The 67,956-nt window shown below is 50.9% G+C and overlaps 4 protein-coding genes across 5 annotated transcripts; 3 read left to right on the top strand and 1 right to left on the bottom strand.

Annotated features, from left to right (window-relative positions):
• Positions 1-8,935: 8,935 nt before the first annotated feature.
• On the top strand, positions 8,936-13,584 carry LOC122387425 (Krueppel-like factor 10). Its single transcript, XM_043377609.1, has 4 exons — positions 8,936-9,225; positions 11,442-11,654; positions 11,993-12,566; positions 13,021-13,584. Exons 1-4 carry the CDS (start codon positions 9,160-9,162, stop codon positions 13,281-13,283), a joined length of 1,116 nt encoding a protein of 371 aa, XP_043233544.1. The 5' UTR covers positions 8,936-9,159; the 3' UTR covers positions 13,284-13,584.
• A 908-nt stretch (positions 13,585-14,492) lies between these two features.
• LOC122387424 (coiled-coil and C2 domain-containing protein 1-like) lies at positions 14,493-56,432 on the bottom strand. 2 transcript variants are annotated; one of them, XM_043377608.1, is made up of 17 exons: positions 56,332-56,432; positions 55,631-55,725; positions 55,252-55,396; positions 54,018-54,118; positions 53,281-53,549; positions 52,325-52,521; positions 51,410-51,579; positions 50,732-51,016; positions 50,136-50,277; positions 49,718-49,861; positions 48,524-48,717; positions 47,956-48,111; positions 47,484-47,659; positions 46,212-46,332; positions 42,365-42,516; positions 38,231-38,324; positions 14,493-15,684 (listed from the first exon to the last, which is right to left on the bottom strand). In XM_043377608.1, exons 2-17 carry the CDS (start codon positions 55,682-55,684, stop codon positions 15,562-15,564), a joined length of 2,523 nt encoding a protein of 840 aa, XP_043233543.1. In that variant the 5' UTR covers positions 55,685-55,725; positions 56,332-56,432; the 3' UTR covers positions 14,493-15,561. The 2 variants fall into 2 exon arrangements, with proteins under 2 accessions (XP_043233543.1, XP_043233542.1); XM_043377607.1 differs by having other exon boundaries at positions 38,231-38,369; positions 56,332-56,429.
• Positions 56,433-56,669: 237 nt separating this feature from the next.
• LOC122387423 (E3 ubiquitin-protein ligase PPP1R11-like) lies at positions 56,670-59,246 on the top strand. The gene is made up of 4 exons (XM_043377606.1): positions 56,670-56,838; positions 57,369-57,489; positions 57,841-58,113; positions 58,567-59,246. Exons 3-4 carry the CDS (start codon positions 57,982-57,984, stop codon positions 58,780-58,782), a joined length of 348 nt encoding a protein of 115 aa, XP_043233541.1. The 5' UTR covers positions 56,670-56,838; positions 57,369-57,489; positions 57,841-57,981; the 3' UTR covers positions 58,783-59,246.
• Positions 59,247-60,356: 1,110 nt separating this feature from the next.
• On the top strand, positions 60,357-62,282 carry LOC122387439 (WAP four-disulfide core domain protein 5-like). The gene is made up of 2 exons (XM_043377631.1): positions 60,357-60,579; positions 61,732-62,282. Exons 1-2 carry the CDS (start codon positions 60,516-60,518, stop codon positions 62,175-62,177), a joined length of 510 nt encoding a protein of 169 aa, XP_043233566.1. The 5' UTR covers positions 60,357-60,515; the 3' UTR covers positions 62,178-62,282.
• Positions 62,283-67,956: the final 5,674 nt, after the last annotated feature.

Here is a 67,956-nt window from a genome sequence, read left to right as displayed (position 1 = left end):
GTGTCCTATCACTACGTTCTTCCCATTCCTCATCGGTCACGTTGACGGATGGGAAAGCCGTATAGTAATTGCGCCTAGCGTCGCCTTGTGGCCAGAAGTTGAACTTAACCTACATAGGCGCCAGGAGCGTCGTCTAAAAAGTGTCAAGTTGTGATGTCCTGACTCCTGACTCAGACTGCTGGTTTCATTTCGTGCTATAATTTGTTGAGGACTTTTAGCCTTTACGCCTCTGATCTGCGATACTTATTGGACTAATTCTCACAGTTCGAATCGTTTAGTTGATTTTCTAGGCACAGCTACGAATTTCTTATTCTGACAAGGCTTCCCTGTCCCTTTCAATGAACCTAAACCGTGAAGAATTTCGTTACTTCTTCATTTCCACATAACCTATTCCAACGTATCGATAGGTATAAGGTCAACCGATATGTTCCATGCGAAATGTCGCAATAAAGCGAGGAGGGGATAGACAAATGTTATTCCCTTCTCAATTCTCACTCATCCTCAACGTGAAAAACAACCTCCTTTATAGGCAAAGTTATATCGGGCCGGGAGGACGGCCCAGCCCGGCGCAGTGTTGTTGCCGCGTGAGGCCGTGGCTTCCATCCAGGAGGGTGGGATCTCCCTCCGGCCGCAGGGGGCGCTGGCTGCAGCTGCCATCGATCCGGTAGTGTCCGCCGGGTCACGGCCCCAGCCTCGGAGGCGCCGCACGGCATCGCAACAGCCCGGGATAGATACGCACTGGGCCAGCGAGCTGGGTGGACCTCAGAGAGGAGCCTTCTGAATAACCTCTGTTATTAATTATTACACCTGTGGAGTTCTTCACAGACCTAATAATGAGTGAGGGAGGATAAAGGCTTTTCATTAGTTCAGAAGAGTGCCGTTATTGCATCACTGACCTTATCACACAATGCACCACGATTACCTAACGCATTGATCGCCTGCGGCCTTTGTACCCAGACCAACCACGGCTGCTCAGTTCAATGACCATGACCTTGAGCAAGCTCTGCCTGTTGACGCTTACGTAACTGCGCATACATATGTATACACGGCACGCGCAGCGCTAACAGTTTGTTTACCTAAATCACCTTTGTGAGCATAAACTCGAGCCAGGGCGGCGGTTCCATCGTAACTCATCATGGCGGGGTGGGGCGTTTTTATAGCCCCCTCCCCTCAGACTCGGCCCCTGGACCACGTAGCCTCAAGAGGTAAGCGGCACTCGAATTGGAGCGTCTTACATTAAGCAGACAGTACGAAGGTCATTTTTGGATGACTTGACCTATAGACCTCGGTATACGGTATACATACAGGTATATATTGCTTCCGGTATCGTCCCCGTTCAAACTGACCGAAATGGCCTGAGATCGATTGGTCATTAGCTGCACCGACCGCCCAGAGCTGCAGGCACATCTCGGTGCGTGAGGCAGCGGCGGCAGTCATCTGACGGTAACGTGACCTCCACTGGCGGTCGCAGCCGCTAGCAAAAGGGGGGGCCAAAGTCACACTCGCGGGACATAACATTTATCCGTCACCGGGAGGGGGGGGGGGGGGTGATCGGCTAATTTTTTACGTCCACGAGGTGCCCCGCAGTTGGCATTACTTATGCTTCATCCATCTGATTCTTGCGTGAAATCTTTAAGCTCAATTTAAGGCAAAATCACCAGTTCCATTTCCCGTCCCACGGTGCTTCCACCGGTCGGCCCACTGCACCATGACGACGGATCGGTGTAGCATAGGTATACTGGAAGGTCAGGCACGCGGATTCATGACCTTACCACTATAAAACAATTCGGAAAAGTACAGATACCTCTTGCTTTGAACAAGCATGTGAAACCCAGAGAGCATTTTCAGACTATGACATTTACCCATATAGGCCACATACCTAGTTGTGTGGCGGCGGGAGAGAGTAGGTACACCGACCTCTGGAGACCCCCCACGGGTTCCGAGCTTTCAAAATTGGCATCTGCGGGCCGCGCGCGACTCCTGCGAGGCTTCGCAACGGCTCTATTGGGGCTCACTCAACCTGCCTAGTCTTACTGCTAAAAAGACTGGCCCTGAGCCCTAAGGACTTCATCAGTCTCTGCCAGCCCCAGGACCCACACCGGCTCATGGGGTCCCGACGTTGAAATATGAGGGAATCTGCGCGGGACCATCAGGACGTAAAGTAATCTCGATCAGGACCAACGTAAGGCTGTGCCGGAGACTGCGTGAGCCCTCTGATCTTCAGAAACCCACCCATGTATGTTTTCACGTAGAGGCCAGTTTAGGGCCCTCAGAGACCAGTACAGGGCCTGCAAACTACAAAGGCCAGTAGTTTGAGAGACAATCAGTGACCGAGTTGGGCTCTCAGAGGCTAATGTGGGTCATTACAGGCCAACATGGGCCCTCAGAGGTCAGCGTGGGGCCCTAAAAGACCGGCATGAGCCGTCGTTGGACCCCAGAGGCCAGCATAGGGCCCTCAAAGGCCAAGGTGGGCCCTCCTCAGAAGCCAATGCAGGCCCTTAGAGGCCGGCATCGGGTCTTCAGCAGCCAGTGCGGGGCCCTCATTGGCACCTAAAGGTTCGTCTTGGGACACCACAGACAGAAATAAGGCCACCAGAGACCGGTGTGAGACCCTCAGACGCCGGTTGGGACCCCTGAGGCCGGTTAGGGGCCCTCATAGGCCAGATATGGGGTCTCAGAGGTTGATGTAGGTTCTTAGCGGTCAGCGTGGGCGCTTGACCGCCACTGAAGTTCCCTCAGATGTCAGTGTAGGACGCTCAAAGACCGGTGGGAGCTATATTAATAGCTGGGCGTGGGTTTTTTGAGCCTCGTGACGATCGAATAATTGCCAGGGCCCCATACACCTATATGGGGGCCCATTGGTTGTTTGAGGGGGGGGGGGCAAATGATATGATGGCCCCCTTTATTGACCTTTGGGGGGGCATGGCATGGCCCTGATGCCCCCCCCCCCCCACCGCGACCACCACTGTGTACACAATACACAGGCCTCTGAGATTACATACTAGCTCATGCAAACTCTATGCAGGCCCCGGAGTTCCCACGCTAATCCTTAAGAAACCAAGCCGGCATACGGCATCACCACCGGGCTTCTGAGGTGCACAGCACCAACCCATGAGGTCTTACTTTAGTGTCTTAGAGCCAATCTCCTTTAGCAGGGCCCACCCACCACTGCCGAAGAGGATCTCATGCCAGCCATTGCTGGGCCTACGAGAGCCTCAAGTAAACCCACGCTGATATTCCATATAAGATCCGGCCATACTCGTGAACCGGTGCCAGCGACGCTGACCGCCAAATTGATAGAATGCGAAACTGAGCCCACTCATGAGTGAAATTTACGTCCTTTGATGGCGCAAGAAAGAAAATGAAACATACGAAAAGCTTTTCTAGGACTTTTGTTCGATCTGAAAGGTGGGGCCAAAAGATAGTATGGCCCCACCTTTCAGCACCAAAGGGGGGGCCATGGCCCCCGTGGCCCCCCCCCCCCTGGGACCGCCAGTGGTGACCTCCTAGCACACCAATCGATACAGAACGCTGCCGGACCCCCTCCCCCCCCCTGCAGGGTCGGCTCAGAGCCAGTCACTCAGCGGCCTCGTGCGTGCCGAGCTGGCTGGGGTCGGCGGCGGGGGGAGGGGGGCGGCAGACAGGGGATGCGCATTGCGACAACGCACTGAGCATGACGAGCAACGGCCACTGCCAGCTCCGCCCAGTGGCTGCACTGAGAGCCCGCTGAGAATAGAAACGGCAAACGGCACAGAGATTGGACCGGCTTAGGAGCCTTCTATGAAATATGAAGCCCCCGTGATGCCTGGATCCTTTGTAGAAATGTCCACTCAATCTCAACCAGTCATCCCGCGTCGCTATTCGGCCTGACATCGGCACGGAAGTTCGCCCGAGTGATGTCAGCGTATGACCTCGTGCTCTTGCCTCGTGGGTTATACTTGCATGGTGGCCGTCTGCCCGTACTTTGACTTGGTAGTCTACGTGACCCAAGAGCTGAGCTAAGAGGTTGGCAGGCACGTAGCCAGGATTTTGCTTAGGGAGCGGCCACCAGGTCGCGGCCTAGTGTCATTCCTAGTGTCGTACCCCCTCCAAAAAGGAACACTCCTCGGATTTGGCCCACTATTTTGGGGTGTGTGGTGCAGCTGGTTTTATTCATTTTTATTTTTATTTGATTCTATTTTATTTTTCGCCTTCAGGGGGTTCCCCATGGCCCCGTGTCCCCCCTTGGCTACGTCCCTGGAGGCTGGGAGGGGTGTGCCTTCTATAAAAAATAACTTAAAACGCCTTTCCCGTCTATATGTGTTAGATCGGATTATCAGATTAGTTGTGGATTATGGTCTTCCTCCTTTCTCCCAGGAGTCTGCCGTTGCCAAAATGCCCAACCAATGGCTTTCAAAAGCCATGAGCTCGTTGGAAAACTACCTTCCTCGTCAGTTCCCATAGCACTTTTCGAATTCACATTACGGAGTCCTCCGCTGACCCCACGTATCGGCTATCTGGAGTACAACTTAGCACCGTGAATGACCGTGCGATACCTGTGTGGTGGTCTACCTTCCAATTCCACCCGTCATCTGTCGGGAGCCGCGCCCCGGACCCATGACGTCACATTATGTAACAGACCCGCCCGTAGCTCCACGCTTGTGCGCCTTGGCGACTGCGGCACGGCGCGGTCCCGACCCGTCTGAATGGACCCAGTCCAGCGTCAGTAGGCGCATTCATAATCCGCGTGTCCGCCAGCGAAAATAGCCAGCCGTGATGGTGGTGAACTTATGTAAGCACGAACATGTGCACCGGGCGTGACGAGAGGTCGTTGGGTTCACTCGCTAGACATCCGACATTTGGAAAAGGGAAAATCGAAAAGGGTTTTACTCATTACTGTGTCAATGCAGAGATGCAGGATGCTATGTAATAGTTGTTCTGTCGACGTCTACATTAGCCCGCGCGGGCCCGGGGGACAAAATTTACCCCCCCCCCCCCGACGAATTTTTGCGATAGCTTCCGAAACCTTGGGGAAAGAAGCGTTAAAGTTTCAGTACATTTTCCCCATCAATTTCACCACATCTCCTGTAGGAAACATTTGGACCTACCCCTTGATAACGTCACAAGGTCGATTTTCCTAGACCCTTGCACGGTAAATTTCGACGTCACAGACGTGATCTTCAACCAGCTGCCAAAAATAGAGGTATAGAGATAAAGACAAATTTCGAGCCCGGCTGTGAAGCATATGACTGGTAAAAATAATTCGTGACCTGAGGTCAGAATTCAGATCAACGAACCTGAGCCGGAAATTCAGTTTTTCGCAAATAACTTCAACAACAATGGCCCTAGAGCTAGGTATGATAGTGGTAGGTAACCAACGCATTCGTCTTGTCAAGACGCGTTGAATGACATGTATTGATTAGAAAAGGTCAAGTTTTAAGTTGACCTCATGTGGCCCCGAATGACCTTTGCTTGATCTTGACAAATAAAAGGTGTTATATGACGAATTCGTAGCCGCTGATCACGAATCTGGCATCCATTATGCTCTAAGCATCCATTTAGAGCGTCAGGATGGCAAAAAGGCTGAATAATTATGGCTGACTTTCAAACAATTGAAAATATTATTGACCGGCCGGGCACTCATGGGCGGCCGGATTAATAAGTTCACGTCATAACGACGAATGTCGTGCGAGAATGGTATGGTAGGTTGCGGCACGCTAGGCGGGTTTGCCAAATGCCGTAAAAATTGCGAGCTGTCAACCTTTTTTGATGTCTGGCCGACCTGAAGCAGAATCTCGTCTCGTGATGGCGGTTGCGGACCGCGGTGCCGTCATGTCTGATGTTTCTGTCCTGCAGTGTTAGTGTCCCTGTTCACCTGGTAACCATGAGCGGCTCCCTGCACCCTACCAGTGTCACGTGACTCGTCATCCCTCAGAGACAGTCGGCAGTAGTCGCGCCCTCCGTCTGAGGTCACTGCCGAGTCTGGCAGCGATTCTGGCATCGCGTGTGATAGAGAGCAGGATAAAATTCAGCAGCCCAACTCTCTCTCTCTCTCTCTCTCTCTCTCTCTCTCTCTCTCTCTCTCTCTCTCTCTCTCTCTCTCTCTCTCTCTCTCTCTCTCTCTCTCTCTCTCTCTCTCTCTCTCTCTCTCTCTCTCTCTCTTATCATAAATGAATTGATATCTAATTTGATATAACTAAACTAGAGTTATATTTCCTTGACTTATGTTATTTATGTAAACTCGGTTTTGGCGTTTGTATTATTACGTCATTTATTACAAACATTCTAATGATAACAATTCATTTATCGTGCATGTCTCTGGTCGCTGCTTCGGAAATCATGTCTTCACTTAAAATATAAAGTAATGTCTAGCTTTTTTTGTATGCCCTTTATTATGAAATGAAACAACGTTTCATGATGAAACTTTCATCGCATGCGGTGCACATCTGATAAATATGCACATTGCACAACCCACAATGGCAAACAGACAGTGCGCGCCGCCCTATCACACACCGGACTGCAGTGTCACGCAGTGGACCCTCGGCCCTGCGGGGCTGCCGTGGCGAGCTGGCAGCCGGCGGTCGTTTCTCGGAGCTGTTTACCGGAACACTCCGGACGGCGGGGGGTATGGGACCCGCCCCTGGCTCCCGGCCAGAGGCACAGGTAGCCGCGGTTGCAGGCCGCTGGCAGTGGGAGAGGTGGGGTCGGGAGCGGCGGTTTGACACGACTGCTGCTGCGCATTGATGGACCCGCTAACCTTCTGGTTTGGGAACGCTGCAAGATAAGTCGGCAAGAAGTGAAGATCGATCCGCTGTGATCAATCCCCCCCCCCCAAAAAAAAAACGCCGGCTCGGCTTTACGTACTCAAACTTCACAAATATTACTTGGTGCAATGACAGTTCCATGGGCGACGAACACGATCTGACTGAGGGGTCAGGAACGCAGTCAAAGCGAGGACAATGGGGGCCATTTGGCCCATCTTCTTGGGGAATTATTGGAGAAAAGGGCGAAGAGGCCTGAAAAGGGAATTTTCCCACAAGCTTTATTCAAGGGTATGCATCTACGGAACCGAATGGAAACAACAAGCTCGTGCAAGGCCCATCCTGCTAGCCAATGTTCTGTGGACCGAACCAATAAAAATCAAAATCAAATTCCACGCTCTTGAAATTTGAGGCAGCGGTTTCCTGGTCGGTGGTTACTGGTTAGGCTGTGCCGCCGTGCGTTTGGTGTCTTGCGGAACAGTATCCGCCTCTGGAGAACAACTGAACCGAATGCGAGGACGTCTGTGACATTCTGGGACAACGGGTCGCAGAACGTTGCTAAGGCATTTGACGCTGTGGCCCCCCTCGGTTTCAGTTGTCCTTGGGAGTTTGATACTGTCCCGCAAGGCACCGGCGCACGGCGGCACAGCCTAACCAGTGACCAGCCTTACGCATAACAGCTACTAAGTCTGTTACCGGAAGGTCTGATTTGATGATAATTGCGCGTCGTTTTCTGAGCTCTTGCCTACAAGCGACCGTATACCTTTTGAGATGCGTGACGACTTACGAGAGACCAGCAAAAAATGATATTTTTTGCGGTTGATTAATTGCATTGTCAATTAAAACACTTCGACTGGACAACAATTGTTTTGCACGTAAATTTAGCTGAAAGTAAGCTTGATTAACGAGAAGCGTTTGCTCATGTTTTGAAGTCAGATGGTTAGGCTATACTGCCGTGCTCCGGTGTTTTGCGGAACAGTATACCTACCCTTGTAGAAAACAACCGAACCAAAACGCGGGGGACATTAGCAGTAGCGCATAATCCTCCTGCACAAATGATCTGGAAACTACTAGGAAAGGCCACACAGCAGGTCGCACCACGTCCCTGAATATGACACTGTTATTCGGTCGGCTACAGCTGTCGTCTAGAGAAGTATACTATCCCGCAATGCACCGGCGCTCGGCGGCACAGACTCACAGATGATAACAAACTGCGCGAGATCAGTAAGCGCATATATGCTTGCTTTGGTCTTTTTTTTTTTTTACTTATTGTTGTAACCTGTTTCCGAAAGGTCCCAATTAGTTCCTACGTGATCGAAATTGTTGAGCGATGTTTATCTGTCGTTTTTGTGGCATGTTTTGCTTTCGTCTTAATTATTAACAATTCAAACAATAAGGCGAGTCTCAATTTGTACGCAACCCACCAAAATTAAGCAAACTTATTGCCGAAAAACGAAATCAAAATGAAAAGGATAATTAGGCTGCCAGAGGTCATAGTTTCCTTTTCAGTTCAATAGGTATAACACACTATTATCATTTTACTCTCGCTTTACGCTTCTCTATGTTAACACTTAACAGTTGTAAATAATAGTTAGGTATGCTTATGAGCAATTCTACTCTATGTTAACAGTTGTAAATAATAGTTATACTATACTTATGAACATTCTTGAGTACCGTACCTAAATAGTTGATAAAGGTAAAATGGAATAAAAACATTTAAACACATTTGTAGTATTCTGAAGACGGGAGAGGTTTAAATAATTATATAAATTTGTGAGCTTGTTTTCGCCGACTTTAGATATTACGATACCAATAACATGAAAATAACGTTACTATTAATTCAACGTGACTTAGCCTCATTGCATAAATATTTCTTCAAAGTGTCATTGCAAAATAACATTTACTCGTACACCATCTAATTTACATTTACTTTGCGCTACTAAAGAAGAAGCGCACCGTCTTGTATTCATTCTTTCCCTCCGGCCTCCGCGACCGTCCATCGCTCCCCGCAGGCTGCACCGGCCAATCCCCCTTCCCGCGTCACTTTCCAGTTTCCAGCGCTTGACCTCCATCGGAGCCCCACCCCCGTCCGTCCTCCACTCCCCCCCCCCTCCCCGCCCCTAGCGCGGCCGCCGCACCATGCCCTCCCCGTGACGCAACGGGCTGGCTTCACGTGAACAGCCGGCGCGGTGCACGCACTGTTCACGTGGACAGCGCGGCCGGCGATTGGCCGGCGGGGCCGCACCCCCGCCGCTCATTGGTCGGTACGCACACCCGCCCAGGTACGAACCCCGCACGGCGCCAGCGCAGAAACGACACGAGCGAGCTTTGTTATTTGGCGGTGCCGACCAGAGAAGGGTGGGTGTGTGCAGGGCGCGTTGCTGTTTTGAAGTCGCTCAGTGATATTCAGTGAGGAAGGATGCTGCTAGAGCACTTCCTGTTGTCGCCCCCGGCGTCTCCGAGACTCGAGGACAACCACTCAAAGGTATGTTTCGCTAGTGATAATTCCTAAACTTAAACGCACAGCGATATTAATTCGATTTACATTGTATGCAAATCGTTATTGATGTCAATAGTCGGTCCACTGTGCTGCATCATCATCACGATCGTTTTGTGTTCTGTGATGTTTACAAGTCATGTCATCGTTTTAGCACCGTTTACCGTAATTTATGCAACACCGAGGGAGTTGAATGGATCAGTATTGAATGCTGTAACAGTTTCGCGGTTGAATAAGTGGAATATTTACGTTCTTGATTGTTGTAAAGTTTATCTAGCTGTGTAAAGCTGGCTACTGGCAACAATGATCGTCTTCTATTTCGGTCTTCTCGTTTTATGCGATTTCCATCGCGGAAAATCATGATTGAATCGAGTCATTTATCGGTTTTGTTTGTCTGGTGATGGATCGTTGTTGTTGACTTTGTCAACGATCGTTATAAGACAGGGTAAATTTACATCATTCCTCGAAGTGGAACACTTGCAAATGTTTTGCATGATTCAGTTAGTTTCTCGTTTCTTTGCAAGTAAATAATAACTTATTGAATATTTCAATCACGCAGAGGCGGATCCAGCTCAGAGGTTTGGGGGGGGGGGGCAAACCATAAAAATTTATCGATTCTTTCCATGCATCGTCCATAGGCGTAATGTTAAAATCATGCCGTTTGGGGGGGGCAAATGCCCATTTTGCCCCCCCCCCCCCCTGGATCCGCCACTGCAATCACGTCGATAATCCCTCACAATAATTACATCAACGTCCGAAACGAAGGTCCGGACAAGGCGCATTTCGGCGCGACTTGCTAAAGGCATCGTTTCTTTTTTATCTCAGGGAAATGTTTCCCATCATTCCCTGGTTTCGCTGCTTCTAAATCAATACTTCTCCCACAATTTTCCATCAGTCGCCGAGTCGCGGTCGCCATATTCTCGGCGCCCCCGCGTCTGCGTACGGGAAGTCTTTGTTCCCGTCGGCGCCGTCGTCCACACGCGCCGCTCGTCGGAGGGCTTGGCTTGCACGCGCCGACCGGCTGATCGGGCTGGTGACGTCACCGGCGCGGCGTGTGACGTCACGCACGATCATCCGCTGTTCACGTGGACGGGGAATGGGGTGAAGGTTGCGGGGCCGCGGCGGGCAGCCCCAGTCCGACGCTGGCAGCTCCCCAGCCTGGTAGGGTAGGGACGGGTGGCGGAGGGGTGGGGTGTTGGCTGGAGGGGTGTTTGCGGTCCAGTGACACCCACTTGGACCACGGTCGATCGCACGCAGACCACTCGGCACCCTGCCATCTGACAGTTCCGGTCGATCCGCCCCACTCTCCGGGTCGACTAACTGACTGACTTAGTCACGGTCCACAGTTTCCCTTCATGTCACACCCGGATACACGGGGCAGCTTAGTCGTTCTCCTCCACCCACACACAAACCCGTTGGTCACATATGACAAATCACTGCCATTGTCATCGGCGGTGATTTTCCCGGCTGGACTTTGGTCTCCCGGGGGCTGACCGCCGCGGTTCGGCGTACTCATTGACCTTTGACCGTTCACGACGTGCCCATGTGGCGCCCCGCCCACCGGGCCACTGTTTACGGTACGGGCGGCGCACCACCGCCGAACCGGCCCCCCGGAATGCATCGTCGCCCGACGCGCCAGACGCTTACATAATGGCCTCATGAGCGTCCGATTCTCCTTTCCGGTTTGACTGCCTGCGTGTGGGTGGTTTGAGAGATAACGCGCACCTCGACAGCGAGTGACGAGGGCGGCTCAGCGGGCGATCCGTCTTCTAGTGTGACATACTGTCTCTTCTAAGGACACCCGTACCCTGTTACTGACCTTACTCACACAACCAGAGACTGGCTGGGACAGGGGCACCGGTGGGAACAGCGGATCCGCGTGTGCGTCCGTTCTACTGGCACAGTTCCTAGATAGGCAGTCTCCTTGGTGACAGACTACGAGGCCTATCTATCAGCCCATCGGCCGGGCTAGTCTTACTGATGCGTCACAGGCGACGACGCTTTTTATGGGGCCGCTCGTTCCGCGAACAGACGCGGCGGCATCGTGAGTCAGAGAAAGGGTCCGTTTTTGTTACTATGACTAGGTGGGACTGCCGGCCAGTACCCATGACCTACCGCCGAGCGCCGGGAAAAAATGACACAAAGTGCCGGGAACGACAGGGAGGGCGTCATCACGAACTAACCCCGCTTTCTTCCTGTCGCAGGATGCGATGCTGGCCGCCAAGAGTCTGTTGACGCTGTCGGCGGCGCGGAGGCCCAGCCCTGCGCCGAGTCCGACGCGGCTGGCGCCCACGCCGCCGCACAGTGCGCCCACGCCGCCGCACAGCGCGCCCAGCTCGGACACGGAGCCGGAGGAGGCGGCGCCGCGCCGACCGCCGCCGCCGCCCGCGCACCGGCACAACTCCATGCTGGCTAAGGTGAGGGAGCGGCCGGCTTGGGGAGGGGAAGGGAGGATGACGCGACGCCGTGTGGGCGGCCAGGAACACGTCATCAGAGATCCGCCATCGCGGCTCAGGGATGACTGGAGTTTGAGGAAAGTTGGCGAGTGGTGGGCGGATTGTCTGAATTCTGTGCTCCACGTAAATTATTTATTATGTCTTGCGCTTGAATCGCTTAAGTTCGGCGAAGTTGGATCACCGAGATCAGCTAGGACTCGAAACTCGAACTGAGACTGAACCTTTCCTGTTTCGAAAGCAGAAGTTTTGCATGTTTTTTTTACGTAATTTGTTCTGACGGGGTGCCGTCTTGTTTCCAGTTGCTGTGTGACCGGTCTGTACCTGTGCCAGAACGCTCACCGTCGCCGCTCGCGCTACGTTCACCTCATTCGCCGTCCGCCACTTCGTCGTCGCCCTTCGCCTCATCAGTCACCTCGCCCGCCTCCCCATCAGCCACATCAGTGTGCTCCGTGCCGCCGTCCCCGCCTCCGTCAGTGGCGTCAGCCACCGGCGCGGTCCGGCAGCCTCCCGCACGTCAGTCGGTCATCTACCGCGCCCACAAGGACGGCACGGCGTCTCCGCAGCCGCCGGCGGCGCGGCCGGCCGCTGCCCCCGCCGCACCCTCGGCGTCTGCGCGACCGGTGACGATCGCGCCGCGGCCTGTGCCGCTGCTGCCGCTGCTCTCGGTGCCGGCCGGCTCCGCGCCGCTGCTGCTGGCACCCGGTCACGTACTTCAGGTGCCGCAGCAGCTGCTGACCGCGACCGGCGCCCATCAGCTCACGGCGCCAGCGCCCGTGCCCGACAGGAAACGGGCCTACTGCTGCCAGCACGCCGGCTGTGACAAGACCTACTTCAAGTCGAGTCACCTGAAGGCCCACGTCCGAACGCACACAGGTGAGCGCTGGCTGGGTGCCCGGTTGCCAGGCGGGGTGACAAAGCGACGGCCAACGCCAAGGGGAGGAGGGAGAAGGGTGCGGCAGTGCGGGCTGATGCAAGCGACGGGGAGGGGCGCAAATCGGGGTAAGCAGCAGATGATTCGCTGGATGTGCGGACGCGATCCCAGCGACCCGGACATGCAGGATGCAGAGGGGAGGGACGTCACTGCGTTCGATAAACAAGCCTGCAACTGAGGGGGTTGACGTGAGGAGGACATGTCTGCAAAGCTTCCATGTGGTGGGAACGATATACATACACATCGGCTTCTTTGAATGACTCATTGCAACCAAAAAACCGGTTTAGCCCAGTGACCGATGAAATCAAAAAGCATCGTTTGCTCTCTTCCTTCACTCGAGAAGCATTGACCCACCATGTTATGCGCCCATCTGACCATTGTTCTCCGTTGTTCTAGGTGAAAAGCCATTCGTGTGCCAGTGGCCAGAGTGCGGCCGCACTTTCTCGCGATCGGACGAACTTTCGCGGCACAAACGCACGCACACAGGCGAGAAGAAGTTTGCCTGTGATGTGTGCGGTCGCCGCTTCATGCGCTCGGACCACCTGACCAAGCACATGCGCCGCCACGCGCGCGACCGCAAGACAGTCGGTGTGCCGGATACGCGCCAGAGGGCGGTGCTGCCGCCGTTCTTCATCCAGCTCAGCGCCACGGCCGTCTGAGCGCCGCGCCGCAAACGTCTCTTGAGCTCGATCTCTGAGGGAGAGGGGCGTCCCCGAGAGTGTGGAGTTGTCCAGACTGTGACAGACATTGTTGGATCGAGTTGGAGAACGGTCGAAACTCGTTAAGACAATATGGAGAACGGCGGAGAAGGTTATATTCGGAGAGACAGTACCTGACGCAGCACCGGCCCTAAGCGGCGTTTGTACCTCCGCGCAGCCGAGTGTATTTATTTTGTTTTTATTTATGTGTTGGTGTATTCAGCTTTAATGACTGTAATAATATACACACTACGTGACATGACCATCCTCTTTTACTGCGTGATGTATGGTGCGAGATGGTGTCCGTCGTTACGGGCTGATGACAAGACTACTTGTCATCAGCAGTTACGATCGCTTAGATCGAGAGTCAAGCTCATGACCAAAAGCATGAGGCGCAAGGGAACTTCCCGTAGGGGAAAGCAACACTGTCGGAGTGGGCACGCGGTGTCAGTCGCCACTGGGCCAGCCACACATCGAACGAATTTTAACTTAACACGGATACACACACTATTGATTCAATCAACACGTCGCCAGGTGGCGTTCGCGATCAAAGTCATGATCGCTCGAGCAGGTATTCCTATCGTCAGCATCAATTATGTCCGCTGTGCAGTACGCACTAAAACACAAGATCAAACTCGAGTGGGTTCTAATGTCGGGTCAGGCTCAGTCAGCGCTGTAGTGCCTGTTTCAAGTCGCGTTGCTGAGCCAGCGACACCGGCTCTGACCCGTCGGCAGTCGTAACACCGGTTCCCACCAACCCCAGCCGGTTTTGACGTGCCTTCGATGGTCATACGTTTGACGGATGTGGCTAAATATAGCTCTGCACTGTGCACGACTGGCTTCATTCGAGCTGTGGGCGCTGCACTAAGGAAGGCCAGTGCGGGGGCGGCCATGTCAAACATCGCCCACCAGTTTGCCGAGTTTGACAAAACGTTCAGGAATCGGGACTGACGTGCGGAGACTGAGAGACCCGTTGCCAAGCGGTCTTCGCACGGCAACGGCACGGGGAACGGAGCAAGGGGTAGTTCCGGTGAGACCGTCTTCCAAACGAGCGAAAACGCGCGAGAATGGCAACCACGGATCCCAGATATACCTACATTACTGTCACTCCCATCCTGTTGATAACTAATTTTCATGGCGAATGCATCCTGCCCCATTGACCAAGAGTAATGCGTTGCATCATTATGTTTATTCATGTGATAGCTCACAGGCAGACATCACAATAGCCCCGACCCCAATATATGATCTCCATTGCAGAGCGTAGCGGGCCTGGGAGTCGGACGGCAGTGTCCGTCTAGTCCGCGCCCGCGACCACAGAAGTATACACAGCACCCAGCCTAATGGCCCTGTCACATCGACACACCGACCAGCGTGCAATCCATCACATCAGTTTGCGTAGCACCCGCCCTGTTCCGTAGCAGAGCCCCTGCTAGATCAGCTGTGTTGGGCCGGAGTTCAGTAGTGTAACTGGACCTCAGCCAGACTGGCTGCCCGATGGGCGGCTCGCACACGCAGCTCCCGCCCCTGCACCGCCTCACGCCACACGGACGAACAGAAATAGCCGCCCGGTGGCCGCCAGTGCGGGCAAGGCCAGGGGGCTGGGCGTGGCGTGGCGGAGCTCCGCAGCCCGCCCAGGGGCACTGCCCGAGGCCAAAGGTTTCAGCTGCGATGGCATCCCAGTGCCCTACACGAGCCGTCACAACGCAGCGGCGCATATAATCAACGCCATCCCATCTCAGTAGTAGACAGAGTTTGAAGTCAGTCGTGCAGTCTTTCATCGCGTAAAGCATCACCCACGGCGTTCGCCTAAAGGCGCAGAGCTGCGCTACATGCCACAAAGCGTACGCACCACCAACACGGCTACATAGGAACGCCGGGTGCTGTGTTATAGCATGTAGTCATCACAGGCGACTTCGTAATACCAGCGAACTAGGCCAGGAGACTGGCCCGCATACAGCACCGATTCAGCATCAATACCCTACATCAGCAACTTGTGTGAGTGTTTGACACCCACCAGGCAGCAAACCACCAACATAGTAGTAGCAGTGGCCCCCAGGGGCCCCAGGCCGAATTGCTCTACAACACGGCTGTGCTGCACTCTGGACCGAAGCTGTGTGAGAGTGTGAAAAGATTGAACGCTCCACTCTAGGCTAAAGAGCAGGCTGAACTGCTGCGTGCACAGGCTGGTGGCAGAGCTGTAGACCAAGCTGAAAATGTCCGTCAGGCAGTGCAGCTGAGCCTACAGCTTGTCGATGACGAGCCACTTCTCCTTGATCTGTTCCACTTGGTCGGACACTGCCGGCTTACGCATGCGCATCTTGACCTCCAGCTTGCCCTTGACCGTGCGTCGACCCTCGACGATCTGCGGGCAAGGCAGACATAACGGTGTTACATCGGGAATTACAACACGGCTTGTTCACGACAAACGGTGAGCAGACCGAAGAGGTATGGTGGCTATTCGCTAACGCGGCATATCGTTACGGAATGCTAACAAGTAACAGAACACCCATCAGCTTCCCTTCATGGTGTACGGGTTAGTTTACAAACAGCGAAATGCCGACACGGAATACCATAACAAAATGACCTAAAAAAGGGTCACAGACATCAAGTGTTGATTTCAAGCTCTGACATTGCCACAGGGCTGCAAGCGTTGGCCCACAACACCACTTACATGGCCTGCAGTTGCAACCTTCTACATAACTACACTCTATAGCAGCGATCACCGATCCAACATGCATGACGCAAAACGGATTTCTCACACACAGGGTGGTCTAGTACGGGCCTGCTCCAGCTACACCTCGCCCTTCCGCGACCTGTCCGTCACCCACAGCAGTGAATATCAGACCACCGATCGGTGTGTCCGAGCAATGGCCAGCTCACAGACAACACAATACACATGTCCTGCATCCCATCAGCAGTGTCGTGTTCCCCATACAGAAGCCCACTCACCTACATCGTAAACCACGCCGAGTGCTGATGGCATCCAAGGTGAAAACTACTACGTATACGCGCGCGCCAACTCAATATTAAATAATGTAACGGTCCTTGTCTGAACGTATCTCCCTCCGTGTGAGTGTGTGTGTGTTTGTTAGTCGGTGACATGCGGCGGTGAGTCAGGCGCCAAGTCGGCCGTCGTTTCTCGGGGCGTCACTCCGTCTGAGGGTGGGCTGTCGGTCGACGTCACATGTGACGCATCGCCCGGCCGTCACGGGCGACCTTTGAACGCGCCTGGCGCGGCGCGGTGGGAAGCCACGGGCCACAGCCGTGGAGAGTGGTCGGTCAGGTCAGCGGACGGGGCGGGGAGTTGGCTAGGCCGGTAACCTGGAAACGGCGCATCAGGCACCGAACACGCTCGGGTCGGGTGGCATTGCACCACCCCTCTCTGCTGAGGTGGGAGGATGCAGCTTGTTTGCGGAGCAGACTATGGCGCAGTTTCCAACCACAGCCGTCCGGTACAGTGCTAGTGCGCAGCAGCATTCACAATATTTGACATCAGCAAACCACAGTCCCGAGCTACGCAATTATTACTGATCAATATTTCCCAGGAAGAGACCAAACAAACGACGCCAACCTCAGTACGACGGTCTCGAGTCGCCAGTCTACAACACAGGAATCGTCAAAGGACTTCAAATATTCTTAGGGCACCCGCGCCTTTTCCAGAAGAACACAGACCTTCAATGCCTTACATCATCATTAAGATTATGTTCATTGATAAATTCTAAAAACTGCAATGCTATGCTATAGGCCTACCGAACTATGGCACGTCGGCATGATACGCTGCAGATAAAATGAATTTCTTCAAAAGACACTAACCTCCTAGCAATAGCCCAGTCCCTTCCTCACCGAACCTCAGTCCTTGCTTACGCGATATCAGCCCCGTCTCAATCGACCGGTAGTTCCGCCCAGCACCGCTGTCTACGACAGCATCGTCAAGCTAGGCGTTACCAGCTGCGGTAAAAGAGCGATGGGCCCACTCAGCTCCCAGATCGATGGACCGTTTACAGGTCCGACATCCCACACCGACTACAAGGTGTATCGCTGCTGCGCTGAATCTCAATGGCATGGATAGAGCCTGGGGAGAAGCGAGAGAAGCGAGGCGGGACGGGCAACTGGAATATGTGATGAGACCGGACATTTGGCGCCATTGCAGGTGGGATATGAATGCAATTGCGGCCGCAATATCGCATTGAATGCATTTCACTGACGGAGGCAGGGTGTAATTTTATATCTCTTTGTGGGGGCAAATGCACCCACAATCCTAAAATTTGCACCCACAATGATGAAAATGCACCCACAAGTCTTTTACAAGGCTACAAGCGACCTTTCGACAGCACGGCGCCCTTCGCACGCACCTCCCCCCATTCGCAGTCGTGGTCACAAGCTTACAAGAGAACGACTTCTCTCTGCAGAAACGAATCCACGTCACGCCAATATAAACTTCGTCCCATCCACATGCTGATCACACTGTAGAGATGAGTGCCAGCGGCATGTGCGCCCCATCTTCGGACGTCGACACGACGGAGAGGGGGGGGGTCGTCCTAAAACCGTTCGTCCATCGCACCATTCGCGTTGCATCAGCCGACTCCGTGACGCGCTGCACTTTGTCCCCGCAGAGCCGTCAAACCGGCCAACTGACGTCCGCGCTGAGTGGGGAGGGAAGGGAGCGGTGGCACGGAGCGTCAGCTGCGGACAGACGGTCTCACCGGCACCTCAGTGCACTGTGCACTCCGCCTGTGTTTAGCACGGCGACCCTGCGATCCGACGCGGCGCCAGGCAGCGGGGATCCCCAGATTGACATTGAACAGTGCTGCACACGGACGGCACTGCGCGACAGAACATGGATCAAACGTGCACCATTAGAACTCATCTAACCCGTACCAAGGATTCCAAGGAATGGAAGACAACGACTGAAAGCCGGTCATCGGAACTACCAGAAAAAATAATGAAATTCATCCAAACAATTATCCTAGAAAAATATGAACAGCATGGGTCAAACGATTAGCAAAACATTCGCTAGCTTGTTTTCACTGAATACGCCGAAAGGAAATCGAATATTGACACTGCAACCAGAGCCGCAGGGGCGTACCGCGTGCCACTGTGATCGAGCCTGCGCAGTACGGCACGGCACGGTATGACACGCTAACGCCCCTAGGTCGACAACTCTTTGTTCCCAACAGTCGACCGATTCAAACACGACAGGTTCATTAGTTCGTGCAATAATGTTCGACGGAGATGGATTGACCAGTACAGAACAGGACAGGCGGACCAATTTACAAAACATACCTAGTCGACCAGTTATCGGCGTTTTCTGGGCCAACCTCCTCAGACTCATTGATTGATCCCAACTGCCAGTCACTCCGATAGTATGATCAACTGATTGATCTCCTGATCGTCCATTAGTAGATGGCAGACGCTGATGGAGGTGGCTGCCCGCAGTCAATCTGCATGCAACGAACGGGCAACCCACTGCTGAGCAACCAGAAGCCAACCAAGCCCCTGAATATCCTAACATCGAGCAGAGTAGTGCAGGGTCACATCAAATCATCCTAGTACAACGACGCCCATAAACGGCGCAGTGGTCTCCTTCCATAAACAGCGCAGTGGCCATTGAGACGCCACTGCGGTCGGCTCAGAGAGCGACCGCCGGGTCCGGTGTATTTACAAACATGCACGCCACGTGAACAGACCGTGGCGGCCGACCGGTCTATTGTGGAGACAAAGTCCGGTGGGCCGCGCGGCGGCCGAGCCGGGTCCGACCGGACTGAGAGTCAGCTGATGTAACCACTGCGTCCGCGACAGTGCGGACAGGTGACCAAGCGGCGTCAGATCGTGCGTTGTTACAGGGGTGTCCGCAATATCAGCAATACCAGAATGCCATGGGCTCCGTAACTGAAAATGGGTGCACATTTTAAAAGCAAGGCCAGTCTGTTCTGTTAGGCCCACAACATCATAGCATGCAGGAAGTGCGCGGCGCGCGCTGAAAATCGGCATAGTAACAAATGACGCGGGCGCGATGGCGGGCCTGAACCGCTATCTAATCGATTGTTTTAGTTCCTGTTCCATCCAGCAAACACAATGTTCCGCGCGCAATGTGCATTGAAGAACTATAGCAGCGAGGCGATGCGTTTCCTGGTGCACCTAATAGCAACATTACTTTGTCGTTGGTAGGAGTGAGAGCAAGGTGGCAGCAAGGACCGTTGAAACTGTGCATTGTGCAAATGTGCAGCGAACAGTTGATGTCTGTGCCACCGTCGCACACGCTGGGCCCGCACGACAAGACCGTACCAGACCGAGCTGTGATCGCCCAGCCCAGCCTCGACGGACCGCCCATTTCATCAGACCAGGACAGAGCGCGGCCCGAGCTCACACACATGCAAAACCTGTTCGTGGGAAGAAACCACTCAAGGTTTAGCAACACGCCCCAAACGGCGATACAGCAAGGAAAATCAGCAGTCAGAGGTCGTTAAGTACATACATGGACATATCTTATCACTGAATTTGGCCTTCGCGTACCAATATTTTTACGCGGGGGTAGCGAACAGTTTCCTTTACATGCGCAGTTCCACGGGTATATTATCTGTCTGCTTGATGCTGCCGAAGGTCACTTTATACCAATTATCATGGAGAGTAGTCGTGTGGCGTGCATTTGTGCAAGCACATGGTAAATTTCAATAGTAATAAACGAAAACCGTCTTAATTAACGACAGGTTCTTTACTCCCGTGTTTTCTTTCTCTGAGAAAATACAAAGCGTTTGCATCGGAGAACCTTGGAAAACAGCCCTGTCTTGAAGTCTTAACCAATTTCAGTGACCACCTCCCTACCGCTCACGGCTCAACCGGCCCTTTATCACTTGCTTCCGACAGCCCGTCTGTGTATGTACTCTTCGCCCGACATCCGACACTGCTCAGAGTCTCAGACAGACATACAGGCGGGGCGCGATGTGTGCCAAGGCCGCCCAGAGGCGTCCCGGACCGACGCGGAAGGCGGGGCGGCCAGCAAGGTAGAAAATAGCTCCAACGACGCACCGGCCTTTAAGGCGCACTGAGCGGTAAATAATGACCTGACCTGGGCCGTAAGGCGCACTGATGACCTTTCCACATAACTCAGTTCAGCTAAACTTGGCAAACTAATTATCAAATCGATGTCTTCTTTTTTAACCCTAGCCGGCCACTCCAACCCATTACTTATTCTGCATGTTTCGACGGCACAGATGAGGAAATGGCACTCATCTCCTCGTATTCGATCCCTTATTGACGTAGACTTTCTAGGAGAACGAGCATGCTGCTTTTCACGAGAGGAAGTCAACATTAAAGTCTCAGATCAAACATTGACCTCACGGTCAAAAGCAAAAGAAAAAAAATAAAAAAAATAAAAAAATAAAACAAGATCAGCATTTGGTCTCTGGCGAAAAGCTAAAGCAAGCAACCATGTTATCAACGCGATGGTCTTGTCAAGACGCGTTGATTGATACACTTTTGGTTGGAAAAGCTCCAGGGTAGGATTGAGAATTGACCTTTGGTGACCTCAGTCCTCAAATGACCTTTACACCTGGAGGGCCGTATGAAATGTATTTGTAGGCGCCGATCCAAATATGTCTGGTAAGTGGTAACCGTTTCGTTCCCAACAATGATTGCGTGAACAATGTGGCTTTGTAATGTTTGATGACCGAAAGTTATGCATTCAATAGTTTTCCCAATCAATTCTGTCACAACACTCGACAATGCAGGACCTGTTGACTGCCAATGCAAACATCCATCTTCTCCCGCCACTCCGATGTTATCACCCGTCACTGGCGTACCGGCCCCGTGCACGCGTCCGCATTGTTATGAGGCGCGGCACCTCCCCGGCCTCGCAGTCGGGACAACTGAGTAGCCATGAACCCGCAGAGCAGACACAACACTCAGGGGCCACCATCGAGTGTCCTCGCGGGCCTCAGCGGGCCGAACCCTCACCTTCCCACGAGCCAACTGGTCTGGTCACTCCACTAGAGATGCCCCCGGGGGCTGTCTGGGGTCACCAGGTCAGGTCAACGCCCGGGGTTATCATAACAAACACCCCACGTGTCGGCCTGAAGGGGCAGCAAGCACCACGTCAGCTGATTAAACACCTGAGCTGCCCAAATATCTCACTCCTCTCGACACGGCGGGCTGGAGGGCGCAAGTCCAAAGGTCATACACCACACATGACACTCTTCTTTGCATTCATCATCAAACCGATAGACCATTCGTCGATTCAGCAGGGAAGCCTCTGAAAGCTAGCTGAAAGCTTCTTTTTTCAGTGACGCCAAGCAGTTCTCGGATACTCTCCAGACCTGGCTTCCTTCGTCACCAGTCTGTTACGGACATGAAGACGTCATTAGGACGTTCTCCGTACTCCGCGCACGAGGAATCACGCTCAGAGCACGCCCCGGTGCCGTGCTCGGGTCGTATGCAGACCCCGGCTGGCCTGCTACGCCACGCCGCGCGCCAGCTCCCAGGTGACCTATGAACCCCCAGCTGCAGGTGGGGTGTTCGAGCCGAGCGAGGGGAGCACGAGCAGGCGGGCGCGTAGTCGTACCAGTCAGCAGAGGGTCCAAAGTTCGACGGCCGGTGGGAGCCTCACACCTGACACAGGTGAAAGGTGGCGCCGTGTTTATCACAGAGTGACGGTCAGCAGGCTCGATCGATTTACATACGGCGCCCCGGCCGGCGGCTTTGACGCTCTATTTACAGTGGCTGGGCCCACGGCGAGGGCATCGGGTACGGCCAGCCTGGTTTGTATGGCGATGACGGAGGCTTTGTTTGTTCCACAGGAGTGCGGAAACACTGGCCGTCCAAAACCTACATAAACCAAATCGATAGGAAGATATCACAGCGTATCCAACGCATGCCTGACAACATCGCCTTCCCATAGTCTTTTGGGACAAAGGCAAGTGTAACGGCAACATAGACATCAATACGACGGGTATTTCGAACACTGAAATCTTCAGTCTCTGTCGACCCGTACCCGGCCTAACCTTTGACCCTGGCAGGTCGCGGCAGCCACCCAGCCGACTGCCAAGCCATACCACATGACAGACCACACAGCAGACCTCTCCTATGACACACACAGACAGACTTGCACAGAAATCTGATGTAACTGACACCGGTACAGCATCAGTGCAGACGCAGACGAGGGGCGCTCAGCGGGCAGGGCTCGGGCCGGCAAGTGATCCGCCCCAGCTGATTGTATCGGAACATCGACACTTGTCTTATTAGCAATAGCGGAACTCGGGATGACGAAAGGCCGGACAAGTTATTAACTGGTGATGCATGATGTGGGAGGGAGAAGCGAGAGGGAGAGAGGGGGAGGTCTTCAGCTTTGTACCAATGGGGCCTAAAACGCCAAAACAGAGTCACTTCAACGTTATATAACTTGAAATGCCTCTGCACACATTTCAGTGTTGTCGGTATCGGTAGAGCCTATTTTTCCAACACGGTCTTCCTGTTCAGCAATCCTTCCGAGAGAAAACTATGTCTAAACTCACCTACTTCCGAAATAAGCCTTACCACATCGCCGTCGTGTCACCACTCTTATCTCAGTTCTACGGTTGACTGCTACCTAGCACCCCGACCAGTTCCAGTTGCTCCACCAAAAATCCTTCCGCGTTTCTCGACTTCCAAACATCAAGAAACAATTCCAAATAATACTGCGAGCTCTTGTAAACACCATTCCAGCAAACTTCATGTCTAGCTGCTCAGCTCATGTGAGACGCCTTTAACTTCCCACAAGCTTTGTCAAAGACTGAGCACACGCACAGACTATGAAAGTCACGACGTCACGGTTTGCCAACTTATCAGCAAAAACCAAGATGGTGCATGCAAGTCGTTCCATAGCGAGATTTAGATCTCACGAGTATATACCCCACCCATGGGCCAAATGCGGCTCCAGAGAGCCCACTCAAGGCCATGAGCTCGATAATTGGCAGTTGCAAACAGCTTGTATTAATTAACTCTCGCCCATGTAGGGGGGGGGGGTTGGTGCAACCCCCCCCTGAGGTTTTTCGGAAATAGTGCAAAAACGGCGGCGCGCAGCGCCGCCAAATTTTGGGTACCTTATGGGGCAAACCTTGCGCATCTTTTGATAAAAAAAATTTGACCGGGTCATGTCAGGTCACGGAGTTATGACGTCACAAAGGGAACAGCCTCCGGCCGGATTTTCACAAACTGAGTGCCAACGCCCGAGGTTTCCTGCCGGTGGTACGGACATCGGTTGATGGATCGTGATGAAACTTCCCATGCATGTTGGGGCAAGTATTGGCTATCATATGGTATAAGAAACTTGACCGGGTCAGGTCAGGTCACGGAGCTATGACGTCACAAGAGGAACAGCGTCCGGTACTATTTTTGAAAAGCGCCCGAACCACTATTTTGCTAATTCTTGTCACCTCAATGGGAATATGCAGCAATATTAGCTTCTATAGGGAGCAAATGGACCTCCCAAATCCAAAGATACAATCAGATTTCAAAAATTTAAATTTTGATTTTTCGAATTTCTGCCGTCGACTGTGACCTTGCCGACTTCCGGCGCTCCCAACGCGCCATTTTTAGAGCTAGGGAAACGAAATACATACCAAACGATAGAGAATTGATCAAGGAATACGATAGTGAAGGTTTCAAGTCGATATCTCCCACCGTTTTGCCGCCATCGCCGCGGAAAGTTGAAGTATATTTTTCCGAAAAATTTGACCTTTGACCGGTCAAAAGTAGGTCAAATGTTGACCTAGGACCAAAAAATATACCACCAATCGCGAGATCTCGGCAAAAGTCCGTTGGTCTTTTCCGCTAAGCTCTACGACGCTCCGTTTTCAAACGCCAAGGGGGGGTCGCACCAACCCCCCCCCCCTGCATGGGCGAAGGTGGCAGATCGCCGTTTACGGGCGAGGGTTAATTAAATGCATAATAACATAATGTACTTGATACACGCTTCCATTTACATATAAATTGTGCCCGTTTGTATGTAGGTGGGGTCGAGGTGCAAACTCTTTTTCCTTTTAATTGAAGGCTTAAAAAAGTGAGCTTTTTTGAACGGATGTGATGTGCGCGGTACACTGTGTCCACTGGTTGGACTGCAGCTGCGCCACGTTGCCGGCAAATTTCCCCAGATGAACGGAATACGTGCACTGCTGGCTGGCTGTCGGCCAGACCGCCCGGCAGCCAGCCCGCAGCAAACCGGCGCGTTTGGCGCTGTCGAGAGTAGGCACTCCCTGAGAACCTGACGGCCGAGGCGTACCGAAGCCGCTGCAACGCCCGGAGCCACTCCGCTGCAGCGACCGGAGTTTCTGTTACACACAGCAAGGGAAGCCTCAATAACACCGGTATCGGGTAACGGTGGTAACCCAGCGCTCGGCCAGATGCGTACGCCGACCCTGCAAAGGGTCGTGTCTGCCCGTGCGCTGCCGGGACCGTGGGCTGACCCTGCACGCGGGCAGCTGCAGCGGAAGCTGACCTAGGCAGCCCTGCAAGGGTGACTGCCGGAACGTGGGTTGACTCTGACCCTGCAAGGCAGACTGTCGGGACTTGAATTGACCTGCAGGTTAGGACCGTGGGCTGATTCGACCTGCACACGGACTGTTGAACGAAGGTTCGCATTCAGGGAAGCTGCCGGAGCGTGGGTTGACCTGCAAGCGGGTTACCAGGGCGTGGATTGACCTGACCCAAAGGACGGGTTGCCAGGCCGTGGGTTGACCTGACCTAAAGGACGGGTAGTGCCAGAGCGTGGGTCGACCACAGAGCTGCAGTGGTAGGCTCACTGTGCCTCCAATCAGGCTTGTTACTGGGCGGACGCGACATCAAAGGACCGCCAAATGTCACCGCAGTGACGCAGCCCGGTGGGGCTGAGGGAGAGGGGGTCTTTTGACGTCGAGTGCTCTGTCAACAAGCCTCTATTCCGAGTCCCGCCCTATAGAGCTTCCTCTACAATCAGCCCTGATTGCTGGAAGGGTAGCCTGCAGGCTGCGGAACGCGCATACACCGGGGCAACAAGTAACTAGAAACTCGTGGCTGAAGGTTAAATGTGATTGACAGAGCTATTTTAGTGCGCAGTTCAGTATGTGGGATTTACTTCAGTGCGCAGTTGCGGGATTTGCAGTTCAAGGCAGCGAGACACCTCCCCTCCCCCTCCCTCCGTGGAGAGGGGCTCAGCACAGGGATACCGTTCACCCCGTCCGTGGAGAGGGGGCGGGGCCTCCGTCATCTCCTGTCTCCGGGCCGGCCAGGCGGACAGGCGAACCGGTTCGGCGGGGGCGGGGCCAGCGCTGACGCTGACGCACCGCCCGCCGCACGGGCGTCATCTGGCGGCTGGCGTCATCAGCGGGCGGTGACGCCGGAGCGCCAGGCCCCGCCCCCGCCGCTGGAGAGCTGACCCGCCCCGCCCAACCAGCGAGTGGGTGAGGGCACAGCACGCTCGTCACTCACCTGTGGCTGTCCCGGTGGACGGCCGGGCTCAAAGGAAGTCGTTTGATGTGAGCGACTTTAGTTAGTTCAAACAACCTCACAGGAATCCCCAAGAGAGCATTGCAAGAGCTTGTTGCATTACATTCATAGGTCGTTGCTTCCAAATTAGTAAAGTGGTCCTGGAAACAGACACTACCAAGAAAAACTGTTCCTTGCCACGGGAATAGTAAACTGGCCGAGTGGGCGGCTAGCCCGCGAAAGGGACTCTGTCCCAGTCTGACCACTGATAGCACAGATGACACTTATGCAGTCAGGTACGCCAGTCTGCACGGTGCTCAGACTTATTGATGACGGTCTTCCACCGATGGTTGACCGATAGCAGTGAGTGGCAGAGGATGAAACCAGGATTTCAATATCATCTGCCATGTCCCTGGTGCGTTCTACGATGCGTCTCGGCACCCACCCCCGTGTCCAGACTACTGGAGGTATCTGCGCCATAGAGGAAGTCTGCCAGAGTCGTCACCGCTGACCAATGCGCCAACTGGATGGCACAAACATACAGGCACACGCAGCAGGGTGTGCAGTGAGCTCTGCTGGGCAACGGCCGGGTTGCAAACGACACAGGAGCTCTCTATGCTGATACAGCGTGCGTCCGCCCTACCGACGAACATTCTTCACAAAGCGCGGCCGAAACTAAGCCAACAACACCATCAAAATGTCGCTTGACAGGGATCGTCTGCCTTCACAGCTCCTAAATCTGGCTCTAAACGCACCAAACGTATATCACCAATCCCGCACTATCAAAATTGCTTCATAGTAACAGCTGGTCGGGCTGACGCCGGTCCCGTCTGGCGAAAACCGTCCACTCTGCCAGCGAGCACGCTCGTCCCACGTGGACGGTCGTCAGCCTCGGCGGTGGGTTTGGCTGCGGTTTGGCGGCGCGCTCGGACCGCCCCCTCCGCTGGCGTCAGCCGGGGGAGTGGCCTGGCCCGCTGCAGGACACAAGGCCGGACGATCACCTGAACAGAGGGGGGGGGGGGGAGAGCGTCCCTCCTCACGGGTGCGGCGGGGGCGGGGGGCGGGCGAACCCTCGGTCCCAGCAGTGCGCCCGAGGGCTGACGCCAAATGTGAGTTACGCACACCAGTTATATCCCGAGAAACTAGATCTCATCAGTTCTGCACTGAGAATTTCGACATACCTTGTGTTCAACCTCCCCCTCCCCCCGCCCCCTTTCGGAGTGGGGCAAAACGTGTGGGCTATGGGAGGGGAGCTCGGAATGGGAGCCGTTCTCCAGATCCTATCGGTCCAACGATAGGCGGCGAGCGGAAAATAATTTATTGGCTGCAATGAGATGGGCGAAGAGGGGGGAAACCCCAAAGCGAGATGACTTCAGCAACGGATGTCACTTCGACAGCAGAATGACTGTGATAAAGTAGACGGCTCTTCAATGCCCTGAGACGGTCAACAAATATGTATCATCGCGACATCAGGTACGCGCCGAGTGGCACGACAGCATGACACGCTGGGCACATTGGGCACATCAATCAAAACTCAGTAGGCTCAACATAACATTCAAACTTCAAACTTCACTTGCCATACCCCCGAGCAATCATCACCCACTGCTAAGTACACGACTTCAACAGAAAAGGCCACTGAAAAAACCTAAATTTCATTTCATGTCCGTGAACGAGTGTCGAGTGGAGTGATAAGCGAATGAATGAGCATTTATTCAATAGGTTATTGATGTTTTTAGGATATTTGGTGATAGGCAATAGCGTCGATGCTTATGCTATGACATTAGACAAAACAAAAAGTCATGATGGCGCAGAAAGAGCAAAACAAGCTTTTTTTTATTTACCTACAGCGAGAAGAACTTAAACATTATGAGGTCCAAGAGGCATCCCCCATACCTATATTTCGAGATTCTTTCAAGCACTAAGAAAGGTGTCTTTAAAAATATTAAGCTCTCTTGGTTATAGATGCGTTATGTCATCAATTTAGCGACATTCAGAACAGATCAAGTGTATAAGCCGACTGAACAACGAACGGGAGCAGCCGATGGCAGTAACGAATCTAAAGCAGATCACGGCTCCTCCACGCACCTCCAATACAATCCGTGAGCAGAGTACCTAAGGCATAGATATATAAAAATCCAGGGAAGGTGTTAATGTGAAAACGCTGCACTTGGAGCAAAAACAATTCGCAGAAACATCTCAAAAGAATATCAGAAGCCCTAATTCATTTATTACTCCACTTCCTTGGGTGATCATCTTTCAAAACACCTCCCGATCAGCCGGCTCAGTAATATTTGGATTCAGCTCTGGCGGCTGAAGCGGGTGCCGTTTTCATTAGTGACGTCAGTGCCGCGTCACGTGACGTCACTGGGGGCACATGACCGTGCGCACGCGGTGGGTGCGTGCTCCACCGGGCCGGCCGGGCTGTCCTCGGCCAGTGGGCAGGGTCGGTAGGCCGAGGACACGCCGCGGGGGGAGAGCAGCGCAGCCCCCGGCGGTGATAGCCGGTCTGTCGAGCCGCTTAGAACTCGGAGGTGACACAGTTCCGTGGCGGGTTCAAAGCGGGCTGTGCTAAAAACCTTACCGGACCAAACATGTCATACGGTCGACAAGAGGAAGCATGGCACTTGGCCGTTCTGTTGCAAGCTTTCATCATAACTTATATTCTCTGATCGACCCAACGCACTGGTCACAGCATCCCTCAATAGATGCATTTTGATAGTGCAGCAATGCCCGCTTGGACCATCTCCCATTGCATAACAGTAAAAGCGGGCGAAAGCACACAGACGACCCGACCACCCGCCAAAGAACGAGCCGGTGCAAAAATCGTCTACGGTAGGGAGATAGAGGACGACAAGAGTATAATTGACGGACTCTGGTAGGTGCTGGACGCTAGGTGACAAATCTAAGCCGTCCAAAAATCCTGCAGAGACGGTAACCACATTTGTAGCTGTCCCGTCATCCTACTATCGCGTCAAACCTATGGACTTTGCTCCAACGCCCAGCAAAAAACCCGTCTGTCGCCACGGGGAATACACGATCGATAGCCAGAAAACCAGCTGCAGCAGGGCAAAGTCGGACAAATCCGACTCACTGCCCGTCGGTGGTCCCTGACCTAGTCAGCAGTGTATCGGTGGGGCATGCCTCTCACAAAACAAACAATGACAAACGATAACGGGGCACCGTCAGCAAGATGACAAACACGAGGGCAAATAACGCCGCATTCTATCTCAAGTCGTGCAGTAAACCAAGGTTTACCAAGTCATGATTCACAGTCAGCCCCTAAAGACAGCCCATATGAACCACCCCAGACAGCATAGACTCTCCACCTCTTCTTCCCAATTCACAGCTCTGCCCAGGACGTTTGACCGACGCGCGGTCAAGGGCCACTTCGAGGGCAGGTGTCCTAACTGAATAAAATGGGGCGCCCGGTCGGGGTCATACAGCGCTAACTGTCCGCTTTCGTGTGGAGACGATGCCTGGAAAACGTCCACCATTAATGCGCTTCAAATTCAAAGCAGGAGAGACTCAGTCGTCTTTTTACTTCTTATGAAGTAGGTACTGTGACGGCTTGGTGAGTCGATCAGAGCTACAAACAGTTCAGACATATCTGGGTGTTCCAAGCATCATCTGACGTACGCCGAGCCCCCATATACACAAACATGCACTAGCTAACATCTCTCTTCGTGGTCAACGGGTCAGTGCTGATTTCTGGAACCCGTTCGTTCGGACACTTTGATCTGCAAACCCGTCAGCCGTCCAGACTTCTGAAGCTAAATCCGACGGTGCAAGCCGCATGTCGAAACGCTACAGCCACAACTACGCGTCTGAGAAGTTTCCACTAACTACGACCCATTCTCGGGAAATCATCAGCGATAAACTCGGTGTCAAGTTCAGACCCTGGGTAGTGGCCAGTGGGTATTGATTTTGTGGAACGCTGCCGCAAGCCGCCGCGCGCAGGAACCGACTCAGTTGTAGGCCTTTAGCCAGTGAGTGGCGTCTGGCGACCCTTGAAATCGAATATAGCCGCACATTTTGCTGCATCGCTGTATCAGGAAAACAACGTAGCTCGAACCCCATTGCAACAGCGCACCTGTGGAATAGTCCAGTAGCCTGCGCACCGGGTTGTGTCTCATATTAGCTGCTTCCCCAGCCATGGCCTCTGTTGGACCCCACCGCTGCGCCGAACATAACCAACGCCGCAGTCCTGCCTCAAACAGATGTCCGTGGCAGCTGATCCACGCGGCGGCTCCGTGCACAAATCACGTGGCACCGTCGTGGCCGATCACGTGGGGTGCCCGCGTGACGGCGCCGATGGGCAGGTCGGTCGGCGTGGTAAGGACGTTCGTGACCCACCCGTACAGCGAACAGTACACCCAGTGAGCTCCGTTCGGCAGGCACGCAGTCGGCACGGTCGGCCGGGGGCGGCACACGCGGCCGGCGCGTGGTCACTGCCGGAGGCGCGGCGGCGCGCCCCCGGCAGGGGTGTGACGGGTGTAAGGCGCCGTACCAGCCGCCGCGCCCGCCACGCCCCACACAGGGGTGTGACGGGGTGTTGCGCCCCATCAGCTGCTGCCTGTTGACACGCACCAGGGCCAGTGTGGACTGCCCCGCCCGAATGCACGGACACTATAAACAGACGGTGGGAACGGACGGGCCAGGACGGGGTGAGGACGGAAGGGTACGAGAGTCTGTTTCCCCACGATAGAGGTCACAAAAACAAGCGTCAAACAGTACAGTAGGTCTACTAAAAAAGTCCCCCGCTCCAGAGGCGGCCGGCCGGCCGAACCCCCGGATTCCAGCCCCGACTCTATTGCGCAGGCCGCGGCAGTGACACGGGTCAGGTCGCGGCGCCCGGCGAGTGGGTCAGTTGGCGGCGGCCGGCCGTGGAGTGAGGACGCCGTGTGTGGGGCGCAGAGATGCCGCAGTGCAGAGGAGGGGAAGATAGTGACTCTGCACGATGCCGGAAATGATGCCTTTGTGATCTAAATTAAACACCTGCACTGCAGTGCATATCCTCCCTGGCCCCATTCCTATTATATCATAATCCTTCAATAATCCGTAATGACCATTCAACGCAAGCAAGCAAACAAAACAACCCGTTTAGCGGTGACATCATCTCGGATAAAAAAGCGACAGTGATGATTAGAATTGACTTAGCGGGAGGGCAAATCTTGGGGTATATATGTATCATATGCCGAGTATTTTATTCCCATCTAGCAAATTAAGATTGGGGATCTTGTCCAACAAGTCAGCGGCCGTTCTAGACACAGATAAATGCTTTGTTTTCGGTCGCATCCATTATGTGCAATAATTCGAAGCGAGGTTTATCCCTCGCCGGCCGAGAAAAGGGGATGGATGCCGCCACCATGTATTTTTTGCGGTAGCTCAAAGCACACTGATGATAGAAGGCTGACATTTCATATGCCTTACATTTGATTCAAGCCGGATCATTTGAAATCAACCACGTTTTCATTCATGTCAGGTCACTTAACTATGACGTCTTAAGTAAACCTTTGCAGACTGCACGGTTGTCGGTTATAAAATGATGCAAATCCGTAACGCACTTAGTGTCTTATAAGCATAATGGAAAAATATGGAAACTGTTAATTTGGCGTCGGAAATGGCCTAAAAACTATACCTCAAGCACATGAAATCGTGACTTCATACATTCTTGGCAAGGTTTAATGCTTCACTTTTGCATTTGCATTGTTCACCTTGCGTGACGGAGTGCTCGTCAATAGGAGTGCTTCGTCAATAACTCCCGATCAAAATGAGCTAGCCAGTCGGGACAGCCATCAATGGACTCTGCAAGACTTGCCGAATCAAATGTTATGCAACATGTCCTCCTTTCAACAGCTTCGTGACCTGTGTTGCCCTAACATGACATTGACCTAAACATCCTAAATTGCTTCACCTAAGCAAAAAAGCATATAAATCGACGCGTCTGAGAACAGAAAACACGATTGTATCAAAATGACGATAATGCGACCATTTTTTGGCGAAGTTATTCACCAAAAACCGATCCAATGCCTTGGGGCCCTTGACCTGCCCTAAGAGGTCACTGGTATTTTAAAATGGGGTAACAGTCGCTGCGTCACGTAACGACGCAAGCGCTCGTTTTTTCCGCGAGGCTCTAGCAGTTAGGTCAATTATAGGAGCTAAACATGGGGTTGGGGAATCGCTCCCTTCTCACTCACTATTTGGCCGGGATAGTGTTTGCAATTATTGTTAAAATCTAACATTTTAAGATTTCAAATGACCCATTTTTCCCGCCCAAGTCAAGTCATTCAAGGTCATAGCACCAGGTCACGTTAAATGACCTTACCTCAAGGAAAGTTCCTGTGCTCATCATATCTAAATACATCGACTAACCGATCGCTTTAGAACCTTCAGCGATTTCAATGGGCAACAGTATATGTATTTGAAACGTTTTTTTTTGCAAGTTTGGCATTGCTGACAGAAAGGTCGGGTCAATTTTGAGATCGCTGAAGTCAATGGGAGAAAGTTGAAATGCGCTTTTTTTGGACGGAACGCATAATAAACACTCTGAAAACATGTGGTGCCTGATGAGATGCAATACTGAATGATAAAATTGTTTGTTTTGTTGGGAGCCATCTTTTTTTCGGTCTGAGAAGGCCCTTGCAGAGCTCTATGACATAATTATGCTCTGGTGTAGTAATTTGGTTGTGCGAGCCAGCGACAGTGATCTGCGGAAGCGTGACTGTTCCCGTGGGACGATTGCCCTGTCGGGGCGGTCCAGCCGTCTCCCCAACGGTCACCCGAAGAGGATTATGTGTCCTGGAATGGAACCGACATCAACTACAGGTTGGCTGGTGGGGTGACCTCCAGTCCCGAGAGGGAAGCAGGAATTTCCCCCTTTCAAATTTATTTTTGAGCCCATTTTCAATCGATTCGCTACTCAGATTCTATAATCATCGTTGATCAGACTCTAGTCATCAATCAACGTTGCTGGCGCTTATATTAGATAATTTTCAATTTGAGGTTCCATCCAACCATTTTACGTTCAGTGCAGCGGGAACTACAGATTTGACCCGATACCGATCGGATGGTCGGTGGGACCGTCTCTTGTCTTGTCTCTTCCGTCTCTTCGCAATCACTGACATATCGCTACAGGCGTCGGCGTATAGAAACTGGCGGGGGACGGGGGTCATGACCTCTAACATTAACACGCATAACACGCTGCGAATCAGGGGTCTTCCTTCGAACCAGGGTCCTTCAATCGGTCTTGGCCTAGCAAAAATAGTCACGTGTTAACCTCTCTCTATTTAGAAAGGCGCTAATTGATGTTTGGCCAGGGTAATAGGTTGATACTACTGATTGACATTTGCGAGGGCGCAGTCAAGTAGGGACCTCCCCCGCCCCTTACCGCCAAGGCTACCTACGTATATTTTTAAGCTATTTTTTTTGGCAACCTAACAATATAAAGTGGCCAGAATCCGGGGAGAGTAGGATTTGGGGGGTAGGTAAGGTTCTGCAGGTGCCATCCTAACAAAAACCTAATGGCATTGGGCCCCCCTTACAGATGCCCCTGGATCCGCCCTTGCCCCGAACTTAATTCCCCCTCTCGACTTTTCCTGTAAAAGTAACCCTAGACTTGACCCTTCCTTATACTGAATGTATCTCAGGCTGTTAACCCGCGCACCGACGGGGGGGGGGCGGATATCCGCCCCCCTGAGGTTTTTCGCGAATAGCGGGAAAACCGCGGCGCTACGAAATTTGGTATGACTATACCTTCATTAATTTTACACATGGTGTGCAAGTTTGAACCTCCTACCTTTTAAGGTCAGGTCACCAGGTCACTTTGAATGACCCAACCTCAAGTCACTTTTTTGCAACTTTGTCACCGTGCCAGAGCTACAGTAGATGTCGGAGGCCTTTGAAAGTCGCAGGATATTATTAGGTTACTCATTAGTAGCTACAATTTGTATATCTCGGAATTTTGATATCGGTGACCTAAGGTCAGGTCAATTTCGCGACCTCCCCATTATAAGTCAATGGGGGAAAAATCAACTCCCTGTTTTTACCACTAAAACGGGTCAGAATGGCCCCATATACCATACATGACTTCATATACGATCAACCTTCACTACCTTGAGGTCTGTTTTGCTGTTGGGCAGCTGTGAGGTCATGTGACGTCATCAAAGGTCACCAAAGGTTTTTGGCCAATAACTCCGTACAGAAGCAAGATACAGACGCGTGGATGGTCTCATTGTGTTCAGCTCGTCAAGACGCATCGAATGATATACATGATGACCTCGAGGTCACGTGACCTGAGGTCAACCTTTGACCTTGACCTTTCGAGGTCAACATATATATCATTCGATGCGGATTGACGAGAGGATCACGATGATGCCCTTAGTTTGTTCCTATCTTGACTGATTCGAAAGTTATTCGAGAAAAACTCTCTCCATATCTAGCGCCGCCATTTTGACTTTTTCGACCCCTGTGACGTCATCTTTGACCTGACCTGAGAATGACCTTAGTAAAAATTGTAGACCTTGTCCGTGCGTATCCGATGCCGTTTACCGCTTGTCGCTATCTTGCTTCGTTCTCGAGATCTCAGGGGGGGGGGGGGCGGTCATCCGCCCCCCTGAGTTGGCGCAGACCCCCGTCGGTGCGCGGGTTAAATCTCCTAAGCGTTTTTTTTCTCGACATCGTCAAGGTGTCATTAATAGAAATATGAAATCCGGGAGGATAAATTAAATATAGAAATTGTGGCCAACTGAGCATTATCAGTTGCGTTCAACATACTCGTAAGCATGATCACACACCCAGCTTACACATGAGCCATGTAATAAATATTTTGATAGACATGCTTAAGTTATGAAATCATCTTAAGTGTTTGTAATGTTCCACGATACGGATCTAATATCCTGCTATGCATCATGACCATTTCTGGTCAGGTCATGTCTTTGAACATAGGCCAAATTCTTCAAATGACCTTTAAAGATCAACTTTTGATCATTCGAAGCGTTTTGATAAGAGGAACACGAGGCTGGTAAAATTAATTTCATGCAAGTTTAGCTTAAAACTTTTAGTGTTTGTGGAAAAGCGATTGGTTTTCTCATAATACCGATTGTGGCAGACGGCAGTTGCTGTTATTTACGTGCTAAGCCGTTGACCTTAATTAAATCTGACAATATTATTCAGACAGCGGTAAACGAGCTGCTTGTTGCGTTAGGTTAGGCTCTTTCGGTCGATTTCAGAGTGGGAAGGATGACAGGAATTGGGGAGACAGGGGGCCTGGGCGGGAGTTCTGGGCCTCATGCTCCGCTGGGGCCGAGCCCATAACGTGGGTTGGATTGCCCTGACACATGGATAGCCCTGGGCGATGTTTCACGGCCCCGCGCTGCAGCACGCTGCGCTGCGCTGCCATGCATTGTTGCGGCGGTTGATATGAATTCGGCTCCACGCTAGCGTTACGAGCTTCCGAGTCTGTTGATGTTTCCATGGAAATTGGAAACCCAATGCACCGGTGCGCGCAACGCACCCTGTCCAAGCAAAATTTTTCCATCGATGACCTCTGGTGACATGATCTTTTGCTCTGACCCGATCTAAAATTGGCTGAAGTATTTTTTTCTGCTTTTTGCTACTTTTGACGCTACTTCGAATACCACTTAAATGCCCAAAGCTGAGTTAAAGAATGATGCTCAATCCCCATTTCCCCTCCAACAGGGCGTGCGAGTCTAGGCATTCCTGTGGGGCACGGGCTAACAATGACTATCTCATAATCATTGTGGCCATGAACATCCACTGCCATTCTTTAAAGGGACCCTCCCACCTTAACATTAGTTTTGAGTTGAGATAGCCAAGTTTGCGGCCAGGCTCAGAAACCACCATTTATCCTGGTCGCAACCCCCGCAGCTTTATGGTGTTCAAGAAATTTCTTCCCTTTACTTGCAGGGTGGGACCAGCGTGGTCCCTATCTCTTAACCATTACGGGAGTCTGATGACGTCATCAGGCTTTCGAACGTCCGTTAAATGTTTGACTAAAACGTTTTGTAGCACGCGGTGGTATATGCTGCTTTGCGCGCAACAAATGCCGCACTTTCAAATAAAGTCGCTAGGAACAGCGGAGATTCCAAAAAGTAAACAAAAGTAAAAGTCTAATATCTTGAAAACCGGTGAATATTTTTCGATGAAATTTGGTAGATATTCGTTTTTGCTCTTTCTGAATCGAGCGACATCACTTTCATGCCAATTCATTAACTTTTTTGAAGGTGGGAGGGTCCCTTTAACACCGGTTTCGCTGTGCTGAGTGGTGGCCGTCCCGTTTGTTGGATTCTACGGCTGGCTGGCGGAAAGCGTTACCGGCCGCCCGTCCACCGCCCGCGGGCCGGACCGAGCGGTCCCGCTGACCCTACCAGCTACCTGACCTGAGCCCGGCGCGATATGGGACGGGCAGACGGGGGTTCGGCTCAGCGAATGCAGCGCCCACTGGTGCGGGGGACTTTTTTAATAGACCTACTGTACGGTCCGAACGTGTACCGCATTCACAGCCGGCACCAGGACCATGATATATCACCGACAAAACAATGTCAGGCAATCACACGGCTGGCATGTAGGCATACACTGGTCGTTTTTGATTGTTTTCCTAAAAGAATAAATATCCTTCAGGAGGTGACATGGGTATGTTACCCAAACCCAAACCTGCGGTTGACCAGCCGCCTTTCGTATTTAGGCCATGACAGCCATGTCGTCTAGAAATTTATCCCAGAAACATCAGCAAAGTAAATGAGCATTGCCAGCAGATTAGCGGCCAATGCTAAATACGAAATCCGTTGGTAATGCGTTTTTACTTGCTCGTGTATCTGCGGTAACTGTTTCCAGTTATTTAGCTACTCCAAACCCGGAAGTATCCGCAGTCTAGAGGAGCAGCCATAGCAAGGAGCAACTATAGCGGACAAAGAGCGTATCATGACGCCATAAATTGGACCAAATTGAATGATCCTACACATCTAACAAGTCAATCTAAAGTACACCTATAGGTGAAAATGGTACCCCATGACCCCAGTACCCGCGTGCCATACCTAGATATCATCAAGTAACACGCAGCGCTTCCAACTCTCAGGGGAGCATTCGGGCGCTGCGCAATACCGAGCAATTGCTGCGCACTGTCGGAGAGAGAGGGGAGAGAGGGGGAGCGCGGGGCGAGCGGGAGCAGCCGTCATCCTCGGGACTGGATGACGGGGCACGCGATCCGTACTGGGGTGTTACAGTGAGCGGCAGAAGGGAGAGGTCAGGTGAAGGTAACGGCTAACGAGGCTGTGGCGACACAGTCGGGACAGGTCAGATTCCCAGCCGTCAGGAGCCTGCTGGATCAGTGGGAGCGAATGCGTTCCTCTTAGCCGGCGCTGTCCAAATGGACGGGCTGACCAGGCAAAAGCAGTAGAACAACGCCCACTCGAATGAGGTTTGTCATACTTTTTAATGATCACCGGCGAAATATTTCCCGCAGGCGACAGTTGTTAATTTCTATTTATGGAACTTTCCGTCGTCACGAAAACATCATTTCTACCACGATTAGGAATTGTGAAGGTCTCACAGAGTTTCAATGTTATTCCTACCACGACTAGGAATCGTGGAGGTCTCACAGAGTTCTAATAAAAATACCAGTGGCCGTGGGCTCACCTAATAAAAGATCAGCTGAGCTTCACGAGCTGCCAGCCCGGTGGTGGGAAGATATTTTCGATACATGCTATTTTACGTCCAGTGATATCATACAGCCCATGCCAACCGCAGTTAGATTGGGCTAAAAGAAACGGGACCGGAAAATTGCTATCTACCGCAGTCCATATTCCCAATTCCTGATCGGCCGCTTACTGCATATGTTCCTGACCTTATGTAACCCACCAGTACGATATCGTACGGCTTTACAACTTCACGAAATCAATTAAATTGGCTTCCAGACTGCGCTTCGATATCTATATCAACTGCAGTTTCATATGCGGGAAATATCCCCTTCTCTACACCCTGTCATATCTCTCAATACTCTGTCGTCGCCCCTTACTCTATCAACGCTTCCACCACTCTATCGCCGCTCACGCCTCTACAGTCCTGCCTGTCGCCTTTATACTGCCGCTCTCGCCAGTACATTTATGTCACCGTGGCTGCCATCGTATCTACCGAGCTGCGTTTGACTCGCTCATCACGCCACCTACCACGCAACCAACAACCCGGCCTCACTGTCTGTCACTCCTACCTACTCACTGTCAATCGCCGTCCATCCATCAACAACCATTGCAAGCCTTGTCCATGCTGGCGACATGACGCCTAGGTACTCACGTTGTAGCAATTGTCCTTGTTGGCGACGTGAAGCGCAGGTACTCACGCAGATTGAACGTCTTATGAACAAAACTGTGCGTAGGTACTCACGTTGTAAGTCTTTTGGACGATACTGTGCGCAGGTACTTACGTTGTAGGCCTTATGGACGATACCGTACGTAGGTACTCACGTTGTAGGCCTTGTGGACGACGCACTTGTCCTGCAGGTCCTCCAGTTTGACCTGGGCGGTGCCGATGAGCTGATCCGTCCAGCCAAACAGATGACTGCCGATAGAACAGCACGGTGAGCGGCAGCGGCGCCAGCGGGCCCTGTCAGCGGGCGGGTGCGGTCAGAGCGGACGGCACGGCGCGGAGCAGACTGTACATGGCGGGGAGACCCGGGGCTGAGCTGAGCTGAGCTGGGCTGGGTCAAGTCGGAGGAGCAGTTAGCGTTAGACGGGTCAGAAGAGAGACTCGTAAGATATTTAGCAAGTAATGGTGACCAGGAAGGAGATAAATTGGAAATTGATAAATAGGGCGGGCCAGCTGGGATCACTACTCCAGGCAAAGGTTAGAGCAATTTTCCCGAATGGAAATAGCGAAAGCCGAACAAGAGCTTCATCATATAAACAACACTGTCCAGTTGGTTATGTAGGACGCGGGAAACGATCCATGTCAAAACTAGAGCAACACTTAGGTAACCTCAAATGACAAATGTTATTTATGTGGATCGGAATATTCGAGAAGTACAAATAAAGATATTTAAAAAAGCATTAACCACTTACAGGGATTTCCAAAAAAAAAACGAAAGGTTTTAAAGGGACCCTCCCACCTTCAAAAAAGTTTATGAATTGGCATGAAAGTGATGTCGCTCGGTTCGGAAAGAGCGAAAACGAATATCTACCAAATTTCACCGAAAAATATTCACCGGTTTTCAAGATATTAGACTTTTACTTTTGTTTACTTTTTTGGGATCTCCGCTGTTTCTAGCGACTTTATTTTAGAAGTGCGGCGTTTGCGGCAGATGTTGCGCGCAAATAGCATATACCACCGCGTGCTACAAAACGTTTTAGTCAAACATTTAAAAATCGTTAGATATTTGCGCTGACGTCACACATTCAGAGGGGTATTCCTAAGCATTAGCCCCTCTGAATCAAAATGCTGCAATTTTGAAATTCAATATTTCCGATTTAAAGCATTTCTCGATGTTGTGAGTGCCGAAACCGGTAATTGTGAGCCAGGGACCCCATTTTGGCTATCTCAACTCAAATCTAATGTTAAGGTGGGAGGGTCCCTTTAACTTGTACAATGACTCGACCATACGGTGCTCAAGAGTTCACTGGGAGTCTGGAATCACCTCCGAGGCTCAATAATGGTTGCTTCGTAAGCATGACAGTGCAAAATTCCTGATTTATGGCTTGACGAATCTCGTCGACAGCCGCCGAGTCAAGGTTACATGATCAGGCGACATTGCCAGATCTATGGAACAGTTTCTATCTGCACCTCACATTGATCTTTTGAGCAGCGATGTTGGCCCTATCGGACCAGCTAAGATTCTGCCAATGAATGTTCTCAGCCATGCATATTTAGTGATGCAGGCTGGTTTGCTCGAGTGGTTACTACTCTATCTTGGACGCACATGTGACATTTTCGGCACAAGCAAGAACGCCTATTGACATTGATTGCATTGCTCTGGTTGGTCCTCGAGTGTTGAGTCGATAGTTCGCGCCAGGTTTTAACCCGGCAGTTGCTGGGGTATTTCGCCACCCACCGTTTGCTGGGGGGGGGGGGGGGGGGCGTTAAACGCCCCCAGCCGATAACTCGAGAACCAATAGGCGCAGCGAAACGCACGAGGCGGCAAACGAAGGAACGCGACGAGACGCTTCAGACGAGTACTTTAAAGTTGAATTTTGAGGTCACAGGTCGGGTCAAGGTCAGGTCAAACACCTGAAATCGGGCTTTCAGTAGCATGGACTTCAGGACTTCGCAATGGGCGCCTCTCGTCATAAACTCTGTCAAAACGGTGCACAATCCATCATATAAGGCCTACAAGAGTGTCAGCTCCATGTAGGGGTCAGTCAAGCATAGGTCAGGGTCAAGGTCAGGTCAACCGGGTAGGCACATATCCCCGAAAATCAAAACTGATATTCGCAGCCCGTGACACATGTTTTATGGGTAATTTGGGGCGTAGAACACGATGGTGACATTCATTTTATCATATGTGTACGTGTTTGGCTCAAAAAGTTCAATTTAAGAAATGCATGTATCATGGTCGTGAAGTAGTCACGAGAAATTGCCAAGATTCAGTTCAAGATTTTATTTTGGAAAATGCGGAACGATAATCAATAATCGAAGATAGGCATTTGATTGTTCATGGTATTGGCAGTCTAATGGCGTTTACTGCATGTCTGTATGTCTGTTCTGTGGTTTTATATGATTTTTTGAACATATGCCGTTTTTGGTCGAAAACTCAGAAATCATGACGTCACTAAAACCTCGATATCTCAATTTTTTTTGGACCGATTTTTTTTTTTAAACTTTGTCACAATAAACTTCAATCAATTCCCTACAGGTACCCAAAATTTGGCGCGCCGCGCGCGCCGTTTTTATGCTATGGCCCGGCGAAAAAAGTGGGGGGTTTAACGCCCCCCCCCCCCCAGCAACTCGCGGGTTAAAGGGAGATAATGAGCTTTCTTTTTTCTTAAATAAAAATTACTCGACATCTATACTATTTCTACCAGGGCTGCGGAGTCGATGGATTTTCGGCGACTCCGACTCCGACTCCGACTCCGGCTTTCAAAAACCAGCTCCGACTCCGACTCCGACTCCGGGCAGAATTGTCGACTCCGACCGACTCCAACTCCCGACTCCGACTCCGCAGACCTAGCAGGGCTGCGGAGTCGACAGATTTTCGGTGACTCCGACTCCGACTCCGGCTCGGGTTTCTAAAATCGACTCCGACTCCGACTCCGACTCCGGTCACAACTGTCGACTCCGACCGACTCCGACTCCGACTCCGACTCCGACTCCGCAGCCCTGATTTCTACTGTAGTTTCTATAAAATATGAAAATTTCCTAGCACATTTTCGTATGTGAAAAAGGTTTTTATTTTTGCAAAAAAGAAGCAGTATTTGCAGTACTTGTAACACCCACCGAAAAGCGTTGTCCTTCTCTATAAAAAAGTCGCAGTATATGGCGCTTTTGTTTCAAACAGCGACGCTTGGGTTTTTGTTTATGTTATCGCCTTGTCGTTGCTTGGTTGTAAGGATTCTAATTTGAATTAGAGTTAATTCGGTTTAGAATTAATTAGATTCTAATTCGGGGGTACATAGTGCCTACTCTTCTTTGTTTCCAAGTATTATTTTGCGCCACAAATGAACGGCATGCGCCAGAAACGCAGCCAAATCTTGCGATTGCGACTACGAAATTCATTATTTTGGCGTCAGAGCCTGAAGCGAAAAATACAAGCATATTTATTTCAAAAAGACTTCAGGTTTGTCGAACGGTATTATGAGAATTTTGATAACAGTACTGCATAAGTTTTTCAGTGATGCCGCAAAAGTGTTGTATCTATCTTCTTTTATTGTGCAGTCGGCGGGACCGATTCAAAATTGAGTCGTTGCTACTAAAATAGCAGCATATGGCGTCAGATGATGAACAGGAAAAATAGTTGCGTAAATTTAGACATAAACCACCCCGAAACCATGAACATCTTTTGAAGGCACTATAGACGACCATTAACTAACTAGATGTGATGAAGATCAAATGTAAGGAATACGCTCATTTTACAAAATTACATGCAAGTACCAAAAAGTGATGTAAGTACTTATTCAACGGTCATTTTCAGCGCTCCCCGCTAACGTGACTTCAAGTTGAGATATTTGCGGCAAGGTACCGAATTGAGCAAAATGGTTTTAATTTACATTATAACTTGTTGTGTTTTGTCAGAAAATGGTCCTAACTCAGATTTTGTGGAAAAAGGTCATTATCTCCCTTTAAGGACTACTTCGGGTGCGGCATGTTCAAGGATATCACATGACCATCGCCTTCCAAATCAAGCTGGAATATTACACTAGTTAGTAGCGGTAACTCACGAGTATTCCTTATATTACAGGTCCGCTCGCAAATTTCATGAAGGCAGTGTATTAGCAATGTCAGCGTTTAACCAAGTTTTAATTGGTCTCCCTTCGCGGCGCAAATACAAATGAAGCGATATCCAAGCTAAAGCAGAAGCAGTGACAATACCAGCAATATACAATAAAACAGCTTGTACATTCTCCCTAGCTCCTGACTCCCTGCAGAGCGGGGAGGGAAACCTCACTTACCCTCTCTCCCAGACCTCGCATTTGATACTCTGTCGCCGAAATATCCTCATCATGGATCGGGAGCTGCGATCGATGGCGATCATGAACTTGGCGTCGTACTCTGGGTTGTTGGTGTTCTTCACCTTCCCTGTCTTGTCGTAGGTGGGCGCCTCCTGCGGTAGAAAGACAGGAGAGCGGCGTTAGGGAAATGTGCCGAGTGAGGGGAGTGGCTCTAGAAAAGTGTCGAGTGAAGGGAAGGATGTTAGAGAAGGAGAAGCATTGGCATTGCGAAAATATACGGATTCGGCAGGTGAAGTATGTTTCTAAAAGCCTTCAGATCCAAAATCCATCCTAGAAACGGATTACACAAAATGACGACACCTCAACAACGAGCCACGCAAGCGCCAACAGCCGACAAACAGGAAAGTCGACAAACCTATCATTACATCAGGTTGCATGTCACCCTAAAATACTTTCCGTCTGCCCTTCCCAACTAAATACAGACAGTGACTCACTGACAAGCATCATTCACATTTTTTAGTGTCATCCGTGCCTGTTACTACCCGGGCCAGCCACCGTGTGCCACACGGCGGCCTGACACCTCGCGTTACTGATAACACGGGGCCCGGATACAAACCGCACCCTCCATCCCCACACCTGTACACGTCACGGTAATCCTCACACACACACACACAACACACCCACGAGGGCGCACGGCAGGGGAGCCGGCATCAGCGTCACAGCCGCGGGGGCGTTCCGAGTATCCGCACATCACGCCGTGGGATCGTGGCCCGCGGCGGCGGCCTTCCGTACACGGGGTCACCACGGGTTGACCTCGTGGCGCGCGACCCCACTGCCGCCGCCGGCCGCGGCACGTGACGTGGTGGGCACGTGATGGGAAGAGGTGGGTACGTGGGAAGAAAGGAAGGAGAGGAAAAACTGGGAAAGAGAGGACAGAGAGCAAGGAAACGACAAGAGAAAAAGGTAAGCGAAAAGGATAACAGATAGGCAAGAGATAAGAGAATGTGATAGGGAGGACGGAAGAGAGGGTAAGCAGAGGGAGAATAAGAGAAGGGCTGTGACAGAAAGAGGGAGAGGGAAAGAAGAGACGAAACGAGACGCGACAATGGAGAAAGGAGATGTGGTGAGGAGAAAGAGAGCCAAGAGGAGAGAAGATAGGGGAAGATAATTATCCGCCTCCAAATGCAAGCGTCACAAGCCGGCAGGGCAATACAGCGGACGCGACGGGTTCCGAAGGTGGTCACCACGAGTTGACTTCAGGTAAGAGGGTATAAGAGGGACGCTTGATAAGCTGCCGACAGTGGTTAGTAACAGGTCACCACCGCAACCGGGAACCAAATACAGGACATCAGGTTGCGCAGATGAGTAAATTAATAGTTGAAAAGACAATGAAAGACTCAAATCCAATCCACTGATGCTGAAAACTAGCCGAACTTGCAGCATGTTTTACATTGAATAAGTGCCGCCTAACCAGACTGATCCGTTACATCCAACCCGTAACGTTCGAGAACCATCAGTTATATAATAACTCATCAGACTCACGGTAAAGGAGGTCCCCAAACGCTGCTTTCAAAGAGACCGTTTTAACCCTCGCACGACCAGGCCATTTCTCATAACACGAACGACCAGGGGGGGGTTGTTACGACCCCCCCCTGGCGTTTCGAAACGGAAGGTCGTAGAGCTTAGCGGAAAAAACCAACGGATTGCTCTCAACGAGATCTCGCGATTGGTGGTATATTTTTTGGTCCTAGGTCAACATTTGACCTACTTTTGACCGGTCAAAGGTCAAATTTTCGGAAAAATAGACTTTTTTCAACTTTCGGCGGCGATTGCGGCAAAACGGTGGGAGATATCGACTTGAAACCTTCACTATCGTGTTCCTTGATCAATTCTCTATCGTTTGGTATGTATTTCGTTTCCCTAGCTCTAAAAATGGCGCGTTGGGAGCGCCGGAAGTCGGCAAGGTCACAGTCGGCGGCAGAAATTCGAAAAATCAAAATTTAAATTTTTGAAATCTGATTGTATTTTTGGATTTGGGAGGTCCATTTGCTCCCTATAGAAGCTAATATTGCTGCATATTCCCATTGAGGTGACAAGAATTAGCAAAATAGTGGTTCGGGCGCTTTTCAAAAATAGTACCGGACGCTGTTCCTCTTGTGACGTCATAGCTCCGTGACCTGACCTGACCCGGTCAAATTTCTTATACCATATGATAGCCAATACTTGCCCCAACATGCATGGGAAGTTTCATCACGATCCATCAACCGATGTCCGTACCACCGGCAGGAAACCTCGGGCGTTGGCACTCAGTTTGTGAAAATCCGGCCGGAGGCTGTACCTCTTATGACGTCATAACTCCGTGACCTGACATGACCCGATCAATTTTTTTTTCGGCAAAAGATGCGCAAAGGTTGCCCCAGAGAGTATTGAAAATTTCAGCCCGCTACGACAAGCCGTTTAGCGTGCACTTCGAAAAAACCTCAGGGGGGGGGGGGTTGATACAACCCCCCCTAGGCGTTCTAGGGTTAATATGAGCATCATGAACTGAGAGCATAATCTAGAATGAGACTAAGAATGTAGCTTCGTAGTTTTTCGTCGCCATCAGAAAACCACAAACTTTCACCGTGACGTTCCACAGCCTTGACTGTGTCTCTCTAAGCCCGACTAGTCATGTTTTTTGCCCAAGTCATCCTGCCAGTATCTAAGGCTAGCCTTGAGCGATACACTCATGCATCATCACTTCGGCAGACACTCAACGGGTTCGTTGATCCGGGTCTCTAAGAGAACCACACACTGAACTAAGACTAAGTAGGTATCATTGGAATGTCACGGGATCTCGACTGGATAGCGCAGAGATAATGAAGCAATGTCTCAGAAAATGGGCGAACTGATCCCGGGGAAGGGCTTGACATTGCCAATTTTGCTTTGAAGGGGTTCGAATAATTAACCTTCAAAATCTAAGAAGAAAAAAACTCAAACACAGCTTGCACTACCACCTAAATCACCTTGCAGTTGAAAACAGGAATGTGTCGTAGTCACACCATTCCCTCCACAGCACGTCATAATCATGCGTTCAACATCAAGGATAAAGGGACGCCTCCGATTGTAAATAAGGCACGACACATTCCATTTAACATCAGAATTAGCAAACTGTTTATGCCTCCGGACCTCTGACCATGACTTCCCCACTATTACGTGCTGCCCCCGGGCCCGTGTTTACGGCGTGACAGCTGCTCACGTTGACACTCTCCGCTGGGGACGCGTGACCCTCAGTGGAAAACTACTCCTGCTGCCGACCAGTCTGCCAGACATAGCAGCGACGCCAGACGGCAGCCGGCGGCGGCAGAACCGTCAATTACGCCAAAACGGGCGGCGGTGACGTCACGATCGCTTATGTAACCAGTTGGAGAAGCGGCGGATGGTGGAGCCAGGCGGAAGAGAGGGGGTTGGTGACGGTATAGTGTAGGTGGGTACGATGGAGTGGTGTAGGTCAGGGAGACTGGTGCCGGTGGTGCCTAATGACCGACCTAGGGTCGGGAGAACTACAGACATTGGGCCAGAGGACTTCCCCAACGTTTGACCTGATGGAGGTCAGAGAATCTCTAGCTGCTGTCTGAGACCAGGGAAACTGTTGTTGATTGACCAAGGATACGGGGAACTCCCCTACAGACTGACCCCAGCTGGAGCCAATACAAATCTGACTGAACTGAGGCAAAGGTAACAAGCCACCGACTGACCTGTGGCCAGGGTAATTCCCCACCGAACTATTGCCAGAACTCCCCACTGAATGACCTGACCCTAGGTCAGAAGATATCACTATCAACTGGAGGCATCACCGTCGACTGACCTGCGGCCAGGGGAACTCCCACTTGACGTAGGTGTCGACGTCCTTGGGATTGGAGACGTTGTAGTTGACCCCCCGTACGATGGTCAGCTCCAGGTCGTTACTGTTGAGGTCCGTACAAGCCCTGGGGGAGACACACGGAATGAGAGCAAATTGAATCAATGAGTTCGTCAGGTTAATACGGGTTATCTGGTAACGAGTACAGACCCGGACATCGCCAGCGAAGGCACTGGTAACACAATATGGTCAGTGGCCCGGTCTGAAGAATTACTGAGACCGGTTAACGACAGATGATGAAACGGACATCGGCGAAAAGCAAACTGACGACAAAAAAACACTGATGTAAAAACATACACCACACCGGACAGCCGACACTAATGAGGCTAACAGCCCGTAGGAATCATGGCAGCAAGTCACACAAAACTACATAAATCAATTAACTAACTAATTAATAACGTTTACGGACACAAACGTCATAACACGCTTCATTCATTCTCTTTTTTTCTTTTCTTTATCCGCCAAATCGTAAACAGAAAATGTGTGAGGACCACAAAAAATGCCCATAAAAAAACGAAGCGGCGTTGAATTTTACGCAAACCTTCCCCTCGCCCGTCATAGCTGTCACTCGGCCACCGGATGCCCGTACAAGTGTCCGTAAAGGTCAGGGTTCGTCAGTGAGCACGTGGCGTCTGCTCACATGGCCCTGTAATTGTGGGCCGAGGAGGCTGTCTGTCGCTGGAGGGGCACGGGTGGAGCCCCGCTCTGGCCGGGTGGGGGCGTGTCTGTCCAGACCGATCACACGACCAGAAACGGCACAGACTGAGGTGTGGGGCGTGCCGGGGGCTCGCGTCTGTGGCGTGAGGCGATTGACGCCCAGAGTTCCCAGTGACACTATAAACACGCAGAGGCCGGCGTCGTACCGGCTCGCAGCCGAGCGAGTCTGGACGTATTAACACGCCAGCCATGACCGGAAGGACTGCCTATCTACATCTGGACCTGGGCTGACCCTTCCTAATCGGGGGTGAGACTCCCACACTGGGATAGGGATCCCGTAGGGACAACATCTCTTTAATGGACGAGGACTTTCATTAAACTTTCCAAGGACTTTCATAAACCGAGAATTAGAATGACACTCCGCAGAGTCGGGACAGAGCTCTCACACCGGAATGAAGCAGTAAAACATTTCACAGTACCATGAAAACAAAATCGTCACAAGTCCCAACTAAAACTCCTCATCTCCATAAAATTTCCATCATCCCGTCCCAACTGGCTCACTTGACGATCTGGAACTCGCGGGTCTCGTAGTGGAACTTGGGCACGAAGTCACCGCGTCGGTAGGCGTGCCGCAGGGCATCCAGATCCTTCAGACAGTTCTGCGCCAGCCGGTCGAACTTGTTGGCCTCGGCCACCTCGCCCAGGCTCTGGTAGTGGTCGCGGTTGGTCTGACACACCTGAGCAGGCGAGAAAGGAAGGATCAGACAGTTAGCATCAGACAGACGTGCAGACAGAGAATATAGTCAGCACTAGACACGAAGCCAGAGGGCGCGGGTAGCGGCCGGCTCAGCAAAGTCGGCAAGAGCGGATGTTCGACAAAGTAAAACCTCTAAACGTAACATCACTCTAGAAAAACCCACTCCGCTAACCGTGACTTTGCTCCTCTCATCGTCACCTACCCATCTCTCCCTATTTTTCCCTATTTTTTCCGTGAACCCACCCTCTCACCTAACCTAGACCTCTCGGCTCTCACCGTGGCTTGTCGCACTAGGTCGGCCTCCAGTTTCTGGAACAGCTCGGCCAGCTCGGCGTCGTCGCCGGTGGCCGAAGCGTCCATCGCCTCTTCGCGAGACACCACCTCGAAGTCGGCCGTGGTCGCCTTGGCCCGCTCCTGGGGCGGGATCGGCAGCTGCACGACGGAGGACGGGCGGTCAGAGGGCGGGCTTAGGTTGGGCGGCTGTGTGCTGCCACTACGCATCAGCACATTTCGAGTAGAAGGTGACGTAATGTATCGAAGGGAGGCAAAATTAACTGTAAAGATAAATTCTATTTCAATGGATAATGGATTTGTGCTCTCCCTCTCTCCCTGGACCCCCTCCCCCTTGGTGGGTATATCAAATCACCGTTTCATATTCCCATTTCATCCTCGTATAAAAAGGAAAACAGAGTCTAACAGGGGCAGAGGGCGCAGCGATCTTCAGCTATCAGTTCTACTCCTGACCCGTCACCCCATCACTTTCAGTCCATCGTTCCACCCATTCCACCCACTCCGTCGAAGTTCACCGATCTACCAGCCTTGTCCCTTCCCACGGCATCCTCACCGTATCCATGTTAACGGGTAGGCCATTCTCTGTGGCCTCTAGTAGCGGCTCGAAGCCCTTTGCCGAGCGGAGGTACTCGAGCGCGGCCGCCTTGTCACCGTCTTTCTTGGCCTGGAGCGCCGCCTGGAGGAACAGCTTACGGCGGTGGTCGAGGAAGGCACGCTGCTTCTGCTGGCGCGTCTGCTGGCCAATGGCTGAGGATGGGTTGAAGGCGGACGTTGAGCTAAGGTCTCGAGCGATGTTGATTATTGGTGCGGATACAGAGTACGAGTACAGACATAGGCAGCAGCGAAGAGACGGCTATCTGCGACAGATGGCATCGCTAGAGCATTAAAAATATAATAAAGATAATTGGTGTGCATTAGAGACCAAAGTATCGGCATTCGGCACCAATCACGGCGATCTACGAGCTTCGTATTCATCAAAAATAAAAAATGAAAACTTTTCAGGGCAGTTGACGGCAAAAAAAAAAACATGTTGATATGAGGACAGGGCGGCGGGTTGTGCTTGACTCATGAGTCGAGTCAGAAATTTGACTCAACTCTGACTCAAATGAGTCAGATTTGAGTCGAGTCGGATAAATTGTTGAGCTGTTGAGTTGAGTCAGAGTTGAGTCGGACAAAAATATTAAGGCGTTGAGTTGAGTCAGAGTTGAGTCAGTAAAATAACTTTTGACATTGAGTTGAGTCAAACATTTAGGAACATGAGTCAGCTGACTCAACTTTCCAGAAACAAGCTTTTCATTCCCCCGCCCCCCCCCCCCCCCCCGCTTGATAACTTCGCCCTGGCCCTGCTGCCGGACTTTTTCACACCCCACACCCCCGCTCAACAGCTTTTTTGTCTGAGTCAATTTTGAGTCAACTCACTTGACTCAACAAAAAATTTGAGTCAAGTTTGAGTCGACTCATATTTTCATTGAGCCGCTTGAGTCATGAGTCGAGTCAAGGGAAAAAATCAGCTCCTTGTTTGAGTCAGAGTTGAGTCAGGGCTTTCTGATGTTGAATGATGAGTCGAGTCGGCAATTTTTTTTTTTTTAGTCGAGCCCAACCCATTATCAATAACCGAGTAAAATTGTGGAAATTAAGTCACAGTTGGCTATTAGGGCAGTCCTCATATTTACAGCACAGGGCACTTCCATCTTTCCCTAGGCCCCACCAATACACAAGACAGGGACACTTCGACAGCGGCACTCACACTTTTGCCGGGTGACGCCTGGCTTGGCGCCGGCTGGGCTGGGTTTCTCTGCTGCTGCCGCTGCTGCTGCTGCTGCGGGGGCGGGGGGCGCAGCAGGGACAGGGGAGGCAGCACCGGCACCCTCGGTTGGAATCGGCCCGAATCCTGCCGGAGAAATCGGATGTCATCAGCATTCGGTGGCCCAAAGGCGACTGGCTCATGAGGTTTGTTTTGTGATGAGGCGATTTCAGCAACCAGTTTATTGATTCGACAACTCGATTTGACAACTGTCTTAATGTAACGGAACAACGATCGTAAGTTAAGCAGAGACAATGACGCCAACACCATAAGAAAGGCTGAATGTTATGAGACCAAACTTTCATCGCTTCCAGATTGTAGTATCAACACGTGGCTCTGACTGGGTCGCTCGTGCGCTCACCGGGAGGGGTGGGTAGCTCGTCGAAGGCCACTGGTTTGCCAGCCTGGTGCCGTCGGATGGCGTCCGTATATTGTTTGCAGATGCGGCCGTAACGACGCGCCTTACTGCCACTGCCCGACTCCTTCGCCTCAGTCTCCTCTTGCTGCGGAGCGAGGGAAACTGAAGGGTCAGTCCTATTTGACGCGAGGGAGGGAGGGACACAGTCTAGAATCGTGTCATTAGTCTAGCTTAGTTCAGCAGGTCGAGGTCAAAGAACAGACCGTAGCGAAAACCAAACTGTTAACAGCTAGGGCGCTACGTGCAATGTAACGTGTCTCAAATGCTCCACAAAGCAGACGTACATCAGTCTAGGGAAACAGTGGAACCTGAACGAGTTATACAGCTTTGGTGACGAACAGACCACGATTTTATCAGCAAAGTCGTGAAAATAGCCAACGACGCCAAAATTTCAGAACAAATAAGCAACAGCCGTCAATATTCCAGTGCAAATAAGCAGCAGCCGTCAACCGACTCATACATCTACAAACGATTCGGATATCACCTTCATGCCAATATCTCTGTTCCACTCCCTCACCGTATTCGTATTCCGTACCTACCTTGTACCTCTCCAATCTCTGCTGCAGTGCATCCAGCACTGTAGCCGGTGGCGGCGGTGCATTATAGAGCGACGGGTCGGCCGGCGGAGGACCACCCTCAGGCACCACCAACGGCTCGTCCAGCGGAATTCCGCCGCGGGTGGAGCGTCGCCGCAGCGGCGGGCGCCCTCCGGACGAAGACGAGCCTTCAGCAGCAGCGGGGGCGGCGGACGGTGGCGGAGGGGGCATGTCGCTCAGGTCGACAGTTTCGCCCGCCTCCATGGCTGCTATCACCTGCTCAAATGCCTGCAAGAACAGGGAGAAGGGTTATGAAACTGAGACAGACAGCCCGATAGACTGCTTGAAAGTAAGTTCGTACCTCACTGGATTGTCGGGATCGTTGTTGCAAGTGAGCGGCAATCACAATTGATGGCTTCGATTTTATAAAATGCGGTGAAATATGTTATTTCACGAAAAAAGCGGCGAAAATGATATGAAACACATATCTCAACTTTAAGGGTACTTAAACAACCGTTAACATGCTAATGTCTACAAAACAAAGTGTCAAGAGCCGCCAATAAAATCAAATATTTTTGGTCGCATATAAAGTAACTTTTAAAGAATTTTCGCGATAACATTCGCACTAAGCTGGCGACGCCCAACTGCGCACTGACACAACAACAGAAGCTACTGACGTACCTTGACTACCCGGACGTACTGCAGGGCTGTCTCCTTGTCCCCTGCCTTTTTGGCCAGCACGGCGGCGTGCTTGTACTGACCCATCCTGTCCTGCACCTCTCCCAGACGGGGGTGGACGGAGGGCGACGGCGCCGGTTCGTCCGGCCGCGGCGCCTTGGACGGCGATGGAGCTGCCGGGAGGGAAAAGTCAGGTGTGGTTGGAGATGTGACTTAGTCCGATGAGGCCAAAGGTAGGGGATCGAGTGGGGAGAGAATAAAAATGAAGTGATCTTAAGTGCTGATCGAAGGTTAGTAGTAGTGCTAATGAAAAATATCACTAATAACTTATCCATAAAAAATACTGCTCTAAGTAAAAGAATATGTGAAAGCACTACTTAGTTCCTAGTTTTTATATTGTTAAATGCATGCATTCGAGCGCTCCAGCTATTTAAAAAATGCATAAATTTGAGAAAAAAGGATTGCAAAAACAAACTTCAACAAGCAAATATCCTGTCGCCAGGAGCTTTAGCACAGAAACAACAGCAGCTGCAGAGTCAAAAGAATAGCTTCAAAGAAGTGAATTCTAATTAAATCTATCAAAGTGAACTTCAAACAGCACCAACTTTTTAAAAACTTCATCAAATACTGATGCCTAACGGATTAAAGAGATCCTGGATGAAAATCATAGTTGAAACGGAAGTCTGTCATCTTATTCTTATCACAAACACCGAGAATTTCTCGTATGTGCTTGACAACTTAACAATAGCATGTTACATGCAAAAAAAAGACACGGTTCCACGGGATCAGCTATCGCTATCACTACAAGCTTACCAACGTGTAGACATCCAACTGCACTTAATATCTCAAATTGCGCAACCTCGCATTGCCTACCATCGCACATTACGTACAATCGCGTTCCATCACACACACACTTACCGTTTTCGGCGGGCGGCGGCGCGTCGGCCTGCTCCCCAGCGGGGGCGGCCGGCGGGCTTTGGGCGGGGGCGGTTGCGGCGGGAGTGCTGTGGGCGGCGGCCGTGTACACCGGCGGCGGAATGTCCTCCTCATCGATAGCCCGACCGGCCCGGGCCCTCTTCAGCAGGTCCTCCAGGGTCTTCAGACCGCGCCCGAACCTGAGACGTTCACAGAGATCGGTTACTCTAAAGTCCTACATACTGCTTATCACGTCATATAAGAGCAAAACGACGACACATCACGCCTCGTCTGCCTACACAATCACATATTTAATCACCAGTCGTCATCCAGATGGAAATCCATCCGGTGTATTCTTTGGCGAGGCTCAATGTGTTGCATGGGGATAGGTAGAATTGTACAGTATTAGATGATATATTTTTGGTTACGATATGCCGGCAATAAAAGAAAATAATGCAGTGTCGTTTTCTGACAGAATACACCAATCATAAATGATAGGCTGGTACACAATATATGATACTTTCACGCGTCGGCGGATTACGATTGTTTGGATTGCGGGTCTCGCCATTAGACGTTGTTGATATTGCGGGGACGTCATTTGTTCCGGGACTAACAGTAGCCAACCGTCTGGTCACCTACAACGTTGAAAATGGGCGCTTCCGTGGCTTTACGCCAAATCGACTTGCTGGGAGGACGGGGTGTTACGCACGCCCTCGGTCTCTAATCCCCGTGCTGGGCAAACGCTTGATACTTGAGTAAGCGTTTACTGCAAAATGGTATCAGCAGAATGATCTACTGTTGCTTAAGCACAAAAAAGACCATCTTCACGATTCATAAGGCATCCCTAGCAGTGTCTATTGATCTCCCTTTTCTTCAGCCCAGCGCCCCGTCCAACTGGTCTGCTCGATTTTACAGCCCCCACACTCCCGCCCACTACAGTTCCTTTAACCCTGACCCACCGTCGAGCGCGACTGGTCTGCCCGGCCTCCTTGGCATTTGCCTCTGCCACTCGGTACATCTCCAGCCGCTCCAGCAGCAGAGTGGCCATGTCGCTCGCCGGAGCCGGAGCGGCGGCCGGAGCCGGAGCCGGGGCGGCGGCTGGGGCGGGGCCCGGAGCGGGCGGTGCGGCGCGTTTCGGTACCGGCGGAGGCGGGGCCGCCCTGGCCGGGGAGGTGACGGGAGAGGGCGCCGGGGCAGCGTCGTCACCGGACACGGCCATCAGCTCCGCCTGAGGTGAAACAGGACAGTCGTGGCGGTCAGTGTCGAGTGTCAAGAAGAGCTAATACAGAGACCAAGGTGATTGGGACAGAATACGGAATGTTGATTAGTCCTGTTTCCCGGCTAAATGGAGAAGACTTTTCTCTACCCTACTTTGAGTTATAAACTCATTACCACACATAATCGAACATCATTGATAAAACGCTCCACCAGTACACTGCAACTAATTACTTAAATCTTCGAGCAGCACTGACGGACAGAGACCATGTTAAAATATTGATAACTAGTCCCCTTCAGACTGACGCCTCTTATCACTGATGTCAACAGTTTTTCACTCCTTCCTCCCCTTCATATCTTTATTAGCCCAAGATAAGGGTCATTCAAACCTCTTATCACATCCATCAGCAAACTCTGTAATCTACCTATCCCGTCCCATGCTCTCGCTCCCTCTCGCCCTCTATCCCGTCCCGGCCCTCACCAGCAGATCAGGGTCGTTTTCGTCCACGTCCGAGATCTCGTCGTCGTCCTTCATACAGGCTGCCGTCATTGCGGCCAGCTGGTCCGCCGGCACAGCAGTCTCTGCGGAGGGGAAATATCGGGGTGAAGGACAGCTGCATCCTGAATTACTGTAAGTAACGACGGTAAATGACGGCAAACGGCGGTAAACGACGGTAAACGGTGGAGAGAGCTAAAGGGCGAATAAGGCAGGGGTGAAATAAAAGAGAAAAAGGAGAGATTTGATGAGAGAGTAGGCCGGTAACATGACGCAACAAGACTATGTAATAACTAACGCCCGTACCATCGATAACATTAATTACCTATCAAGAAAATTAAACTACCAGTTATACGCAATACGCATTCTGAGAAACACCGATAAGAAATATGCACTTAGTAGGAAGAGCAGAGACAGGTCAAACCAATACAAAAGCTGCATTGTTCTTCCGTCGCAGCCAGTCTCCCCGCCTTGCAAATGCATGTTCTTACACTGCACATGAGCCTCACACAACAATAAACAAGGACTCTGGCGGGAGAAAAGTGCATAAAGCGACCAGCTGGGTAGGAGCTGGTCCAATGCGTGCATGCTGCCCTCAATTGACGGTTGATCGCTCTGAGTACCGCTGAATGCGACTAGAATGGAGAATAACGACAGCGCCCACCGTATCGCCGGCTTTGTTTAGTCTTACGTTGTTGTTTATCGGGGCATTAGGGCGTGCCAACTATGCCCTAAAGCCCCAATTGTCTATCTGGGAGGGTGACAATCGAGAAGTTAGAGGTTGAACACGATTAAAATAGGTGGATGGCCCGAATAGGTGCATAGGGACGACTCGGGTCTATCAGAACATGCCAATACTATTGGTAGTTGGGACAGAGCGGCTTTGCGATCTAAGAAACGAAGTATGCTAGTATCTGCCTCCTCCCCGCTCCCACACTCACCTGGCTTTCGTTCGACGAGGCGTCTGTATGTCGGCCCACAGTATTTGGGAAGTGCCAGTATGTCGCCCTCCCCCCCCCCCGCACTGCCTCGCTCACTGGGATTTGGTCGGCGCTGCACCAGCACGTCGCCCCTTTCTCATCACTGGGTTTTGTTCGGCGCGATGCGGATATATCCGCCCCGGACAATCCTCCGGACAATCCTGTGCGTAGCTACCCCAGTCACTCACTGGGTTTCGGTCGGCGAGACGTCTTTATATTGGTTCCCTCGCCAAACTCACTGGGTTTCGGTCGTCGTGGTGCCTGTATCTCAGCTCCAGACAGCAGCTGAGCCAGCTCGTCTTCCAGCGCGGCGTCAGAAACGTCCAGCTCCCCGTCGTCAGCCAGGCCGGCCATGTCGGCGCCACCCACCGACATCAGACCGTACTGTGGGGAGCATGCAAAGGTCATATGGGGTCACACAGACAGGGGATAGCCATCAAATAGAGACCAAAGGGGGGTCAGACTAAGGATGCACACGAGGTATGCAGGGTTCACATTGACATGGGATCATAGAGGGCTACTGGGAGAGGTAGATAGAGCAACAGTACTACTAAGATCATTGGGAGACTTTCCTTCAAGTTCAACTGATTCCCAGCCTGCAGCCAAGCACATAGGTACCTGAGACAGGTCACGTCCTCCTCTTCCCGCTTTTGGTTTTCTCCTTGCAGCCATCTTCTGTTGATTTGTTGCTGCTCAGCGTACTTCTAATTTATCTGAAAATAATTCAGCAATTTATTACAGCACAGCAAATTCATTATAGTTCACAATATTTTGGTAAATTAACAAGTACCTACTGCCAAGTTTAGCAAATAAGTACCTTAAAAATACAGCAAATGCTGGCAAATTGTGTGATTAGGAACCTATGTAACACTATCAAGTGTCTTCTTTGAGCATTTATTTTGATTTTTGGTGAGAATAATAAGAGTATAAAAATTGAACATATTATCAATATTGTATGAAATGTGCGAATGGGGTGCAGGTGTGTCTCTGTCTGCCAGTTTCCGTCATAATACTCGCTTTTTGTGGCTTTTGGCAGTCGGGTGAAACAAAAAATAAATAAATTAATTAATGTTGAGTATCCATAACAGGTTGGATGATGATGTAATTAAATGATGATAAATGAGGATGTAAGAAATTAATTTAATAATCTGGACTGGCCGGACCCCACCTAACTAAACTGGACTGACAAGTGACAAGTACAACAACAAATGTAACAAATTGAATGGGAAGTGGGAACAATTCATAAACAATAAATACAATGGAATAGAAAACAATGTTTATTATTAATCACAAAAATCGCGAGAACGCCAACAACACACCTGCCACCTTGCCGCTGTAACTTGCACTTGCTCGCCAAACACACCCACGAACAGCGCACACTGACACTCACCGCGCGGTACTTTTCTCAAAATAAAAACAATACATGCATTGTTCATATTGTGGCGCAGTTCAGTAGATAGGTTAGGTTAGTGTGTTAAAACCACGTGACTTTGGGAATTTGAGAAAATTTCTAACAGCTTTTAAGGCATTTTAATTAAATCAAATATTTTGGTTTATTTAAAATCTTTTTATTTAAGTATCAATGACGGTATTTGATAAATGCAACAAAAATTTATGCTTGTAAGTATTCATTTATGCCGACATCATGTGATCTGACCGACCATGAGATTCTAGAGGCATTACGCAATTTCTTCACCATGAGTATGCAATTGTGATCATTGTGATATCAATGTTGAAATGGCGTTTTCGATGTCGAAGTTGCAAATTCTTTCGCTTTATCGAAGCTTGCTGAGAGAAAGTGCCAAGTTTTCTTCTTACAATTTCAGGTATTGTCATAAAATCTCCTTGCTTAAGCTTCTGAAATGAGCGATCGCTTTTATCCAATTTATGTTGGTCGATGTTAATGTGCTTCATGGAAAATAGGGATTAGGTTGAGGTTTTATGCCTAGGAGAGCAGGTTGGGAAATATATGTTGTATATGATGACCATGACACTAGTTAGACATGTATATTGGTGATTTGGAATGTGTTTATTCGTCTTCCGCCCAACAGACACCCAATTTCGCCCAATTTCTGGAGGGTCTCTATTCCTCCTCTTTCTCTTTCCCATTCCAATTCCCCTAAGTCACAGTAGTATTGAGAAACCACCCCATCCTTTAAGTACAGCTGGGGATGACGTCTTGTTGGGCAACATGATCGCCGCTCACCAGGACTCAAACTAGCTTACTTTTAGCAGTTTCCTCAATTTTATATTCTATCAGAGTGTTAACATGATTTTTGTGTGTTTTCTAGAATCAAATAGTTACTGTGATTTTTTATGTGTGTAGTTACACTGGATTATTGTCACACACACACAGGTCATATTTTCTACGTCGCATCAAAGACGGATTCCGCGAAGGCAGGGCACTACAGGATCCAGCTAAGGTCAAAGCAGAGCAGGACAGGGCAACGAATCTCCTGGAAGTCTTGAAGAGACAGGTAATTGCTTATGCATCATTTTTGATGGAAACTAGCATTGTAGGTTAATCTAGTTTTATAAAGTTCAAATCAGGTGAGATGTGGCAAAGATTTTTCTGCAGTTCATGAATGATCAGATGCAACTATGTGCCTGCAATACCTTACCTCATGCCTGACTTATGCCTTGCATCAATGTCCCAAAATTGTATTTTTACCTAAATTGTAATTTGTATGAGTTGAGATCATTATTTGACCTAAGGGCCCTTGAATGATTACCTGATCAACATGTTAATGTCTTCCAAGCAAAGCAGGGGTGAGTGGATACTTTCTTTCACCTTGTGTTGTGTTTGACTCGATGCACTGTTTTCGCAGGTGGTGATTCAGAACATGTTCGAGCCTGGCCCTCTGGTGATTGAAAGGAAGTGATCACCTCACCCTTGCGCGGCCATCAGTCTCAGGAGGCGGGTAGTTGAGGTGACTCCGTAGCGGTGACCGTAGCCTCGTGTGTGAGCCATGTCTCAGCCGGCGCCGGCCGAGGGGGAGACTGTGGTGGCCACGGAGACTGTGACGGTGCCGGCCGAGCCCGCCGAGACGGGCCAGCCGACCCTCCACCTGCGCCTGGTCCGGCCCAACAACCCCCGCAGGGTCAGTGGCCCCACCGGGGCGGGGAACGGTGCCCATTGTCGCATGCGGTGGTTCCGCTGTGGGTGAAGCATCTAGTAGTAGTTGTCGCTTGTTGCATTACCGAGAATGATTTGCCAGGTTTACTGTATCTTTCAGCATGCGTTATAAACCAGGAACGCGCTAGATCCTGACCTTAGCCCCAGTGAATAAAAAATAGTCGACCCTACGACCCTACCTTTATAACAGTATTACTTTAGCTTGTTACGGTGTAAAACCTTAAGCATAACCCATTTCATGTTTCCAGTAATCGTTTGCTGATTAATTTGCTTAATTAATAAATCGATTGCTGATAATCTTTGTTGATTATGTATTTTTATCTTAATCCTTTCTTTTGCAAATGTGAAGCTACGACTGAGTAGTAAAGTAGTCTTGGCTACGACCCGCTCCTAAGTCACGCGGTGCTGCGTTCCGCAGGTGGGCTGGCAATCTGGCACAGTCGACAACGAACACATGAACAAGAAAAAGTCCAAGTGCTGCTGCGTGTACCGGAAGCCGAAGCCGTTCGGGGAGAGCAGCTCGGATGAGGAGGACGAGTGTAAGGCCTGTATCGGCCACCGGCAGCACAAGCAGCCCGCCAGCAGCGACGCTGGACAGTCGTCAGGCACGCCACAGGCTCAGGGCTCGGGTTGAGGGCTCCTTACTCCGCTGTAGGACGGTTGAATAGTGTGATGGACACATAATGTCTGCTGAGATCGGCCGGAGGAGGTCCCTCTACTTACAATGCCGCCCGCCGCTAATCCTTTTTTGGATACTGATGCATAGTTCCGAGATGCCGACGCCATGTAGGTGAACAAGTTGGGCACCCGTGTTGATGTGTACTAACGCGCACTCTCAGTTAGCCTTGAATCTGCCGCATTTGTTGCGAGTGCATGCGCCGATGTAAAGCGTCGCCTCAATGCCCGGGTCATTCAGCGGTGGCTTGGTGGGTTCGCTGTCCGCTGAACAAGTTTCTTCCATGAAGGATATGTGGCTAGATGGCCCACGCGTGTTTTAGCTAACGATGTATCCGCTTGGTGTAAAAATTTTGTTTTGGAAACCACCTATATGAAATGAACGACGATAAAATGTAATACAGAGATTAATCATGACAGGAACCATTTTTTCCTCATTTGTAATGGGCAGTGGGCACAGTCTGTTGCTAGGTACAACGTTTCTCACTCTTGTATCGGCGGATGTCATGACGAATGACTTGAACGTGAAAATTGTCGATTTTAATGCATCTTAAAAATGTGATTGTTGGCTGATTTAAAACTACAGTTTTTTTATTAAGAAACTATATAGCTGTATCGGTGACATATGTAGGTATCTGTTGAACTTTCGTAGGTACTTCGGGCCTAGGCATCAGAAGTAGGTAGGTACCCTACACCGACGAATTTCAAGGAATGGATTTACGTTGGCAATTGTACCATGAATCATTGATCAACTTGCGTGGGTTGGGGTAACCCGCTGAACCCCAAAGTGTGTTCTTGTTCAATCTGCATGTCTTTTGCGTGATGTTTGGCAAAAAAGTCAAATATCAATAATTAGATCCCCATCAGCCCGTTGTTCAAATGCCTCCCTTCGTTGAACAAATGCAACATTATTTAGCTTACGTAACTCCCTAAATGGGAACAGCAGAGCTGACAGCTCAACCAAACGGGCAAGTCATGCCGATGTTCCGCATTTATAATGCTAATCCACATGCATAATAGGCCAGCCAAATTCAATTATTGCCTGGGAGGATGCTCTGTGTGCGGGGACGGATATGAATAATAATGAGACGCTAATTTGTGACATTGACGACATGGATGATGGTAATGTAGGCCGAAGGAACGTGGGGATTGTGATGGTGTGACATCCTCCGAGCTGGTCTCATGGTTCTGGTTATGACCTTGACCAGAGATATGTTACTTTTACAGGTCTCATGCTCGACAAATCGTTCATTTTTACATGTCTATCTCAGCAGGCCGGAAGCGAGAAGATTATCCGACTTCAAATCTGTTCAAATATCCTGTACAATGTACATGCCTAATTGCTTTTCAATGAGCTATGGATCGTTCTTCTAGCTCTCTTTAGTTCGCGAGCTTTGCAGCTGATAAGAAAAAAACTTTAAAAACGAGGCGATGCCAATAGTCAATACACGTAACGCTCTGCTATAGCTATCAACGCAGTCACCTTGAACTATTCGTAAAGAAATTCTGTCTTGCGCAGAACCCTGAATCACCACTGCGCCGTAGCGCTCGTGTAGAACAGTCGCGCAGTCTGCGGGCAGCAGAAAACCCTGCGCCGCGGGCCGGACGTAGCGTGACGTGCCTCCCCTCGCGGGGTCGGCCCCGATCGCGGGCTGTCCGCGCCGCCGCAGCATTCTGACAGCTCGAGTCGAGATGGAAGGACGTTCGGTCATCGCGCTGCTGGCGCTCGCCACGCTGCTGGCCGAGCCCGCTCTAGGTGAGATATGAAAAGGGACGGCAAGACGGTTTTCAATAATGAGCGTCAGTAGGTCCTATTTGTTTGTGTCCTATTTGTTCCGTAGTAATTTAGTCGGGTCGCTAAGCTTTATTGTAGGTATGTATCCCGCAACCGGGGGAGAGGTTCCCGCGACGAGTTAACCCGCGAGTTGCTGGGGGGGGGCGTTAAACGCCCCCACTTTTTTCGCCGGGCCATAGCATAAAAACGGCGCGCCGCAGGCGCGCCAAATTTTGGGTACCTGTAAGGAATTGATTGAAGTTTAATGTGACAAAGTGTCAAAAAAATCGGTCGGAAAATTTTTGAGATATCGAGGTTTTAGTGACGTCATGATTTCTGAGTTTTCGACCAAAAACGGCATATGTTCAAAAAATCATATAAAATCACAGAATAGACATATAGACATGCCGTAAACGCCATTAGACTGCCAATACCATGGAAAATCAAATGGCTATCTTCGATTATTGATTATCGTTCCGCATTTTCCAAAATCTTGAACTGAATCTTGGCAATTTCTCGTGACTACTTCACGACCATGATACATGAATTTCTTAAATTGAACTTCTTTAGCCAAACACGTACACATATGATAAAATGAATGCCACCATCGTGTTCTACGCCCCAAATTACCCATAAAACATGTGTCACAGGCTGCGAATATCAGTTTTTATTTTCGGGGATATGTGCCTGCCCGGTTGACCTGACCTTGACCCTGACCTATGCTTGACTGACCCCTGCATGGAGCTGACACTCTTGTAGGCCTTATATGATGGATTGTGCACCGTTTTGACAGAGTTTATGACGAGAGGCGCCCATTGCGAAGTCCTGAGGTCCATGCTACTGAAAGCCCGATTTCAGGTGTTTGACCTGACCTTGACCTGACCTGTGACCTCAAAATTCAACTTTGAAGTACTCATCTGAAGCGTCTCGTCGCGTTCTTTCGTTTGCCGCCTCGTGCGTTTCGCTGCGCCTATTGGTTCTCGAGTTATCGGCTGGGGGCGTTTAACGCCCCCCCCCCCCAGCAAACGGTGGGTGGCGAAATACCCCAGCAACTGCCGGGTTAAGATGTTTCTATCTAAGCGAGTCCTGTAGGCTCCGCTCAGCTCTCTGACGTCTCCTCCTGTGTATTGGTAGGGTACTGCTCCTCGGCGGGCGGCGGCCAGTGTCCCATAGATCGTCTCGGTCCGCGGGTCCGCTGTGCCGGTATCGACGAGAAGTGCTCGTCGAACGCCGACTGTCCGGCCGGCCAGGGCTGCTGCCGTCGGGTGTGCGCGCGCGCCTGTTTCCCCGTGTGCCAGCCGGCCTGTGCCGATGGCGAGGAGTGTGAACTGCAGAAGGACGGGCTCAGCTCCGTCTGCACCACGCTGCAGTGTCCGTTTGATGACCTGGGGCCGATCGTGCGCTGCCGCGGACCCCGGGTGGACTCCTGCTCCGGCAACTCCGTGTGCTCGGAGGGCCGGGCGTGCTGCTTCTACGGCTGCAACAAGAGCTGCCTGCCGGCCTGTAAGACGCCCTGTCCCGCCGGACAGAGGTGCACCTATAACCGTGATCAACAGGTGTCCTCATGCCAACCCTTCTGAACCGCTTGTTGAAAACAAGAAGAGAAGGCGGGCGAGAAGATCGCCGTTTTTCGCTCCCAATTGATCAGTTCGTGTTATGATGACTGGATCTGGGTGAATAAGAAACCGGTTGTGATGTCTGGTCCGTGGCAGTTCTTTCTGTTACACCATCTGTGTTATAGGTACCTACCTATCTACCAAATGAATAATTGCATTTTATTTATGCCTTCATATTCGGCTCATGCGGGAAACTGCAATTTTAATAGCGTGTGTCTTTGTCCCATGGAAGACTGGGGCAGGTTCTCCTCCGCAGTCAATAAATTTGAATCAATAGCACTATTTGAATTTGCTATTTTGTCCACCTTTTGGCGCTTTTGGTGCTGTACTTCTACCAAAGGTGCGGTACGAACGAAAAGAACGGCAATTTATAGGCATCTAAATTAACCCATCCCTGTCAATCGTCGCCGACCATGACAAAGAATTGGTGTTTGGCAAATATGAGCGTCAATCAATTTATTTTCAAAATGAGTAAGAACGATGGAGTTCATATACCCACCTGGACATAATCGGCAATCGCTAACTCTGCGTATGAAACGACACGCCGACGCGCAACAGAGATTATTAGCAAATTTGCATTATTCGTGTAAGGATTATCCGTCTCTGAGTTATCGCGTACCTATACCGTTTTAAGTTTAAACACCTGCGAGGCTTTGAGATCCAGTCCTTTGGATTCCTGGGGCCGCCGAGGACGGCGTCGCGACGGTTTACCAGTCACCAATCGTAGGCCGTTTCAATGAATAGGATCAGGATCTTTTTTCATCATACGAGTAGGAAAAGAAATAGCTGGTGTCTGGTGAAAAGAAATCCCTGCGAGACTCACTTCAATCATGGAGGCAGGTCAAAGCTTTAGTATGTAAGACATCAGAAACGATATCACATGCTCAGCAATCAGCATTCCGTCATATGTACCCCGTTTCACAAAGAACAAAGCTCATCACGCGAGACCGAAATCTCAGCTGATACGAGATCTTCGTCTTTCTATCATACCGTGAAAACTATACGAGTATGCATTCTGCGAAAGCTTTTTACGAAAACGAGGCCAAGCAAGCTCTAAGCTAAGTTCTGATGCTCAAAACATCGACCGAGCAAAGCAGAAGCGATTTAAATCGGACGAAACTAGTTATTTATCGAAGCGTTAGGCTGCATGTAGAACGAATTCACGCCTCCTCACTCCTCAGTGTCTATCAGGGCATATTTTAAGGTACTTACTGCGTCCCATTCTGGGACGCAGCCCCCTCGCCTTGGGACGTAGCCCCTGCTGATTTGACCCTCTGCGTCCCTGCCCTATGCCCTATCCGGTTCCCTTACCTGTGCCCTGCTGTGTGCCCTGACCTGCACCCTTCCCTCTAAAATGTCCTGTGCCATGCCCTGTAACCTGCCATGCTCTACTTTCTGCCCTCCTCAGTACCCTACTCTGTTCCTTGCCCTGTGCCCTTAGTCGTAGCACGTGCCCTCTGCTCAACTTTGGGACGCAGTAAAAATTTGTTAAAATATGCCCTGGTGTCTATGTGCCTATACTGCCTATATCACATCAGGGACGAGATGTCAGAGCTCCCAGTCACTGGCGCCTGGCGGCATTGCCTCTACAGACGATACTCACAAACGTACCCCTTCAGGATCTTAGTACATTCACGAGCGATGAAGCCATGACCAGTCAACATCAACACGCAGTCGCTCTCATGCTCCGTGAACCTGTTGTTGTAGATGCTTTGGTACCACTTCGGGTCGATATTAGTCTTCCTCTGGTGGAACAGGTCCTTGAACACGCCTTCCTCCTGTATGTCATTGATGCTGGTCCAGTAGTTGTCGAACGGTAGACTGACGAGACCACGGATTTCTTCGTCGTTTGTTGGAAAAGCCGGCACGGACTCGGGGTCATCTTTGCGACACATGTCGATCAGGCCATACCCACCCGGCGTGTCTGCTGTGTGGCCTCTGTAGGCAACTCGACGATTAGACGGAGACAGCACGTACCCGGGAGGAACAATAAACTGGTGCACCGTCTCGGCAGCAGCGGTCAGCGGGTTGTCGGCAGAGTGGATCGGCCACAGGTAACACAGCGCCGCCGCGGGCCCCTCCGCGCGGCGACTCCACTTCAGACAGCCCTCCGAGCGGCGGCAGAGCATCGCGCAGGTGAGCGCCGAGGGGGTGGCCACTGGAGCGACCAGAGGCCTCTCGGCGTGCACCACTGAGCGGGTCACATACACAGTAACGTCCACTGTCCCGGCGACACACACAGCCAGAAGGAAACAGACGGAAACAGGGCCGAAACCGGAGAGCGCCATGGCCACTGACCAGATCAGCCGACCTCGTGCAACAAAGTGGAAACCTGCTTCCATTCAATGGCGTTAATGTATGCTCATGTAGAAAACAGGCTCGCTGGCTCCCTACGGGGAACGGAAATTAAGCTTTGGGCATTTCAACATCCGCTGTGCCGCAGATTCAAGTGTCTGTACTTGTAAATCATGGAACAAAGTGCAATATGACACCGAGAAGGCAGTTAAGTGTTGGGAGGATCCGACCATCCGACGCATTTTCTGGCCAATCCAAATTAAAATCAAGGGTCAAACTGGAGTTTGCTATCCTTTAAAGTAGTTTACGATAATGGAATAGCGAGTAGGCTAACTTAAACGATCAACCATAATTGCACGACTGCTCTTTGGTCCCATTCTTTCCATGCAACGCCCATAAGGCTAATGTTAAAATGCCAAAATCAAAGGGGGGCACGGTGCCCCGGTGTCCCCCCCCTTTCCGCCACCTGTGACCGTTTCTCGCCGGTAATTGAACGTTCTTGGTGGACAGTGGTCACGGTGCACTAGTCCGTTGTCAACTAAGTACAGCATTATTATTTGAGTTTAGTCGTTGTCGAGCTGTCGACCATTTGCAATAGATGATCCTCGTCCTTCTTCATAAGCCCTGAGCAATTACAGTTCTCTATCTGGTGAATTAAAACTTTCCACTTATATAACATCTGTGCGATATTGTCTGCCCATCCAGCTATTCTTGTCAGAAACAGGTTATAGGTGTAAAGCAGTCGATACATTTGATTTTAGCTGTCATTTTCTTCTTTCAACGAACAAGTTTTCTATGCATGAGCTATATTGCGATTCGCATTCAATTAAAAGTTGAGCTATAAATAAGTTTACCGACATCACTGATGGTTGATCTGTACTGGTCACACTCCACTCACATAAACAATAATATATCCCGATTTCGGATTTACCTACGGGTACAATTTAGGTACATATTTACGCATACCACCTTCCCAATCAATATTTTCGGTCGGCGGTGCAGTGATGTGTTGCGATCTCGTCAGTCGTATCCGGTTGGCCGTGGGCCCGGAGCTGCGACACGCTCAGTGCTAACTCGTGTCGGCATGCCGGGCGGTCAGCGGGGCGGGTCAGCACAGCGGGTCAGCGGGTCAGCGCGCCGTGTCAGCGCGCGTGTGACGGTATAGGGCTGGCAGCACAGACGTTAGGCTGGGGCAGTATATGATATAATAGCCGTTTTCACGACGGGCTATATTGGGCGAATGCACCTGATTTGACCAAATCTGCACCTAATTTCTTTTACAGCAAATATGTTCATTTTATGAAAATCTGCACCTAATCTGTACCAGATGTGCACCAAATGTGTACCAGATGGCCGTCCTGAAAACGGCTAATAGCCGGGACGGAGTTGTCTGACTAAGCTGGGGCGGACAGCACGGACGAAGGCCTGACAGCGCCGACATTATGTAAACTGTCATGTCACTGTCACACAGCTGCCACGTCGTTGTGTCAACGCCCGATGACGTGTTCAGAGGCAAGCTGCGCAGCTTGTGACTGCACACTTAAGACACATTTTCGCCTTTAGTCTCAGTCGATGACACCTCACCGTGATTGTCGATTGTTGGTGCAAACCAAACAACCAGCCAGTTATGTCAATGAGACCATATGGTGCAAAAAAGATAATCACCCATTATTTGCATGTGACACATTCAATAAGGCAACTGTACCTTCATACATTTAACCCTCGCCCGCACATGGGGTGGGGGGGGGGTGGTTGCCACCCCCCAGGTAGTCTTTCTGCCCTGCACTCAACATTTTTCAAGCTAGAAGGCTGATTTTTCGTATAGCTGCTCCTCTATCCTTTCTTGATGTCCACTGAAAATTTCAAGTTTCTGTGGTTTTTGGTTTCAGAGATATGACCTTGTTTTTCAGGTCATGTCATGACCCAAATGGCCAATTCTCAACATCTAGTGTTGGCTATGGGCCTTGTGAGCTTTTGACACCTTGATTTCGGCCTTTTTTGCCAGTCTTACCTCCCACCTATCATGGAACATGTTGTTCGACGATGTACAGATGTCAAGGTCAAGGTCAAGGTCAACCTAGGTCATCTAAGATAATTGCGTTTTAGGCAAGCGGAATTTACTTTTTGTGAATTTTTTTTTGACTATTTTTGGTAAAAGCTTCTCAGATCATGATTTCATGTAATATGGACACATAAACAATCGGTGCACACATCAGTATACACACAGACACACACAGACATACAAACACATATAATTGACCTTGACCTAACTTGACCTGAAATGACCTCAGCAGCAAAAACCTGGTCGGGTAGTGTGACAAAGAGGTTCTAGCTGGCTTGACACCAGAAAACGGCATCGTCATCGGTGTATGATAAGCAGCGCACTTGATATCCAACGGTGACCAAAAACAGCAACATTTTTTAGTTTGACCTGACCGGTCAATGACTGACCTGAGAAGGTAAAACTGGGTATCATTGGATTCGTCTCTTCCCAAAGAATCTTTTTGGTCTTTACCGCTAAGCTCTATCTCCAACAGGAACGAAATGGCGCGGGGGGGGGCGGCAACCCCCCCCATGTGCGTTCTAGGATGGGAAAATGGCATGTGCGGGCGAGGGTTAATATTCATGCCTATTGCCTATTGGGGTATTTTCTGACGTTGACGCTCGCTCGGGACGCTCGCGGCTGGCTCCGGTTGATATAAAAAATTGTTAACGAATTGAAGGTCTTTCCGAAAAGTGCTGCGCATCGAATTTCGTCAGCGCCGCGACTGGTGAACTGGAATGGAACAGCTGTTAATTACAATTCCAAGGCTCATCCGTTTACCTTCATCAGAGTAACTGCGCTCCTGGATCTACCTTATGGCTGCAGGTCGCGCTGACGGTTTACAGTCGGAGCGAAAACAAACAGCCATTCTGGCCGCCATGCGCCGTGCAGGCCGTGACGACATGGAGGAAGGGGTATACATATACAACGAGAGGATTTCCGATCGTTCAGACTGCGCAGGGGATAATCACTAGTCAGCTTCACTGAAACCTCACGTCCGCGTGATGAAGCGTCCTCAGCCCGTGCCGCTGGCAGTGGTGATGGAATATCACGGGCCGACACAACGGTGCCCTTATAAGTAACCCGACCAGTCGACCATCTACTAGTTTCTAAGCGTGTTTGGTTTGTCGGCTGTCGCTATTTTGTGCCGTTTGTGTGATAGGTATCACGCTACCAATAAACAAACCATGAGATTAATTGATAGAGTGGTGATATAAAGTGAGTGTGATTAAATGAAATTCACTACCCATGGAAACACTTAACGTCCTGTTTCATGTTTCGCCGTCATGTTGTATTTATTTGATGCCAGGTAATGAGCCGGAATTACAGAATGGTCCCCAGTCGACGACTCGCCCCATATAGAGCACTAGACAGTAAACCGGCGGGCTACGGCGAGACTTCAAC

This window comes from Amphibalanus amphitrite, unplaced genomic scaffold, assembly GCF_019059575.1.
Source record: "Amphibalanus amphitrite isolate SeventyFive unplaced genomic scaffold, NRLGWU_Aamphi_draft 000286F_arrow, whole genome shotgun sequence".
NCBI classification, from domain to species: domain Eukaryota; kingdom Metazoa; phylum Arthropoda; class Thecostraca; order Balanomorpha; family Balanidae; genus Amphibalanus; species Amphibalanus amphitrite.
The sequence above is the reverse complement of the archived record's forward strand: the minus strand, read 5'-3'. Positions and strand labels throughout refer to the sequence as shown.

Excerpts from the sequence above, each read along its gene's own strand:
- LOC122387425 (XM_043377609.1), top strand. The coding sequence starts at position 9,160 with ATGCTGCTAGAGCACTTCCTGTTGTCGCCCCCGGCGTCTCCGAGACTC. Across the intron at positions 9,226-11,441 it reads TCGAGGACAACCACTCAAAG|GATGCGATGCTGGCCGCCAA; the intron begins GTATGTTTCGCT and ends TTCCTGTCGCAG. Across the intron at positions 11,655-11,992 it reads ACAACTCCATGCTGGCTAAG|TTGCTGTGTGACCGGTCTGT; the intron begins GTGAGGGAGCGG and ends TCTTGTTTCCAG.
- LOC122387424 (XM_043377607.1), bottom strand. The coding sequence starts at position 55,684 with ATGGCTGCAAGGAGAAAACCAAAAGCGGGAAGAGGAGGACGTGACCTG. Across the intron at positions 52,522-53,280 it reads CAGACCAGTCGCGCTCGACG|GTTCGGGCGCGGTCTGAAGA; the intron begins GTGGGTCAGGGT and ends TGAACGTCTCAG. Across the intron at positions 51,580-52,324 it reads GCCGCCGCCCGCCGAAAACG|CTCCATCGCCGTCCAAGGCG; the intron begins GTAAGTGTGTGT and ends CCCTCCCGGCAG.
- LOC122387423 (XM_043377606.1), top strand. The coding sequence starts at position 57,982 with ATGTCTCAGCCGGCGCCGGCCGAGGGGGAGACTGTGGTGGCCACGGAG. Across the intron at positions 58,114-58,566 it reads GGCCCAACAACCCCCGCAGG|GTGGGCTGGCAATCTGGCAC; the intron begins GTCAGTGGCCCC and ends TGCGTTCCGCAG.
- LOC122387439 (XM_043377631.1), top strand. The coding sequence starts at position 60,516 with ATGGAAGGACGTTCGGTCATCGCGCTGCTGGCGCTCGCCACGCTGCTG. Across the intron at positions 60,580-61,731 it reads GCTGGCCGAGCCCGCTCTAG|GGTACTGCTCCTCGGCGGGC; the intron begins GTGAGATATGAA and ends GTGTATTGGTAG.